This window comes from Nicotiana tabacum, chromosome 3 (genome assembly GCF_000715075.1).
Source record: "Nicotiana tabacum cultivar K326 chromosome 3, ASM71507v2, whole genome shotgun sequence".
Lineage (NCBI taxonomy): Eukaryota > Viridiplantae > Streptophyta > Magnoliopsida > Solanales > Solanaceae > Nicotiana > Nicotiana tabacum.
This window is the reverse complement of record NC_134082.1, coordinates 202,466,322-202,538,247: the sequence shown is the minus strand read 5'-3', so window position 1 is coordinate 202,538,247 and position 71,926 is coordinate 202,466,322. Positions and strand designations below refer to the sequence as shown.

The window sequence follows — 71,926 nt, the reverse complement described above, 5'->3', positions numbered from 1 at the left end:
AAGAATACCAATAGTCTATGGGCTAGATTTCTAATTCATAAACATTGCAACATGTCTAATAATGCTACATCAGTTAGGTATTTAGACACCCTAGATACCCAAAATCTCTAATCCTGCAGGGCATCCTAAAGGGCTGGGAGATATGCAACAAAGCAAGCAGATGAGTAGTCTACAAAGGAAATAGGGTCAGTTTCTTAAATGACACATGGATCCCTAATCAGCCAGCAATAAGACAGATTATTGAGGGTCATCACCCTTCCTCCTAGTATTATGAACCTGTTGAACTCTGTGTTACTGTGTTATCATCTCTGTTGGTTCAAGTTTGATATTTATCCTATTTATTTACTTTATTACTAACATAATCTAATATTCCCCTCAGCATGTTTCCCTTTCCCGTCTTTATCTGTTCAATTCTGTTATTATTGTTTCTCGTATATGATTTAACTACACATGTTTATATGGTTATCGTGTCCTAGCCTCGTCACTACTTCGCCGAGGTTAGGCTCGACACTTACCAATACATGGGGTCGGTTGTACTAATACTGCACTCTGCAATTTCTGTGAAGATTTCGGTAACGGACCTCGTGAGTAGATCGTGGGTTGCTGCCTTCAGTCCACATGAGACCCAAGGTAGATCTGCCGGCGTTCGCAGACCCCAATGTCCCCTTTCTTCTGTTTTAGATTTCCTGTCTCGCTTCATTTCGAGAACAATTGTAATTTCTTTCAAACCAGTATTTGTACAATTTCTTAGACATTTGTGAATTGTGACACTAGATCATAGGGGTAGACATGTATTGGAGTATTTTGAACTGTTATAATACTTTCGCATTTTATATCTGCTTAGCTTTATTTACTATTTATTATTATTTGGGTTAATAATTAATGTGTTAGATTGTATCGGTTGGCTTGCCTAGCTTTCATGAGTCGGTGTCATCACGATCCCGACAGTAAAAAATCCGGGTCGTGACATTAATAGAGCTTCATAAACTCAATCTTACGGTCCAATTGATCAAATTTAAGATAAAAGGGGGGGGGGAATTGAATTCCACTTTATAGTGCATTTAATCAAAGCTAATATGAAAATAAAAACTTCTGATTGTTTAAGAATATTTGAGTCAATTTAAAATTGTAGCATGATCCCATGATGTTGTATGGGGTTGAGTGTTGGCGAGTCAAGATCGGTCATGTCCAGAAGATGAAGGTAGCAGAGATGAGGATGTTGAGATGGATGTGCGGGCATAACAGGTTAGATAGGATCAGAAATGAGGTTATTCGCGACAGGATGGATGTGACCCCTATTGAGGACAAGATGCGGGAAACACGACTTAGGTAGTTTGGCCATATGAGGAGGATGAGCACAGACACCTCGGTGATAAGGTATGAGAGGTTGACATTGGAGGGCCTACAGAGAGGTAGAAGTAGGCCAAAGAAGAGGTGAGTAGAGGTGATTAGGCAAGACATGACATAGCTTCAGCTGACCGAGGACATGACCCTTGATAGGAATGTATGGAGGTCGAAGATTAGGGTAGTAAAGTAGGTAGTCTAGAGTGTTCATAACAATAGTATTGGCACGCAGTCTCGCTTTCTGTTGGTAGTAGGTTTTTATGACTAACCGTTGTTGTTGTCATTGTTCATTACCTTACTATCTGGTTATTTTTATTCTGTTTTATATGACTTGTTGGTACTGTCCCTTCTTGTCTATATTTTTATTAACGTGGTGCTTATGCTTTTCTAGGCCGAGGGTCTATTGAAAACATGCTCTCTATCCTCACAGGGTAGGATAAGATCTATGTACACACTATTCTCCCCAGATCCTATAGTGTGGGATATTACTGGTATATTGTTGTTGCTGTAGATCCACGAGATTCCGTTGCGTTTTTATTGATTGCGGGACTTATGAAGTACTTCAAAATCAACGCACTGTTCAAAGCATATCCAAGTCAATTTTAAAAGCGTTCGAGTTTAAATTAACTACTTAACCAATCAATTCATAAATCGCAAGTCATTTGATGTTGACATTGACTTAACTTTATGTTAACGAGCTCATGAAAATAGCTAATCATTTAAGCCCTCAAACGGGTATAGTATATGCTATAGTCTATTTCTATCCAAAGCTACATAACCAAACAAAGCTGCTACTATTTTATTTGCTTTATCAAACTAAATTGGTATTTGAAAATAATTATGTTCTTTCTTCAAGGGCATAGCCCAGTGACAAATGAATTGATTTGAGAATTATGAGGCCTTGACGTTCAAATTTCATGCAAAAAATAACAATTGATCTCCTTCAATATGTACAAGACCTTTTTTTAAAAAAATAATATATAACCGTAGTGTCCGGGCCAGCTTACGCGTATCTAAACCAGTATTTTAAAAGGTGTGAGCGTAAGACGATGCGTTTTATATATGCCTCGGTGAGGCGTAAGCCCCTAGCACAGGGCATAAGCTCCATGGGTATCTAATTTTTAATATTTTATAAAATAATATAATTATAGTAAATATTTATAAATAGTAAAATTGCATAGAAATTGAAGAAAACTATAAATATGTGATATGTAGATATGCCCCATCCCCATAAAAAACTAGACAAAATAATATATTATACGCTACTTACAAGCACAAGTAACTTGACTTGAAAAAAATAAAGTTTTCTTCATTGAGGAACAAAAAGAATGACTAATTAACCTGCAATTGAACTTTGAACTTGCTGCTGTGAAGGAAAATGGAGTTCTCTTTGTATTTATATAAAAAAAATTAAACATTCATTGTTTTTTGGGAGATATTAGCAGACTAGCAGATAAGATAAAAAATTGGAAAAACCCATAAATTAGGGCTTCAATCAATAAAAAAAGGTCTTGACTTTTAAATTTAATACATATCAGTTCCTTTTTAAAACTTTTGAGTAATTACAATCTAACTTTTGAAAATTTGGGTACTATACGAAGGACTTGTTTTAATTTGAAAAATTTTGTGAGGCTTATGTAAGCACGTGATTTTTGCCCTATGAAAAAATTACTCCCAAAAATTCAAAATAAAACGATTTTCCTTGGTGTGCAATTTTGAGAATTTTTGCGACATTTTAGGATAATTATTTGTATTTGTCCATGCATGTTTATTTGTTAAATTAATAAAAAATACAAAATATATGTCACATTTGCATTTAGGATTTAATTCTACAATTAGGAGTAATTAAGTTTGTTTTACTAGAATGAAAATTACAAAAAAATATGCATCATTTGCTTTTTTAGCATTCAATGTCAAAATTGTGCAATTTTGTTTTAATGGGTGTTTAATTATGTATGATAAATGTTGCTTGGAATTAGTTAGTATTTTTGATAAGTTAATTTAGTTTATAACTTAATTTAGAATTTTAGTTTTATTAATTAGAAAGTAGAAGAAAATAGAGCAAAAAATATAAAGAAAATCGGAATTGGGCCTCTTCTCCAAATTTCAAACCACAGGCCCAAAAAATACCCAACCTTCCCCATGACCCGGTCCATTTCAACATGGGTCGACCCGGTCCACCCCATAACTAAACTATCCGCCCAACCCCTTTTCTTCATTTTCTCATTTTCATTTCCCTAACCTAAAAAACCCTAACCATCCGCCCCCCCTCCCCATCTTCTTCTTCTCCAAAAACACCCCAAGCTCCCCTCCCATGGCTTCCCATGGCTACCTTTGCCCTTCCGTCTCCTTCCCCTTCACCCCGTCACACTCACACACACACACACACACATCAACACATACACACACATACACAGTGTAAAACCAGCTCCACCATGAACAACCAACGTTCATGGCTGTTGCTTCCTCCTTCATTCTTCGTCCAAACAGACCCTGCTGCTCCTCCTTCGTTCTTCGTCCAAACAAGACCCCGCTGCCCACTGCTTCTTCTTCTTCGTCATTATCGCTGCTGCTCCTGCTACGTCCAGCCATGGACGAGATCCTCGCTGCCATGGCTGCGTCTTCAAGCTCGTCCAAACAGCCATGAGATCTCATCCTCGCTGCCATGGCTGCGTCAAGCTCGTCCAAACAGCCATGAGATCTCATCCTCACTGCCATGGCTGCGTCAAGCTCGTTGAGCAGCTGCTCCGCGTCCAGCTCCCATCGTTGCTGCTTCTGCTTCGTTTTCAAATGACACCAAATGACCATCTTCTTCGATGGTTCGTTCGTGGTCGTCTTCGGCTTCGAGTTATTTTGGTGCGATAATTGTTTCCGGGCAGATTTGTTTTCGTTCGAGTTCATCGTCGTTCCGATCCGGTTAGTTGGTTTAAGTTTTATTTTTTGTCCGTAATTTGTTTGATATTTTCGGGTTTGAAATTAGATATGTTCGATATTAAGTTCATGTTTATCGTTTTGTTATTTTCTTCAGTTTGTTTCATTTTTCTTGTTTTATTTTTAGGTAGAAATTGTTAGTTTAGTTATAATATTGTTAGATTTAAGTTGAGTTCAATTAATTATTTCTTCAGTTCGTTTGAATCTGACATGTTTGTTGTTTAATTGAGACATACAATTCATGTTCATTTTTTGTTTGAAGTTCATGTTAATTCAGTGATTTAATGTGAGTTTATGTTTTAGTTTTTAATTTTTGATTTTAGTTTGAATCATGTATCTTTGTTGTAATTTTGTTGGATTTAATTTGAAGATCAATTGATTGTTTGAGTTTAGTGATTTGAATCTATTTATTGATTTTTGTTTAAGTTTTAATTTGAATTTGAGCTCATGATTTGAATGTACTTGTTTGTTATTGTTGTTGAATCTGAAAGTAGATTTGTTGTTTAAAGATTGTTCAATCAAAATAATTCCAGTTGTTTCTTTGTTGTTCGTCATATGGTTTGAGTTTGTTCATAAAATCTGATTGGGAATTGGTTATAGCCGCTATATTTTGGTTAGAATTGATTAGTTGAACTTGTTATAGCTGACGGGGTAGATTGGTAAATTACAGTGTTTTCAGGGTCAAAATGGTAATTTCAGTAAGGTCAGAGGGGTATTTTTGAAATTAAAATTCTGAACAATTATTTATTTTGAGTGCTCTGTCCATTAAGATTAAAATAATATTAAAATAATCAATAATGGGGGGACAAGACATAATGGTGGGGAATAATGTACTTGTTTAATAAAAAATGGGGAACAAGACATAGTGGGATTGCGGGGCTCAAGAAAAGTTATTTAAATAAATAATAATTGTATTTTTTATGTAGTAGTGGGTTTGGTAAGAGAAAGTGGTTGTTTTATTATTTGATTAATTGATTAAAGAGTTTGAGATGAGAGAAATAAATAGAGGGACTTGAACAAATTTTTAGGGGAGACAAAAAAAAAGATAGAGAGAAAAAAAAGGGAGCTGAATATTGAAGAGAGAAAAAATTCCGAAAATATTAAGACTTCCAAACATACAAATAAAAACATTCTGGAAATTAAAAGAGAGAGTAGTATACACCTGATATACAATTTAAATATTCTGATATACGGATTCAGAAATTAAGGATTGAATATTAATTAGTCTTTCAAATCTGAAAAGATTCCCTTGGCTTCTGTCAGTTGATTGTTGTCGATGTTTTTGGATTTTTATCTTGATTTCAAAATCTGTCACTGGTTTCTCGTTGCTGGTTGTTACTGGCTGCTGGGTGTTGTTGTTGTTGTATGCTACTGAATTTCTGCTGATCTCCCTTTTCTTTTGCTTCCAATATCAGGTACATGACTGTAATACTAGCTATTGCAAGCTAATAATGTGGAACCATGAATATATATGAAGAATGAAATTTTGAAGTGTTAATTTCGCTTTTTCTTTGTTCATTTTATTGATTGTATTTAGGCTATTTCATGTATTACTGAATATTAATTGGGATAAAGAGAAAATAACATAAGTTAGTCTTTAATGAATAGGTTTGGCAAAACGGGTTAATTCACTAGTTATGAAGGTTTTAAGATTATCAACAGTAGGTTAATCGTGAACAAGTAGCTAAATTTAGCTAAGGCATGAATTTAAACTAAATTTCGTGAATTAGGCATTAAGGTATGATTTGAGTTCAAACAAGATTAGAAGAACGTTTAAGTTTAATAAACTTTCTAATAAGCTTTAGTAATTATGGTTAAATCTAGTTTCAAATAATTGTGAATAATTAATCTCAATAGTTTTTTTATAACAATGCGAGTTTTAATCTAGCTATATTTGATTCTGAATATTAGTTGTCGAAATTCTATTTTATTTATAATTTCGAAATTTTTAAGTGAAATTCCTTTTCATCAATATTTGTATTAATCTAGCAATTAGTATGCCATGCTTTCTTAAATAAAAAAAAAAGCTCGTAATTAATTAGGATTTTCTTTATTTACTTTAGAGACTAATTTTAATAGAAAAATGTAGTCGCTTTAAGATTTGTCCATTTAAAATAAATGAGATGAGCCTCGCCTAGTAACATGTATAGATTGCGGGGCCCTCACAAATGTATGCATTAATTATTTAGAACATCAGAGTTGGCCGTCTAGTGAAATTTTACGGCCTTTCCCAAAACAACAATAGGCTAGTCGTTCTAGGCGCATCTTCAACAAATTATTTTCTTAAATATGGGTGTGCATTTATATAACCGAAATCCAAATCTCAACGGAGTCAAAAGGTGTCGATAACCACGGCGCATTGATTGCGACGTGGTTTGAAATACATTTTCACAATGTTGCAATTCTCCGTAAAATAATAACAATAAATAAAAATAATAAAAGCGGCTAAAGGATAAAATTTGCACATAAGTTTATAATATGTATTATATCAGATAATCAAGCTGAATATAACAGTTGAGCGACCGTGCTAGAACCACGGAACTCGGGAATGTCTAACACCTTCTCCTGGGTTAACAAAATTCCTTATCCGGATTTCTGGTTCGCGGACTGTAATATAGAGTCATTCTTTTCCTCGATTCGGGATTAAAATTGGTGACTTGGGACACCCTAAATCTCCCAAGTGGCGACTCTGAAATAAATAAACAAATCCCTTTTCGATTGTCCTTTAATTGGAAAAAACTCCCTTTTGCGCCCCTTCGCGGGCGGCGCGGGCGAAAAAGGAGGTGTGACAGCTCTGGCGACTTTGCTGGGGATAAAATGTTATCTCTGGTTCAGGGTTCAAGAATTCAAGCTTAGAATAATTGTATTATTTGGCTTTATTTATTATGTGATTTTTACATGTTTTAATGTGCTAAATGTTGCTTTTTACCGCTTTGATATTATCTGAGTTGTATATATAAAACTGCTACGAAACCTTCTTCTTTCTGAGTCTTCTGAATTTATGGTGTACACGTGCGCGTGGCCCATCTTTCTGGTAGAAGTCATACCAAATAGAACGAAGTTGGGACAAGTAACTAGGCCGGGTAGACTTTCGTGCTCCCGGTACGTTGCCCCCACTTCGGCTCAAGCTGTCCACTTGGGTAAGCCAGGGCTAGAACAGTATACCACAGGGTTTTCACTTAGAATAACTCAGCTTCATGCCGGATCCCTAGTAGGAACGTTTGTTTGCATCATGTGCATTTGACTTAGGAGACTCAACACAGGGGTTGGGTCCGTCTAGGACTAGCAACCTGAAATGAAAAGACCATCCTGATGCATCTGTTTGCATCATGTGCATTTGACTTATGAGACTCAAACAGGGGTTGGGTCCGTCTAGGACTAGCAACCTGAAATGAAAAGACCATCCTGATGCATCCTCTCTATTTTCCATGCATTTATTTGTCTCGCGCCCGCATGCTGACCGGTTTTTGAATATCATGAATATTGTGAAATTGAGAAAAAAAAGAAGAAATGGTGGTTAGGGGGTTATTTGTTTATTTTTGAAAAAAACCCAATGCCCAAATACTGTCGAAACTCTGCCGAAATTTTGAGAAAATAAAAATAAAAAATATTTTATTAGTTTGTTTTACTAAAAGCAAAGGAAAAATAGAAAAAAAAGAAGAGGCGTTGTTATGTCTTGTTTTCAAAAATAGAAGAGGAAAATAGTTTGTCTTACCATGAAAAATGAAAATGAAAAAGAGTCTTATTTTTTTAAAAAAATAGTTTTTTATGAAAATGCCAAATTTAAAAATAAAAAGAGTCGTGATTTGAAAGGATTTTTTTAATTGTTGCCAAAAATGAAAATAATAATAAAAAAAAAGAGTCTTGTTTTAAAATAGTTTAGTTAATTGTCCGAACTACGCAAGGTCTGATTCATGCAGGGTCATGATACGTAGGCAATCTCCATAAGATTCGACCACCACTGAAAAAAAAGGAATAAGAAAAGAAAAAAAAATAATAAAGGAAAGTGTGGGAGATTTCCAAAGGGGCACAATTACAAAAAGCCGGAACGACGCACGTAACCGAAGTGAAGGCATGATAGAACGTTTTAACTGCTTAGGTGCATTGTATCTCTGATATATGATTACCTGTCAAATGCCCTAACACTAACGTGATGGCTTCACTTTGCTGTGTTAATATATAGAAAAGTGGTTGGTTGTGGTGACTCCTCCCTGCAAAGCAAAGTCAAAGGACAATGACACAGAACCGCAGAACCGAGTGGGTCGGTACTGATGACCGACAACAACTGGTCGAACGGAACAACGGATTGGTAGAAGAAGTGAAAATGCTGAGACAGCATGTGGCAGACATGTATCAGGCATGGATGACTGGGAAAGCACCACCCCCGCCACCGCCAAGCTTCTTGAACTCTGTCCTTACCCAAGCACCCAATACCATAACGGATGATCCCCCATACTCTCCATCCCAACCCACTTATAGTAGCTTTCCCAGCTACCCGAGTAGCTCCATCACTCGTCAACACTACTCCCCTCATCAACACTACTTCTCTCCACGAGACTCCCAAAGAAATGCTTCACTTTCCAAATACCCAGCTCCACAAAAGGCCTATCCACCCTGACAACCCTACCGGAAGCCCCCTGGATCAGGTTTCTGGCCCAATCAAGCATTTAGGAACGAGAGGTTGCTGAAACGAGGAAAGGCTTTCACCCATATCGGAGTATCTTATGCAAGTCTGTTTGAAAGGCTAAGGCATGCTGGCTTGATTGAGCCGCTCCCCGCATATACTCCAGATTCACGTGCAAAAAGCTTTGATCCTGCTGCACGATACGCATACCACTCCAATGTCAGAGGGCACAACATTGAGAGCTGTCGTAATTTGAAAAGGGAAGTAGAAAGAATAATCCAAAAAGGGAGGATTGTGATCGATGACAGTGACATGGAGCACTCGAATCCTATTGGAAACTTGTTGACTGAGATTGATGATATTGAAGTTGGTAATGGTCTTGGCAATATTGATGCGAAGCTCAGTGGCTAAGATTCCAGGTTCGATAATTGGTAGGACGCTATGTTCCTTGGTTAGCAGGAGAGAAGCTTTTGGTGGCTTATTTTGTTGGCATTTCTGTTCTCCGGATTATTCTTAGGGTTGTAATTCAGATATTGCCTTGTGTCAAACCTTCCTATCTTTCCATTTTTTGTCATAGCGGTTTGTTTCGTTTTGTCCAGATCTGTTTCGAGATTGTATTCTGGTTTGTTTTGTTTGTCTTGTTATTCAAGCCATTTTACCGTTAGTCTAATGCAAAATCCGGTCTTTTATTATTTCCAGTCGTCTTTTGTTTAGTTCTTTTGTCATTTTGTTCAACGCCGATTCTGGTGACATGACGTGCGCACACAGTTTGGGCCTGATCTTAAAAGATAATCATAAAACCATTGGAAGGTGATCGGAATATTTAAAAGGAATAAAGACGATTTGAGATTATTCGGAGCTCGAGTCATGTGGAACTAGGGCAAATAAAACATAAAGAAAAACCATAAAATCAAGTGAGAGTATTGCCCAACGGTGCTTTAAAAATGACAAAAGAATAAGGCAAATGTATGCATATGGTTATCAAGTCCGGCACAATCAGAAGATGTGGCGAATATTTAATGGTGTTGTTTGTGCTTGGCGTGTTTTGAAGATTGGAATGACGAAGGCATTTTATTCTGCTATCTAAACACTTTCTCCTTCGTTAACCCTTTGAGCCTTATTTGTTTTTTTCATACCCCTCGTTCGGAATCAGTAGCAAAGAGTAAAAACACAAACATAAAAAGATAAGAAAAGAAAAAGAAAAAGAAAAAAACACAAAAAGAAAAAAAAAGAAAAGAGAAAAGAAAAGAAAAATGATAACAAAAAACAAAAGAAAGTCAGAAGAAAACGGAGGAATTCGGAACTACGTTCGACCTGATTCCTCAAAGAGGATACGTAGGCGCCTCACGGCTCGGTAATGGTGTAATAAAAATTAAAATAAAATAAAAATAAAAATAAAAATAAATAAATAAATAATCCCCAAACAAGAAACTGGGGCAAAGGTTGCGCTTGTTGTAAACAAATATGGTTCCGAAGGTTGTAATTTTGAACCCCAAATTGATTTGTTTTTGAGCCTTTAATACCTTTTCTTTCTAGCCTATCCAAAAACCCACATTACGGTCCAAAGAAAGACCTTCTTATCAGTCTTCAAAAGATGCCAATTCAGACAAATGAGAGTCTTACCGGTGAACATAACACTCTGATCTACAGCAGAAAGGACTCTAATCGCCAGCAGAGTGAGTCATATCGGCAACACTCCAAATCCCCATCTGGAAAATGATACAAATGAGAGAGTCTTATCGGTGAAAATCTTCACGGGCACCATAAGGCGATGAAAGCTGAGAGAAAAACCAAAATGAGAGAGGCTTGATAGTGAAAACCCTTCGGGCACTACAAGTCGAATAAGATTGAGAATCAGATGGGGAATCGCAAATTAAGATCTTGAAAGACGATTGACGGTGGAGGATAGGCCACATGTGCATGTCATGACCATTAGAGTCGTTATCTGCGTTTGATAGGTTTGTATTTATAGTTTCTTTTGTTAAGGAGTCATATTTTTCCTTTGTCTTTTATTCTATTCCTTTTTATCTTTCTCCTTTCATAGAAAATTCCCCAGTAGAGTCTATTTGGTCAGAACAAGTGAGAAATGACTTCAAAATATGCCATCATCTTTCCAATTATGCAAGATGAAATCTGACTAGTACATCCAAGTGGCATAGTCAGCAAGGAACAAGCGCGAGGCCAGTGTCAAGAAAGATATCCCCAGTAAAAGGGAATTGACAAAAGGATTGACGAGTGTCAAAAGGGATATCCTTGCCGAAATCAAAGGTTATAAACCTCAAGGCCAAGGCCCGTGGACAAATCAAGAAGAGCAATGGGCATGATTTGGGAAATTTATACGAGACTAAAAGGTCGGGAAAATGACAGTTTCCGAACTATACCACAAAAGAAGAGGGATATCCCCAGCAGAAAGGGATCATTCCCAGCAAATAATATCATCCTCAGCAAGTTTTTTGGAACGAAGAGCACGGAAGCAGAAAGGGAAAGGCCATCCCCAGTAGGAGTATCACAACCAACCACCACAGTCGAATCTTAAAAGGAAATGGCATTGATGGCGGAAAGGCATGCCATAAGGGAGATTGTCAAACTGGGGCAGAAAATTTTCCTTTCATTTAGAAAATTTTCTGGAAGTCAGATACCCATTCGGGGAAGAATAAAGATAGCACCAGTCTCAAGGGAAGTGGTATTTGAACCAATTTTACCCCCAGCATAACAAGTTTTAATAAAGGAAGTTGTTCCTCAGCGGACAGAACAAAAGGATAAAACTTGTGCTCGGAAAAAGCAAAAGGCCAGTATCATTCCCAGCAACCTTCAGAAGAGTGAAGCACTAGTTTTGAAGGAATCAAAATCTCCCAGTAGTGTTATCCTTAACAGCGTTATCCCCGACTGATAATATTTTATCCCCAGCAATGTTGATAGAGAAAAGTTTTGAAGGAAGTAGCTTTGGAGAAAAGGGGAAGAAAGGAGACTCCACAATAATATTATTCCCCAACAGGTAAGTAAATAATTCCCCAACAGTGTTATCCCCAGCAGTCTCGGGGAAAGACAACACGAGCTTTTAAAGGAGATAATCATCCCCCAACAAGGCCACAAATCGGCCACCATTTTTTTAAAAAAAAAAACTGATAAAATTTTTCTTTGCTTGAGAGTTGAAATAGGAACAAAGTAGCGCAAGGGAAAAAGAAAAAAAAGAAGAAATTATCAAGGTAAGTTTCTCAAACCTGTGATCTCTACATTTTCCTCCTAGGATAAAAGTCCTAGTCCGATGAAATGTTCTCCTGAGATATTAAATCTTAATCCGATGAATCTTTCTCCAAAGCTCGAAAGGAGTTTGATTTATTTTTAAAGTGTTAGAGTTGGAAAAGTCAGGAGCCCTCCTAGGATAAAAGTCCTAGTCTGATGAAATTTTCTCCTGAGATATCAAATCTTAGTCCGATGAATCTTTCTCCAAAGCTCGAAAGGAGCTTGATTTATTTTTAAAAGTATTAGAGTTGAAGTCAGGAGCCCGCCTGGAGAATGGAGGTGTTAAAATTTAAGAAATTGTTAAAGTCAGGAGCCCCCTGAAGAACAGAATGGCGATTTAAATTTCAAGTTTTGAAGTTGGGAGCCCGTCCATATAACAGAGGAATATATTTCAGTCTTTACATTTAAGTTGAAGAAATTGGGTTCGTCCGCCCTCGAATAGGATATTTTGGGTTTGTCCGCCCTCAAATAGGATATTTTGGGTTCATCCGCCCTCGAATAGGATATTGAATTTAATCCTTTCTCCAAAGGACGTTTTGATTTGTTTCGACCCGAGTGGTCCTGCTTGTATGAACATTGCCAAAATATATGTTTCATAAATCATTGCCAAAGGCATTTTATTTTCAAAGTTGTTGAAGTCAGGAGCCCGCCTGAAGAGAGAAATGACATTTTATTTTCGAAGTTGTTGTTGAGGTCAGGAGCCCGCCTGAAGAAAGGAAAGACGTTTTATTTTTAAAAGTTGTTGAAATTTCGCCAGCCTAAAGAAAGGAATGACATTTTATTTTCAAAGTTGTTGTTGAAGTCAGGAGCCCGCCTGAAGAGAGGAATGACATTTTATTTTCGAAAATGTTGTTGAGGTCAGAGCCCGCCTGAAGAAAGGAAAGGCGTTTTATTTTTTAAAAAAGTTGTTGAAATCTCGCCAGCCTAAAGAAAGGAATGACATTTTATTTTCAAAGTTGTTGTTAAAGTCAGGAGCCCGCCTGAAGAGAGGAAAGACGTTTTATTTTTTGAAATCTCGCCAGCCTAAAGAAAGGAATGACATTTTATTTTCAAAGTTGTTGTTGAAGTTAGGAGCCAGCCTGAAGAGAGGAAAGGCGTTTTATTTTTGAAATCTCGCCAGTCTAAAGAAAGGAATGACATTTTATTTTCAAAGTTGTTGTTGAAGTCAGGAGCCCGCCTGAAGAAAGGAAAGACGCTTTATTTTTCAAAGTTGTTGTTGAGGTCAGGAGCTCGCCTGAAGAAAGGAAAGGCGTTTTATTTTTCAAAGTTGTTGATGAAGTCAAGAGCCCGCCTGAAGAGAGGAATGACAAATTTATTTTCAAAGTTGTTGGTTGAAGTTGGGAGCCCACCCATATAATAGATGAATACATTGCAAGTCAGTAAAGCAGAAGAATCCAACAGGAATCCCCAGCGGGAAACAATAAAAATCCCCAGTACCGGAAAGCGGAAGGTTGCAACAAGAGATCCCAGCGCAAAATCAAGCGCATGAGTCAAAAGGGAGAAAAAACGTATCTTGAAAGAAGCGGCCTGTGAACATTGAATTATGCCCAGCATAACAAAGCTTAATGAAGAAAGCCATATCCCTAGTGGACCGAACCAGACAATGAGAATTGGTATTCAGAGTAGCAAAAGGTCGGTGTCACCCCCGTCAGTTCTCGGAAGAAAGAAGCACCGGAATCGACGCAAGCCGACAAGAAAGCAAGGAATCAAGAACAAATGGAAGATAGATGAGATCTTGTAATCCGTAGTCTAGCCTAACTTCTTGATTTTTCTTTTAAGCATGGTGTAATAAGGAGGTCAGCAAACAAGTAAAAGTAGCATGCAACAGCAGTAACATTGCAGTCCCATGGTAGTCCCAACTACCAAAACTTTCCGAACTACATTAACCTGATTCCCTTTTAGCCAGGGATATGTAGGAAACCTTTGAAGCAAAGGTTCGGTTAATTTTTTTTCAAAAAAAATGCTTCACACGGAGTACTTAGATGGGCAAAAATCGCTCACTTTATCTTTGCACGAAAAACCTTCGTGTATTCGGGCAAAGAGGAGCAGCTGTAAGCACGTGATTTTTGCCCTATGAAATAATTACTCCCAAAAATTCAAAATAAAACGATTTTCCTTGGTGTGCTATTTTGAGAATTTTTGCGACATTTTAGGATAATTATTTGTATTTGTCCATGCATGTTTATTTGTTAAATTAATAAAAAATACAAAAAATATGTCACATTTGCATTTAGGATTTAATTCTACAATTAGGAGTAATTAAGTTTGTTTTACCAGAATGAAAATTACAAAAAAAATATGCATCATTTGCATTTTTAGCATTCAATGTCAAAATTGTGCAATTTTGTTTTAATGAGTGTTTAATTATGTATGATAAATGTTGCTAGGAATTAGTTAGTATTTTTGATAAGTTAATTTAGTTTATAACTTAATTTAGAATTTTAGTTTTATTAATTAGAAAGTAGAAGAAAATAGAGCCAAAAATATAAAGAAAATCGGAATTGAGCCTCTTCTTCAAATTTCAAACCACAGGCCCAAAAAATACCCAACCTTCCCCATGACCCGGTCTATTTCAACACGGGCCGACCCGGTCCGCCCCATAACTAAACTATCCGTCCAACCCCTTTTCTTCATTTTCTCATTTTTCATTTCCCTAACTAAAAAACCCTAACCATCCGCCCCCTCCTCATCTTCTTCTTCTCCAAAAACACCCCAAGCTCCCCTCCCACGGCTTCCCATGACTGCCTTTGCCCTTCTGTCTCCTTCCCCTTCACCCCGTCACACTCACACACACACACATCAACACATACACACACATACACAGTGCAAAACCAGCTCCACCATGAACAACCAACGTTCATGGCTGCTGCTTCCTCCTTCGTTCTTCGTCCAAACAGACCCTGCTGCTCCTCCTTCGTTCTTCGTCCAAACAAGACCCCGCTACCCACTGCTTCTTCTTCTTCGTCATTGTCGCTGCTGCTCCTGCTACATCCAGCCATGGACGAGATCATCGTTGTCATGGTTGCGTCTTCAAGCTCGTCCAAACAGCCATGAGATCTCATCCTCACTGCCATGGCTGCGTCAAGCTCGTCCAAACAGCCATGAGATCTCATCCTCGCTGCCATGGCTGCGTCAAGCTCGTCGAGCAGTTGATCCGCGTCCAGCTCCCATCGTCGCTGCTTCTGCTTCGTTTTCAAATGACACCAAATGACCATCTTCTTCCATGGTCGTCTTCGGCGTCGAGTTATTTTGGTGCGATAATTATTTCCGGGCAGATTTGTTTTCGTTCGAGTTCATCGTCGTTCCGATCCAGTTAGTTGGTTTAAGTTTCATTTTTTGTCCGTAATTTGTTTGATATTTTCGGGTTTGAAATTAGATATGTTCGATATTAAGTTCATGTTTATCGTTTTGTTATTTTCTTCAGTTTGTTTCATTTTTCTTGTTTATTTTTAGGTAGAAATTGTTAGTTTAGTTATAATATTGTTAGATTTAAGTTGAGTTCAATTAATTATTTCTTCAGTTCGTTTGAATCTGACATGTTTGTTGTTTAATTGAGACATATAATTCATGTTCATTTTTTGTTTGAAGTTCATGTTAATTCAGTGATTTAATGTGAGTTTATGTTTTAGTTTTTAATTTTTGATTTTAGTTTGAATCATGTATCTTTGTTGTAATTTTGTTGGATTTAATTTGAAGATCAATTGATTGTTTGAGTTTAGTGATTTAAATCTATTTATTTATTTTTGTTTAAGTTTTAATTTGAATTTGAGCTCATGATTTGAATGTACTTGTTTGTTATTGTTGTTGAATCTGAAAGTAGATTTGTTGTTTAAAGATTGTTCAATCAAAATAATTCCAGTTGTTTCTTTGTTGTTCGTCATATGGTTTGAGTTTGTTCATAAAATCTGATTAGGAATTGGTTATAGCTGCTATATTTTGGTTAGAATTGATTAGCTGAACTTGTTATAGCTGACGGGGTGGATTGGTAAATTACAGTATTTTCAGGGTCAAAATGATAATTTCAGTAAGGTTAGGGGGTATTTTTGGAATTAAAATTCCGAACAATTATTTATTTTGAGTGCTCTGTCCATTAAGATTAAAATAATATTAAAATAATCAATAGGGGGACAAGACATAATGGTGGGGAATAACGTACTTGTTTAATAAAAAATGGGGAACAAGACGGGATTGCGGGGCTCAAGAAAAGTTGTTTAAATAAATAATAATTGTATTTTTATGTAGTAGTGGGTTTGGTAAGAGAAAATGGTTGTTTTATTATTTGATTAATTGATTAAAGGGTTTGGGATGAGAGAAATAAATAGAGGGACTTGAACAGATTTTTAGGGGAGACAGAAAAAATAGATAGAGAGAAAAAAAAAGGGAGCTGAATATTGAAGAGAGAAAAAATTCCGAAAATATTAAGATTTCCAAACATACAAATAAAAACATTATGGAAATTAAAAGAGAGAGTAGTATACACCTGATATACAATTTAAATATTCTGATATACGGATTCGGAAATTAAGGGTTGAACATTAATTAGTCTTTCAAATCTGAAAAGATTCTCTTGGCTTCTATCCATTGATTGTTGTCGGTGTTTCTGGATTTTTATCTTGATTTCAAAATCTGTCACTGATTTCTCGTTGCTGGTTGTTACTGGCTGCTGGGTGTTGCTGTTGTTGTATGCTACTGAATTTCTGCTGATCTCCCTTTTCTTTTGCTTCCAATATCAGGTACATGACTGTAATACTAGCTATTGCAAGCTAATAATGTGGAAGCATGAATACATATGAAGAATGGAAGTTTGAAGTGTTAATTTCGCTTTTTCTTTGTTCCTTTTATTGATTGTATTTAGACTATTTCATGTATTACTGAATAGTAATTGGAATAAGAGAAAATAACATAAGTTAGTCTTTAATGAATAGGTTTGGCAAAATGGGTTAATTCACTAGTTATGAAGGTTTTAAGATTATCAACAGTAGGTTAATCGTGAACAAGCAGCTAAATTTAGCTAAGGCATGAATTTAAACTAAATTTCGTGAATTAGGCATTAAGGCATGATTTGAGTTTAAACAAGATTAGAAGAACGTTTAAGTTTAATAAACTTTCTAATAAGCTTTAGTAATTATGGTTAAATCTAGTTTCAAATAGTTGTGAATAATTAATCTCAATAGTTTTTTTTATAACAATGCGAGTTTTAATCTAACTATATTTGATTCTTTTGAATATTAGTTGTCGAATTTTTATTTTTATTTGTAATTGAAATTCCTTTTCATCAATATTTGTATTAATCTAGCAATTAGTATGTCATGCTTTCTTAAATAAATAAAAAAGCTCGTAATTAATTAGGATTTTCTTTCTTTATTTTAGAGACTAATTTTAATAGAAAAACGTAGTCGCTTTAAGATTTATCCATTTAAAATAAATGAGACGAGCCTCGCCTAGTAAAACGTATAGATTGCGGGTCCCTCACAAATGTATGCATTAATAATTTATAACATCGGAGTTGGCCGTCTAGTGAAATTTTACGGCCTTTCCCAAAACAACAATACGCTAGTCGCTCTAGGCGCGTCTTTAACAAATTATTTTCTTAAATATGGGTGTGCATTTATGTAACCCAAATCCAAATCTCAACGGAGTCAAAAGGTGTCGATAACCACGGGCGCATTGATTGCGACGTGGTTTGAAATACGTTTTCACAATGTTACAATTCTCCATAAAATAATAACAATAAATAAAAATAATAAAAGCGGCTAAAGGATAAAATTTGCACATAAGTTTATAATATGTATTATATCAGATAATCAAGCCGAATATAACAGTTGAACGACCGTGCTAGAACCACGGAACTCGGGAGTGCCTAACACCTTCTCCCGGGTTAACAGAATTCCTTATCCAGATTTTCGGTTCGCGGACTGTAATACAAAGTCATTCTTTTCCTCGATTCGGGATTAAAATTGGTGACTTGGGACACCCTAAATCTCCCAAGTGGCGACTCTAAATAAATAAATAAATCCCTTTTCGATTGTCCTTTAATTGGAAAAAACTCCCTTCCGCGCCCCTTCGCGGGCGGCGCGGGCGAAAAAGGAGGTGTGACAACTTATGCCTCATTACAAAAACGCACCTCAAACACCCCGGGCATACGCCCAACACTTGAAACTTTCGTCCCACACTATCACCTCGGGGCATTTTTGGTGCGCCTCGCCCCCAGGGTTCGCCCCGAAACGCCTTTTAAAACACTGACCTCGACTACTTCTAAATACCTGCTACTTTTCATTAGCAATATGTTCCAGTTAATTCTATCCACCAGGGCTTGAATAGAAGTGAAAGTATCACCTAGTTCTATATATTTAAGTTTTGGTGGACAAAATTATTAGTACATGTGCTGGCGGAAGGTAGCACGTACCTCGTGCGGAAGCTGGTTCCGACATCACAATTACAAAAATTAATTAAAAAAAGGAATAATGATGGTCATAAGTTATTGTTATTTATGCTCATGTTAGATTGAGTGGTACAACTTGTTCACAACAATATACATACAAGATTTACCAAAGAACAATTAATTAATCTCTGTTTAAATCTTTTATTTATTTTTTTAATTACAAATAAATGCGTTTCTATTTCATTGAAATTGTCAAAGTTGGTATCCATCATTTTATTCAAATAGGATTGAATTAATAGTGGACTGAGACGTGACTATAAATTCAAGCTGGATAGAGTTCATTTTCATTAAAATAAAGCATACACCACACGATAAGCTGTGCACAACCGAAAATGACTTTTAGACAGACATGATAACCTTTTAGACAGTCTAATCCAAACACTGTTCAAACCCGTTGTTTTCGAACCCTCCAAAATCCCATGTTTCTTAACCCCATTATTACCAAATCATTCACACTTCCTTTACCAAACTCAATATTGGCTTTTGCATCAAATTAGATAATTTAATCACAAGAGTACGAATTAAAAACATGCAATTAATTATGAGGAATTGCTCTCTCCGTCTCATATTAATAGTCGTGGTTACTAAAAATAATTATCTTAAATTATTTATACATTTTAAAAGTTCAAGACAAAATTAATTATTTTTTCCCTTTTTTACCATTAGTAATAATTGTTCTTGAAGATGAAAATAACACATAAATAGAATAAATATTTAATATACAGAGATTATATCTTAAGACATAAATAAGAAAAAAATAGTCCAATCCCTTTCCTAATTAATATTTCTTAAGGGGCGCGTAAAAAGGAAACACGACACATAATATGAGATATAGGGAGTAATACTCTTTTTAAAGATGGTATGCTGCCACTCTATATACAAAATATATGTACCAAACAGTGGCGAAGCCATATGGATTGACCACCATTCGTCGGAAATTTGCACTGTATATATAGATAAAATATTACGTTTTAGAGGTATATAACACATATTGAACACTCTTTGTCGGAATCTTTTTTCACTCTTTTCAAATTTAAATACCCTTGAAATTATTTTTAGTTTAGCTACTGGTACCAAAGTAGCTAAGGGAATCCCGGTCCAACTCGTATAGTATTTAAAGTTTAGTCAGTGAGAAGCTGAGTTCCGTCGTTTAGCGTTAGCAAACTTGTTTTACATATATAGTAAAAAACAAAAAATCTTTATATTGTAAAAAATGTCAGTACACTTGTCTATAAAATCATGTTACAAATAAAGGGAAAATAAAAAAAATTCACACTTAAATTATTTTAAATTTTAGAAATTTATCATTAAAAATTGTGTATCACTCATTTCTCCATCATGGCAGTAAAAGAGACATGTCTGTACCATCAACGGACCTGTAAAACCCAAGTCAACACGTGTCAAGCGAAGACATGAGTAGTACATTGTCCTCCGTACAACGGCAGCGTACCACATAATTTCGCAAGCAGCATTTTTATTACACGTGGTCTCTTCCATTTTAACGCCGGAAATCCCTCCACTTTTCCTTTTTCTGTACGTTCTCCGTTCAAACGCAGCACACAGCCAAATCTATACGTATCGCCGTAGATTTATACGGTATCACATAAATTGAGATTATTACCATAAGTTAACAGATTCGATTTTAAACCCTAGCGTTACAAATCTAAAAGTCTGTGGATCCTAAACTTACACAGTTACACTGATCACTGCTTCATACAGTACACTGTGTGTGTGTGTGTGTATTTATAGATATAGTTACAGATAGGGGAAGTGATAATGGGGGGAGTCACGTCATCGATGGCAGCAAAGTTTGCATTTTTTCCGCCGAATCCGCCGTCTTATGGAGTGGTGGTGGAAGAATCGACGGGGAAATTGAAGATGACTGAGGTGCCGGCGAAGGAAAACGTCGACGTATTGAGGCTACCGACGAAGAGAGGAACGTCGATTGTGGCGGTGTACGTAAAAAATCCGGCGGCGACGTTGACGCTGCTTTACTCGCACGGTAACGCTGCTGATCTGGGACAGATGTACGAGTTATTCACTGAACTTAGTCACCATCTCCGGGTCAATTTGATGGGGTATAATTTCTCATGCTCATAATATTGTTTTTTAACTGCAGTTATTTGTAATTTTTTTTCTTTTTGGTGTGAAAAGTAGATGTCTTGCTGTCCGCTGAGAATGAAACAGTGACCTTTTTGTTTCAGTTGTAGAATCCAGTGTATACATCAAGGCGGTTGGTTTATAAGTTTCTTTTTATATGTCTGGGACTTTGCTTGTGTCTATCCTTACTAATGAATGATATACAATTAAGCGTCCTAAAGCCTAATACAGTTGATATACCTTCAGATTTGGGGTACTAAACTAGTGATTATATTGCATCAGAAAAATACAGTTGATCAACTTCAGATTAGGCATAGTGATTGCATCAGAAAATAAACTAGCGATTGCATGAGGAAAAATTCTGCTCAAGTGTCATGTTTTTAGTGATCGCTTAGTAGCTTCATAAAAAAAATTCATAAAAAAAAATTCTTAAGTGTCATAATTGTATAATATCCTTGAATTTTTGTTATGTTCTTTGATACAAAGAGAAGACTTGGTTGAAAACTTATGCTCTCATAGCACAATTGAAGTTGAAATACTCCCTCTGTTCCATCTTATTGATTGGACACTGAAATTAGGATATTAATTTGACTTAAATGTATATGTTTGTGTGTGTGAATAATAGTAGTAGTAGCGGAAGATAATGCTTTATAAATGGTTAAAAAGCTAGTTTCTGTGAGAAAACATCACATTGTAAGTTTTAAATTCTCATACAACTTTGAAGAAATAAATATCTTTCATTTGTTTTTATCAAAAAAATAATAATTGGAAGTTATTTTATTTCTTCAAAGTTGTAGAAGTTGTATGAGAATAAAATGGTATCAAATACTTTCGGACGAAGGAGCATTATTCTTGATGCTTTTCTGTATGTTCTTTCGTATGAAGAGCAGACCAGTTGAGAACTTGTCTTCTTATGGCACAGCTGAAGTTAAGATGATAGATTGATGAAAGCTAGGATTATTTTTCCAGTCAGATCTGGTGAACGAGAAGTAATGCTGACAAAGCTTGTTTCGCTATTGTAAGAGATAAGCTTTTCTTACATCTGGACTACGTGGACTTTACAAGTAACATTTAGACCTTGCCCATGTATCGTCTTGGAAATTCACCTCTAGTTAGAACTTTTATGATCTCCAAAAAGTGAGAGATGCCCACTGGCTTTCTCCCTTGCATTTTGCTTCCTTTCGTCCTTTTTACCTGATTGCGTAAATCTTAATAAAACTTGGAGGAAAGTTTACTGTAAGTTTTGGAAAAGCTGCTTATCCTTGTCCTTTTGAACAGCGAAAATTTTGATCTTAAACCACGTTAGTGGGCTTATACATCTTTGAAGTTCAAATTACCTTAAACCTTTCTTCTGGCAGATATGATTATTCAGGGTATGGACGGTCTACCGGCAAGGTATTAAAGATTTATTTGGATGATAAATTAGAATGGAGATTTGTTGAGGTTAAAGTGTTAAACTCTTATATTGTTATTTTCCTATAGCCAAGTGAGCAGAACACTTATGCTGACATAGAAGCTGCATATAGATGTCTTGAAGAGACATATGGGGTGAAAGAGGAAGATGTCATATTATACGGACAGTCAGTTGGGAGTGGACCCACATTGGATCTGGCATCGCGATTGTCAAGATTGAGAGCGGTGGTTCTTCACAGCCCAATACTCTCCGGACTTCGTGTAATGTATCCAGTGAAGCGAACATATTGGTTTGACATATATAAGGTTAACATTATATTTCTAGCAGTTTGTAAAGTTTATTTGAAGGACTTAAGTTCATTGCGTAATTAGTTGCTTCTTTACGATGCAGAATGTTGACAAAATACCATTGGTAGAATGTCCTGTCCTTGTTATTCATGTGAGTATTCATGTTTCTTCTTCAACTTTCTACATTTCTTTATATTAAATTGAAGTTGTATCATAAATTTCAAAACTAAGTGGTTAAACTGTGATTTTTGGATATATTAGGGTCATTCTGATTATGCATATTGGAGTAGGTAAAATCTTCCTTGCTTGATTGTGTTTATGGTGGAACTAGATTAGAGGTTGGATTAATGTCCGGAATTCTGCCTCCAGATCTCTCCCATTTAGCTTCCACTTACGAGCCTCTACTCCACCTGTGCCCTGCTAATCTTCACCTCTGCATTTTCCTCTTTCTTTTTGGATTTTAGATTGTTTATAACCTTTTTCTTTTCTTAATAAATTTCTATATCATAAGGCCGTGACTTTCTGTTTGGTTGGTTGTTCGTGTTCCTTTATTTTGGTTGACATATGACCTCTTTTTTGTGAATGGCATAAGTCCACCACATTTAAATAGTCAACTTATATATATATATATATATATATATTATAGCACCTTTTTATGTTATCTTGAATTTGAAGTATACATCTTTATTTCCCTTTTACATTTCCAGCCATTTCGTTCACAGATGTCTTGAAGACTCTCATGTAGTAGCTCAATCAGACCTTTTCCTCTTGAGCTTCATGCAAGTCAATGCAGGCCATACAAAATAGGACAGGGAAATATGAGTTATTGTCTTACAAAGGCAAAGAGTAGTATCATGTAGAAACATTGATTTCCTTTTCATAATTTATCATCAGTAATTCGTTGTAAAGTTGGCCAAACAATTAATTTTTCTATAGCATTATAGTAGTCTCCTGTTTTCTGGTGTGCCTTCTCTAAAGACCAAATTATTCTGCTTTCCGGATGTGATATAATTGTAACTCTTGGATTCAGAATTTCTAGTTGATATATATGCACTTTTTTCGAGAAATTCCAGGGTACTGCAGATGATGTAGTTGATTGCTCCCACGGCAAACAACTTTTTGAGCTATCCAAGCAGAAATATGAACCATTATGGGTTAAAAATGGTAACCATTGTGATTTGGAGGTCTTCCCTGAGTACATAAAACATCTGAAGAAGTTCATATCAGCTATTGAGAAATCAACTGTTTTTAGAAATGGATCTGCACTATGTACGGACCAAATAGATAAACCTCGAAGCAGCACAGACTGTAGACCTCGTCCAAGCACAGATCAGAGAGAGAAAGCTAGGCAAAGTGCAGACAAGAGGGAGCCTAGAACAAGCACAGATCGAAGAGATAAATCCAGATCTAGCGTGGACCGCAAGGAAAAGAAAAGCAAGAGTTTGGATCTCTCAGAAAAGGCGAACAATAATATGGAACAACCAGAGAAATCTAGAAACAGCATTGACCGGTTAGATTACCCTTACTAAGAGTACTTCAATTTACCTTTACTGCGATGTTAACTCATAATAGCCTGATATTGTATTAAATGCTATAACTGCTTTCATGACTAATGGATGCAACTGGTGGCAGTTTTGGTGACATGATGAGATCTGCTGTATTGTGCAATATCGACTGCTTCAAGCCAGTGGGAGCAAAGGTCTGAATGTCTTGTGAAGGTTAGTCTAAAAGGATAGTCAATTCCACCTTCGGCTTTTGAGCAATTTGGTTGTTTATTTGGACTTTATGGTGTCATCTTCGATTTTTACCTTCTCCGGACTATATCGTGTATGCAATATGTTCCCAGGAAAAACTAAATGTTTTTTCTGTTGTTTCTCATGCTTGATTTGCTTCATAGTTTTGGTGTCTTTACATCTTCTCCTAGTAATACATTGGTGAGCCATTTGGTCGATGTTTGAAGTCCTTGGGCTAGGTTCATTCACCTCAAATAACCCAGTGTTAGTCTGATTACCTACTTTAGTACAGTCATGAAGAATGGATCTGATCTTCGTATGCATTTTAGCAATGTGTTTCCTTTATCAGACATTTTTTACAATTCAACAGCTTCAAAAGCAAAGAAATTTTATCTATTATCCTGGCTGTGAGGCCGAGGGTCCCCCAAAAACATCCTCTCTATCCCTCCGGGTAGTGGTAAGGTCTGCGTACACTCTACCCTCCTCAGACCCCACTTATGGGATCCTACTGGGTTGTTGTTGTATGATGTATCTTGGCTGTGAGGGTGTCCGTTTTTTGTTCTTTCCTATAATCTTGATATGAGCAAAGCCCTTTTAATGAAAGAGTAAGAATGCTAAAAATCTTGATAATTACTTGAAGAAGTTGTTTGGCAACTGGCAAGTGCAACTTGGCAAACCTGTGCTGTATATACTCCTTTTTGGTATTCTGTGACTAAAATCAATTCTGTTTATCTTATCTCTTGATTGCCTAAAATTTGACTCTCCTGCCAAAATGCTAGAATGGGGAATCTTTCACCTTTAACATTAGTTTCATGGAGTATATGTTGCTTTTTTGTTCTGGAACAATTCCATATATTTGATGCTGAAGGTTATGTCTGTGTAATCTGTAGTTTGGTGCCTCCAGCCTTGTTGATGAATCATCCAGCTGAAACCTTTAAAGAATAACTGAAATTAAGTGCAATTGAGGTTCTTGTGGTTGCTATACGTTTACATCATTGTGCAGTATAAATCACTGCAATAGGTGTTAATTTATCACAAAAGTATCTAAAATATTTGTGAAATAAGGCATTCAGATTAAAGTTAAAACCTTAATCTCTGAAAAGTTGGCTGAGAACCACCTCAAGAGTAATTTCTGGTGATTAGGTAATAAGGTGCAGAAATCACAGAAAGAATCTCCTTTGTTGTTTAGGCATGGATTTGGCCCTTTTGTAGGAAGAATGCAGGCCACTGATCATTTGCAAAGGCAACATTTTCGCACTGTTTTGCTGGTAGCAGTGCATGGAGATCCCACATCCCTACTTAATCTCCCTTGTGATGAGCCGGTGTGAATAAAAAATAAACAGTGTTTTGGTTGATTATAGAATGTATTACTTGATTAATCAGTGCTTCATTTGGTTTAGTTGAGATTGTAACGATTTTGTTTCAACTTCTGCCCATTTTTTGCTTTTACGGATCTCCTAAACCTGCATGTTTTGTTAGTATAGAGTTTTGTGTGGAACTCTTTTGCTTACAGTTATCCGATTGATTTCAGTGGACAGTTTCATACCATGCAACGTTGCTGGAATTTCTACCAAGGATGTGCATGCTTCTGAGCTCAACTGAACTTGCAGTGCAAAAACTGGTTGTAGATACCACGGCAAACCAAAATGGTCTTCGCATGATATAGCTCACAGGAGATCCTACAATTTGGATGAATGGGGTAGTAACCAGGGAAAAGTGGTTGGGGTTTCTCCCTTCAGGTTGGGTGGTTATATATATATGACCCATTACAAATGTTCTTTATTTATATGACCAATTTCACAGGTGATCTATATGTTAAGACGTAGGAGATCAGTGCTATAAAACAAATTATTTTCTTCTGTTCAAATTGTAATTGGTTATTTTATACCATTTCCTCTGTCCCCGTTCCTGTGCCAATGGGAAATGTTGTTATACTAGAATACCCTGGACATATGCTCTTAACCTGTTACTCCTGCGCCCCGGTTGTAGCAGACGCTGAATTAAAATAAGCTATATCGGCCAGGGAACTTGGTTTTGGATTTATTTTTAGATTCTTTTTCTCCTAAAGACAACCTGTATTTTAACTGTCGTCAGAAGATACTCTTCCTTCCAAAACTACTACTGTATCATAAGTAACACTTTTATTGAACGAGTGTCGAGTAATACGTACCGGAAATTCGTCACGTTGAGGATCATCTACATGTTTTGTCCTCGATCTTGGCTTGGTCGTCAATACATATGTTGGCTTTGTACGAAGCCCTCCTCGTTTTATCTACATTTACAAGGACTTTTTAGCTGTTTGGCAAATCATTAGATTTTTTTCCCCTAAAATATAAAAGAAATATAGTATGTTATAGTATTGCAGTTCTTAAAAGTTTTGCTAGTGTTTGATTTTAGTTATCCACATATCTGATACCAGCTTAGAGTTCGATAAATTTGAATTTGCATCGAGAAGTTTACATTGAATCTGTGAGTGCTTGTTAAGTGGAAAAAGATTTGGTTCAAAACTGTATCAAGCATTATGCACCCATTTTGATAAACATTTTAAAAATTATTTAACCATATTAAAAGAAATTCTCACATCCAAAATACATTAAAAATCCAAATTATGGCTTTTCTTTTTGTTTCTTAGTGAGAAAAACTTTCGCCCAAAAATTCTGAAGTAGGCATACACGTGTCGCTTGGTCGAGGCTAGCCCGTAAAGCAGATGAAATATAACAAAGTGTCAAAAAGTAACCAGAGTGCATAGGCTACAGATTTGCTGATTAGCCACATCGGACCCAAAGGTTTAAGGAGGGTTTATAAAGTCGGTTCACTTCTATAGCCACCTCCCTGAAAGATCAAATATCAAATTCCCCTATTTTTCCTCTACTTACCCTTCAGACTTCAGTCTCATGAATTTCTGCACTTCTACTGATCCATCAATTCACTTCTCTCTTATATTTATTCCAACCTAAATTTTTCTGAACAAATTTGATGTCCAGCACTAAAACCCCCATTTCCCTTACCATCAAACTAAACCAATTCACTGATAAACCCACAGGTTTAGATATAAACCCATATCACAATTCCCCTATTATGTGGAGAAATATAATCAAACAGCTCTCTTCAAGAACCCCACAAAAGCTTCTTTTTAGCTCCAAGAATCGTACTTATAGCTTTCTTGGTTTTGGTCAAGATTCAGTTTTTAAGGACAATACGAAATTTAGATCCTTAATTCCAATTTCTTGTTCAAATATTGTGATGGGGTTTCAGAATCTTGGCGAATATTTGCCTGGGGATGAGTTTTTGAGCAGACCCTTAATAAAAAACCAAGTGAATAACAATTTTTGCTGGAGAAAGAGCTATGCTAGTGTAGCTGAGGCTGTAGCAGTATCTTCCACTGATGCTGAAGAAGATGTGTCTGTGGTTGATGAAGTTCACGAACTGTTAACAGAATTGAAGAAAGAAGAGAAAAAGCAGTTTGCTTTTAGGCGCCGGAAGCAAAGGATGTTGACTAGTGGTATGGGCCATAGGAAGTATCAAACACTTAAAAGGAGGCAAGTTAAAGTAGAGACAGAGGCATGGGAACAAGCAGCAAAGGAGTATAAGGAGCTTTTGTTTGATATGTGTGAGCAGAAATTAGCACCCAATTTGCCTTATGTGAAGTCATTGTTTTTAGGATGGTTTGAGCCATTGCGCGATAAGATAGCTGAAGAGCAGGAATTATGTAGTCAAGGGAAGAGTAAAGCAGCTTATGCTAAGTACTTGTATCAGTTACCTGCAGATATGATGGCAGTTATCACAATGCATAAGTTGATGGGATTGTTGATGACGGGTGGTGACCATGGTACTGCACGAGTGGTACAAGCTGCGCTTGTTATTGGTGATGCAATCGAACAGGAGGTTAGTTAGCCTTAAGCTTATCTCTTACTGTTTGCTAATCTCAGTTGTAAGTAAATGAAATTTCTCTGCGTGATATAGAGAACACAAAAATTTGTATCAAACTTGCTGCATTATGAATTTTCTCTAAGTATTTCTTATGTGTTATTCAGCCCCTCTTCTTTGGTGTAGTTCATGTGGAACTGCCAAAGCTTGAAGTGAAAGTGGGAGGATCCTTAAATCGCATATGGGAAAATATATATGAATGTAATAGAAATTTCATTTTGGTCAAAGGGCAATAGTAATCTAGGCTGGAGTGACTGCCGTCTTGATTAATTAAGGGACTCCTTAAGCATCTAAAAATATGAAGGCAAATTATTTTTCGGCATTCTATATTTCTGTTTAGTAATCTATGTCAACAAGAAAATAGCTAAGTTGCAATCTAGTGACATCAAATGCTTGCACGATAGTTGCAATCTAGACCCTGCAACTATTTGGTGGACAATATGGAAGGACAGGAATTCAAGATGCTTTGAGGATACAATTAGCTCTACTCAGTAAATTAAGATGAATTGTGTTCTTCTTTTTTGTTTTTGGTGTAAAGCAGAGTATAGTGATGATTTAGAGTCAATTTTACAAGTACTAGACTCCTTGTAAGAAGTGCAAGGATTGTAATAGTGGGCCTTGTAGGTTTTTGTAAATTTCAGCTTTTGGCTTCCAGCACAACTTGTGCTGAAGATTTATTAATATGCTGATACATGTTACATTGTTAACCAAAAAAAAAACGCTTCCACGATAGTATCATTGCAAATTTGACCTAATTGGCATAACAAGTACTTTATTTAAAGACGTATGATATAGGGCAAACAAAAAAGTCAATGCTACCAGTTTGAATATTATGGTCTAGAAAATTTCGCTTGCCTTGTTGACACTGTCAGTGTGGTTCCAGAAAAAAATTGAATGTAAATGTTCACCTGCTTTGATTTTGGCTGGATGTAGCTCAGCAGGTTCATGTGTATGGGAGCATATTTAGTGAAACAAATATGATTAGATTCCGTCACTCCTATCAAATGGCAGACTAGTTACCTTTGTAGGTTCTTCGATAGAAAGATCTGATGAATTTTAGGGTTATAAATTGGAAAGGAGGTGTAAAGAAAATGAATTTAATAAAGAACAAGGAGGTCGAAGGAGGAGCGACATTCATTGATCAGTCCAAAGTGCACAACTTTTGGAAAAAGGCTCTGAAGTATGAGTATCAAAAAATGAACTGCATGTTTCAAAATCATAGCCTGGTCATAATAACTGCACAATATGTCATACTTTAGCCTCTAAATTTGCGCAAGATGTTCAAAATGTCTAATTATTGATGTGATGTAAATGTGTCAGGGTAGTTTAACTAACTTTGGCTTGATGGGTTAAACTGTATTGGTGCGTGTGGTTCCTCTTGATAACAAGAATATTCAATATTGTTTATTTGTTAGATCTAATGTAAGTGATAAATTGAACTGTTCTGTTGACATCTTTATATGTTAGACAAGATAGATTTCAAGCATATTGGATAGTGTATTATGGTGTTATGTTGGCTAACCGGTGAAAGAGCTTATTTTGGCTTTACCCTGTGTCAAGTTTCAAGTCCAATAAATGGTGGGATAAACTGAAGAGGACATAGACTTCTATTGTTAGGACAGTGGGAGGCGACTCAGAGCATTTCTCGGTTGTGATGGGATTACACCAAGGATCTGCGCTCAGCCCGTTCTTATTTGCCCTGGCGATAGACGCACTGATACATCATATTCAAGGGGAGGTGCCATGGTGTATGTTATTCAATATTCGCTGATGATATAGTTTTTTATTAAAGAGGTGCGAGGCGACGTTAACATGAGGTTGGAGGTGCGGAGACAGACCCTTGAGTCTAAAGGTTTCAATGAGCTGGACTAAGACAAAATACTTGGAGTGTAAGTTAAGTGGCATGTCGGGGGAAGCAAACATGGACGTGAGGCTTGCGTCACAAGTCATCCCCAAGAGAGGAAGCTTCAAGTACCTTGGGTCGGTTATCCAGGGGATGGGGAGATTGACGAGGATGTCACGCACCGTATAAGGATGGGGTGGATGAAATGGAGGCTAGCATCTGGCGTATTGTGTGACAAGAAGGTGCCACCGAAACTGAAAGGTAAGTTCTATAGAGCGGTGGTTAGACCGGCCATGTTGTATGGGGCTGCGTGTTGGCAAGTCAAGAATTCTCATATCCAGAAGATGAAAGTAGCAGAAATATGGATGTTGAGATGGATGTGCGGGCACACTAGGCTGGATAAGATTAGAAATGAAGATATTTGAGTGAAGGTAAGCGTGACTCCTATGGAGGACAAGATGCGGGAGATGAGGTTTAGATGGTTCGAGCACGTGCGGAGGAGGAGCCTGGATGTCCCGGTAAGGAGGTGTGAGCGGCTAGCTTTGTCGGGTATGAGGATAGGTAGAGGGCAGCCTAAGAAGTATTGGGGAGAGGTGATCAAGCAGGACATGGCGCGATTTCAGCTTTTCAAGGACATGGCCCTTGATAGGAAGGTGTGGATGTCGAGCATTAGGGTTGAAGGTTAGAAGGTAGTTGAGCATTTTTCTACTTCGTACTGAGTTCATATTGTGTCCATACCACTTCCTCGTGTTTGTAGTACCGTGCCATTGTTACTGTTTGTTGTTATTGCTTGTCTTTCTACTTTCTGGTTTCTACGTTGCTGGTATTATTTTTCTGGTTTCTGTTGATGTTACTGATCTACTTTGAGCCGAGAGTCTATTGGAGACATCCTCTCTACTCCTCCGAGTAAGGGTAAGGTTTGCGTACACGCTACCCTCCCCAGACCCTACTTGTTGAATTTTACTCGGTTGTTGTTGTTGTTGTTTGACTGACTTCTATTTGACAGTACCTGAGCTGATCTTGCACTTCCACATGGACCAGGTTAGAATACACAACTTTTTAGAGAAAACAAAGAAGCAGAAAGCCGAGAAAGACAAGCAAAAGGAAGATGGGGAACATGTCACTCAAGAACAAGAGAAACTGCGCAAGAAAGTCACTAATCTGATGAAAAAGCAGAAGTTACGTGCAGTGGGCCAGATAGTGAGACGTCAAGACGATTCAAAGCCCTGGGGGCAAGATGCTAGAGCGAAGGTCTGGGCCTACCCTTGTTGATGTCGTTGAAAATTCAATATTTTGTTATTTATGAAGTTTTAACAGTACCTTTGTTGCCACCAGGTTGGAAGCCGGTTGATTGATCTGCTTCTGCAGACCGCTTATATACAGCCTCCTGCTAATCAGTTAGCAGTTGATCCACCTGACATTCGACCTGCCTTTGTACACAGTGTTAGAACTGTGGCTAAAGAAACAAAGTACTGGTTCATTCTATTTACTTTCAGTTGATTTTATTTGTGACAACCAATTGATGATTATTGTGGTATTATTCCATTACAGGAGTGCCAGCAGAAGATATGGTATTATCCAATGTGACGAACTGGTTTTCAAAGGGCTTGAAAGAACTGTAAGTAATTATTTATTCTTTAGGAGGTATATGTCTCATTTAAAAGCTTCTTTTGTTTATTAGCTACGCTTGTTTAATTGAGCTACCAGATATGAGAACTATTCCTCATTGTTTTGTTTACCTTTGTCCTGCAAGTAGGCAAGGCACATGGTGATACCTTACATGCCAATGTTGGTGCCTCCAGTGAAGTGGACAGGGTATAGTAATTTTTTGTCTATATAGTAATTTTTTGTCTATGTATGTAATATGTATCTATATCTTGTTTTTCCATATAATAGATTTATCTAAATCTTGTTTATCTGTCTTCAGTTATGATAAGGGTGGACACCTCTATCTGCCTTCATATGTAATGCGGACACATGGAGCAAGACAACAACGTGAAGCGGTAAAGAGAGCCTCTAGGAACCAGTTGCAACCAGTTTTTGAGGTTCATGGACCAATAATTTATTCAATCTTAAATCTGAGGATCATATGTTTCCTTTGTTTGCTCATATCATGAAACTTGAGGCTCATGTCCTTTTTATTTGTATCCAGGCTCTTGATACTCTGGGAAATACCAAATGGAGGATAAACAAAAGGGTACTTTCTGTCGTTGATAGAATATGGGCTGGTGGCGGTCGGCTGGCTGATTTGGTTGACCGTGATGATGTTAGTTACTCTATTCTCTTAACTATCCGATTGAGATTCAAAAGCTACTTTCATTTTCATTGTTAAGCAAATGAATTTAATAAGTTGTGTAAATGGTTTGTGATGAAGGAACTGGCAATTGCTGTAATTTCTGTTGTTTTCAGGCCCCTTTGCCAGAAGAACCAGATACAGAAGATGAGGCACTACGCACGAAGTGGAGGTGGAAAGTAAAATCTGTCAAGAAAGAGAACAGAGAAAGGCACTCACAACGATGTGACATCGAGCTCAAACTCGCTGTGGGTTCCAATTGCTTCTCTCGTTTATCTTTTAAGATACTAATACTTCCAATAACATCTGGAAACATACATAGAAAACTTATTCGGGCACAGTTGCAATTAATTTCTGTATCTGTTTGATTTTCCTCCTGAGGTTTGCTTCTTCATGATTTGACAGGTAGCGCGTAAAATGAAAGATGAAGAAAGTTTCTTCTACCCGCACAACGTTGATTTCCGAGGTCGTGCATACCCGATGCATCCACATTTAAACCATCTTGGTTCTGATATCTGTCGGGGTGTCCTGGAGTTTGCCGAAGGTCGTCCTCTTGGAGTGTCAGGCTTGCGCTGGTTGAAGATACACTTGGCAAATCTATTTGCTGGTGGTGTGGAGAAATTATCTCTCGAGGGTAGAATAGGTTTTACTGAAAATCACATGGATGATATATTTGATTCTGCTGACAAACCACTTGAAGGAAGGCGCTGGTGGTTGAATGCAGAGGATCCCTTTCAGTGCCTGGCTGTATGCATTAATCTTAGTGAAGCTGTCAGAAGCTCGTCCCCAGAGACGTCAGTTTCTCATATTCCTGTGCACCAGGTAAGTTTAACTACTAATAGGGTCCTACACGTTTAATTTGTCTGTTTGACATTTTGGAAGAGAAAGAAACCTTTGAGGACAAATTCAACACTATACTCATTCTGATGTAAAGAAGTATATGAAAATACTGCAGAATTTATGCTAGAACTCATGAAAACCCCACAGGAATAGACTAGGCATATTTGTGGGGCTCTATCTTTGCCTCAGATAACCCTTTGTACGTATTTGACTGCACTTCCTTAGTGCTATGCTGATTACACATTACCATTTCTCAAAAAAAGAAAAAAATTGCCTTTTGATGTTTGGCTCACATTGAGCGTACTTTGCAAATTCTTTTCAAGTCATTGCTTTGAGTTATGAAAAGCATGTCAGTATGATTATAAGGGAGCACATAGTCTTATGTGGAAGTCACTGATATATTTGGATTTGGCCCAATACATAGATATCCCATTCAACTTGGCACCATTTTTCATTTTGGCACTCTATCTCAGTCTGGTTTCATTTTGGCACTCCAACCCCGTTTCTTATGTGTCACTTTAACACAAAAGTTGAACCCAGTGCAAAAAATATAGCGCGTGTGTATAGACAAATCTGAGATGTAATAAATATTCAATTAAATGTTGCCACCTGTTTTTTTTCATCCATGTCAAACGGGTCAATATTAAAATACCCGAAACCGACTGTATTTGGGTAAAATTAGGGTCCCGCTTCTTATTTTCTCTCTGTCACAAATCCCTAATCGTAATAGTACCCTAAGCTCCTTCCCGAATCCCTAATCACACACGATGAACCCATCAATTATCAGTGGTTTCTTCATCATCTGAAGACGAGAATCACATATTCATCAATCATTTCTTCATATTCATCATTCGAGACTGATTTAAAGAGTAGTTTTGATTTTTGTTGGCCATAGAAGTAGCTACTGTTTATTAATGTAGTTCTTGTACTAGTAAGTGTCGATTTGTCCATGCATTTTTTTTTTGTCTGTGTTATATTGGGAAATTGATACAAAAGCAAGGGTTTTTAATTTCGAAAAACAGTGTGTGTAGAAAATAATTTTCTTTGAGACATGGATTCACTTCAACCTTGAAGCTTAGATGAAATAAACTCATAAAAGAAATTTAATACAAATTTGCAAAAGTTCGAAGTTTTCTGGATGGCCTGGTATGAAATCGGATGAAAGCTTTGGAACTTTGAGAATGAAGATAAGGCAACAGTGAATGGGGAAGGAAATAATGAAGAAGAAATAATGGGGAAGGAAATCGGGGGATTAAATATGGGGCCAACAGAAATTTTATTACCGTTGGAGAAGGAGTTTTGCCAAAAAAAAGATGCCTCACACGCCTACCAGGTGAGGTAACTCACACTATGTGACTAGTCAGCTTTTGTGTTAAAGTGACACATAAAAATAGGGTTGGAGTGCCAAAATGGAACAAGGTAGAGATAGAATGCCAAAATGGAAAATAGTGCCAAGTTGAATGGGCTGTCTATGTATTTGGCCTTTGGATTTTATTAATTTATTTTTGGCAAATTTGCAAAGATTTTAGAATGTTTTTATGTACTACCTTCCTCGTCAATTGATGGGTTATGTATCTCAAGCAGTTTTTTGGGGGGTTTGAATTCCATAATAAACAAACGTATTTTGGACAAGCTGGCAGATTTTCGTTAGTTGGTTCCCCAGACTAGCGAAAAAATTCAAACAAAAGGATTATTCTTTTTGGTCGTTTCTCAGTTTCTTGAATGTAGGTTGATGAAAGTTGTCAGTTCATATGTAGAACAAAGGAGTTGGGCTACAACTCAAGTTGCACCTGGACACCTATTCATTTCTCAAACTAACTGCTGTTCGAGCGATATTACTTGATATAAGTTCACAACTGAAGAGACTATATTTATTTATGGCTTTGAGACCACCTGCTGCCGAAGTCCTTCATCTTCTGCGATTGAATCTCTCTGTAGTATTTTGAGTTTGTATGTAGAATGTATTAGAATTTATCTTATAAACTTTTGTTGTACTTTTCAGGATGGTTCCTGCAATGGTTTACAACATTATGCTGCCCTTGGAAGAGATAAGGTAATAAAAAGCATGAAGTATGGTGCTGACATTCTTATTAAAAAAACCCGTACATGTTGCATCTCTTGAGTGATTATTTAGTTATTAACTTATGATTACAATGAATGCCATTTGCTTTGTTTTCTCATCTTATCAATTCAAGCATAGAGTTCATTTTCCTTCTCTCTGTGAGTTAATCCAAACGAATTATTTGTCACTTCGATTTTCATTCTCTAAAGTCTAATGATCTCTGGCATCTACTTAATCAACTCTTCTGTTGACAATCATCTGTTCAGTTGGGAGCTGCTGCAGTTAATTTGGTTGCTGGAGAAAAACCTGCTGATGTTTACTCTGGCATAGCAGCTAGGTGAGTTTTTCAATCCTCTTCCCTCTAAGACATAATTAGACTTGAGACCTTGAGGTGCTCCTATTCTCTGTCTTGACCTTCACTTTCATGTGAGGCGAACAATTATCCCATGTTTAAGCATAATGTATGCGAACACTTAATCATTAGCATTTGACAAACCACTGACCAGAGAGTATAACGTCAGGAGTGGGTGCAGATTGACCTTTCCTGCCATAACAAATCTTTAGGTAGTTTATATAGTCGTGTGGGAGAAGGAACTGTATTGGGATAGAAAGAAAATTGTATCAATGTTAATCTATGCTTTGCTTTATTGCATGTGACTTTCTAAGGAGGAGAAAACAGTGCAGCACGTGTAAGGTATTACCTTTTTTTTGGATAGGTAATGGGTAACTTTTAACATAATACCAGCATAAAGGAAATGCTGAGCTAAGTTACAACCAAAATGTAAATCTATTTCAAGTTGAGCTAAGAAAGTCAACAATGGCGTTACTATCATCTACATCAAAGGGAGCCATGTTGCGCCAAAGTCTAAGAAAAAATGTATACTCCCTCTGTTCCAGTTTATGTGAACCTATTTGCTTTTTAGTTCGTTCCAAAAAGAATGAACCCTTTCTAAATTTGGTAACAATTTAGCTTAAAGTTACAACTCTACTCTTAATGAGAAGCTTTTATAACCACACAAATACTCTGGGCCCCATTTGGACTTGTTTAGGACCACAAATTCCAAAAGTCTTCATTTTATTCTTAAAATCCGTGCCCAGTCAAACAGGTTCACATAAATTGGAACGGAGGGAGTACAATTTTTCACTATAAATTGTAAAATGAACCCATATGCCACAAACAAACCAACATGACATGATTTGGCTTCAAAATTGACTGCTCAGCGCGCATCAGATAGTGTAAGACAAAATCTAGAATGCTTAACTGAACTTTCTGATCAATGAAGTGGGTTGAGAATCTGAGGTTCTCAGGTTCAAATCCCAGCGGACACAAAAACACTAGGTGATTTCCTCCCATCCGTCCAAGCCTTGAATACCTGTTTCTGGTGGGAGGTAGCAGACATTTAGTTGAAGTGCGCGCAAGTGGCCCGAACACCACGTTATTTAAAAAAAAAAAAAGAAACTTGCTCGTTATGTGCATGGGAAAACTGGTCAATAATGAAGTTTTGGAGGAGTCAATAAACATACACCATGGAGTCTTATCATTGCTGAATTGGAACTAGAAGCTCTTTCTTTTTTAAGATTTTTGTACTCATTTCGGAGTTTATAACAAGTTCAAATGCTTATAGGTTCAGAGTTCTTAACTGTCAAAAGCAGCATTGAGTTGGAATATTTTCGTCTTTGTATACCAATTCTGGCTAATTAAGTTTAAACATTTGGAAGTTAGTATTGAGGAATAAGGCACAGTGAACAATATTTTGATGTTGCTATTTTTTCAGAGTCCTTGATATTATGAAAAGAGATGCACAGAGAGATCCTGCAGAATTTCCAGACGCTGTGCGTGCAAGGGTTTTAGTTAATCAGGTATCATACCGTTCACCTTGTTAAGGCCACTGTTGTTTCATTACCAACAGCATAGTCCCTATTTCTGCAATTGTTGGCAGTTGAAATGCAGTGGTTTGACAGGTTGACAGGAAGTTGGTGAAGCAGACTGTGATGACATCAGTCTATGGGGTCACTTACATTGGGGCTCGTGATCAAATAAAGAGGAGGTTAAAGGAGCGTGGAGCAATTGCTGATGATTCTGAGCTATTTGGTGCTGCTTGCTATGCTGCAAAAGTAAGGGCAAGATGGAGATTATAATTTATACCCCTTTAATAGCTCCTTCCTGGCTTAACTGTTATCAGTTGAGAATTGACTCTTCAAATGCTTAAAACCAAAGAATCAGAACTGCTAGACTTCAGGTGGCAGTTGGATCTGGTTTCTGCTTTGCCTGAAAATGCCTGTCCATTTGTGTGTTCACACCCATACATAGTCCACTGTCATGCTTTCTTGTTTTCTCTAAGCATAATCGATGTATTGTATCACATGAAGATCTTTAAAAGGACATTGCCAGTGTCGTGATGGTTATAGAGTGCTAACGAATTTGCCAATGAATAAACGCTCACTACATCATATAATAAGTTCTTTTATAAAAAAAACATCATATAATAAGTTCTTACTTCTTATCTTGGTCAATAACCAACACCTTTTGATGCATTCATTAGGTCACGTTAACTGCATTAGGGGAGATGTTTGAAGCTGCACGCAGCATCATGACTTGGCTCGGAGAATGTGCTAAGGTATGCCTAATTTCTTACATTATCACCACTGATATGTGTTGTAAGTTCAGCCCCTCTTCTGTTTAGGTCATTTGAGCAGTTAAAATGTTGCTTTTATGGTGTCAATTACTGGACGGACTAACTTCTTGGACGAAGCTCTTACAGTGTAGTAACTCTTCAATGGTCATCATTTAGTTATCTTAGTCTAAATTACTTGTGTTAATTTGGTCGACCCTGTTTTTTCTACTTTCATTTCTGATGATGATAAAAAGCTATCAGTATGGACATGTACGTCTATGATTATATGTTCCTGTTGTTCTTGACACATGATTGCAAAGATTTTATTTGGTGGAAGTTTTTTTCCTGATAAATGGATTCACTGAGATAATTGAGGAAAAGTCTGGTATACAGAAAGTGGTAGAACCTACATCAAGACATGGTTTCAACAAAATGCTCCTAATTATCAACACTAAATGGGATCACATGGCTCCAAGAATAACTAAAAACAAGTGATATGTCTTGAGTTGTGCAATTGTGTCCTCTATTTCCTTGAAAGCTCTCCTATTTCTTTCACTCCATAGAACCAGAGATCCCGTGTCAGTACTAGTCCCGGGGGGGGGGGGGGGGGTTGAGAACTAAAGATGGAACTTATACTAGGTATAGTGCCCAAGATCCAGTTTTAGTCGATACATGTTCCGAGTTTTCTCTAATTCTTCCATGAGGCATTTGAAGGTCAGTCAAAGATTTTCCATCTGAAGTAGGCTTATCAGATTATAGAAGAAGTGAAGAACTATGCTTATTCAATGATGCAAAAAAATTGAGACTGGAAATCTTGTACAAATATCTGATCACAATGATGAAGGTGCATTAGAATCTTACTCCTGCTACAGTTTACCTTCATTGACCTCGAGGTTTCAACAGATAATTGCTTCTGAAAATGAACCAGTCAGATGGACAACTCCTCTTGGACTTCCAGTTGTTCAGCCTTACCGCAAAATTGGAAGACATCTTGTGAGTATTACTATGTTGTTAATTTTTGGTCACCATGCTCTAGCAAAATCCTCATGTCATTAAATCTCTATTTGGTAAATCTTGTGCAGATTAAGACGTCTCTCCAGATTTTGACTTTGCAACGGGAAACAGAAAAGGTACTTTTCTTGTCTTTGCCCTCATGCTCCGTGTTATCTTATATTCTACCTCTATATCAACAAGGTGGGAACGGATACAAATGAGTGCTCATTTTGTACTTTCATTTGCATATTATTCTTCAGTGTTTCCTCTTTAGATTGAACTTGGCAAATTTCCAGTTGAAAATTTTCTAAAACTCTATGCCCTTTGCAGGTAATGGTCAAGAGGCAAAGGACAGCTTTTCCGCCAAACTTCATTCACTCCCTTGATGGTTCACATATGATGATGACTGCAGTTGCATGCAGAAGGGCAGGCTTAAATTTTGCAGGTCTTTTTAGTTCTCTTTTTCGCCCCATTTTAAGCAGGTTCTGTAGAAGGAAAACAATTAAGCATTTTTTTGCTGCAGGTGTTCATGACTCGTATTGGACGCATGCATGCGATGTTGATAAGTTGAACAGGATATTGAGAGAAAAGTTTGTAGAGCTTTATGAAGCTCCAATTCTTGAGAAAGTAAGTAAACATTATTAGAAAAGTAGCAAATATCATGTTATTAATTTTCCAAGTGCTTCTTCTTCCTTAAGAATCCTCTCTCCACCTTTTAAACAAATATTTAAGAGGGCATTATAACTTAATTTTTTTGATGCCTGTGAGCCTTTGACCATTGGAAAAAATAATTCTCTATAGATTGACTGCAGCTCTTTCTTGTTATCAAGCGGAGCTGGTGAAGTTTAATGATTTATTCAATAATCCAAAGTCTATCATCTTTTTTCTTCTCTTCTTTCTTTTTCCTTCTGAAATAGTTGCAAGAATGAGAACCTGTCCCATTGATCAAAGGATTGAACCATTCGCTAATGTTAGTTTAAGGCGTTTCATGTGTCAAAATCTGGAAAATGTTACTTCATTATCCGCTCATTTGTTTCTTTCCATCTTTGGGCAGTTGTTGGAGAGCTTCCAAACTTCTTATCCTACATTGCTATTCCCACCTTTACCTGAACGTGGGGACTTTGATATGCGAGATGTTCTAGAATCTCCTTATTTCTTCAATTGATTGGGTTCATGTGTAACTTCACACCCCTTGAATTACTGCACTGGCCGGTGTCATCTTGTGCAACATAGCGTTTGATGAGATGCAGATTCTATTGTATATATGAACATGATTAGGATCTCAAATCTGGGACGCTCTGGTTCTTTTCTCGATCGTGTAGCCTGCACTCTCTAGTGCAGCCGGGGTAGAAGTTTCCAGTCCAAGCATGTATGCAATGAGAATTCAGATTCCCCGGCATGTTTCTGACAGAATATGGAGAATATGTGATGTCTCGTTATTTACACATGTTCCAAGAATGTTTGTCTGAGAAATAGACGATCATTGTGGGGACTAATTTCTTCTGAAGAAGCTTTTGAGGTGCAAGGATGCAAATGATCTCCGGGTTTTGCAGGCTGTTCTTGCAAGATGCAAATGATCTCCGGGTCTAAGTATTTAACTCCTCCTGTATCTTGCTCGTCAGGGGGTATTCTTTGTATTTTCAAATTGTAAATAGAAAAAGTTTGTGCTTTACCACCATTATGGGAGAGCAAGTTTCGATTTCGATGGAGTGAAATTTGCAAGCTTTGAGGCTTGTGTTTGAGATTAAAATGATGTATAATAGTTGAGAAAATATTGTCGCGATATGTTCTGGTGGTGAATCCTATGTATAGATGCTAACAAAATCTGTTAATATCATGTTTTGGACATGCTTTCTCTCTTTAATTCTTCCAGAAATGTTTAATTATGGTAAACGGGACTGTGCTGATTTAAAGCTATGCGGAACGGTGCGGGTTTAAAGCTATGTGGGGCGGGGCGGGTTGAAATATTTTTCATAAAAGCGATGCGGGGCGGCGCAGGTTGCCGGTATATGCGGGTTTACGATGGTGTAAGGATTTTTCTTCTTATTTTGAGTTTCCTGTGATCACCATATGACCCATAAAACTTGCTTCTCAACAAATTGCTAATCCACTTTGGAAAAAGAAAATATAAACAATTTGTTTATTATATTAATAATAATTTTATGATATAATTCGTCAAAGATAATACGTTAATATTACTTAGCGATATTTTCATAATCTGAAAATAATATTTTCACAAAAACTAAGAAACAGTATTACTGTAACACTAATTTTACAATGATGACACGCTATGTCATCATACAGTGCTTCATTTGGATTCTTTTGATTCCAAATCACAATGCTAGAAATAATCTGGTTTTCTTTTTTAATTGAGATTCAACACTTAAGAAACAAAAATAATTTTCAATTTTTCGGTTGATTAAATTGAAAATTCCAACCAAAATATAAAAAGGAAATAAGTAAACAAAATGAAAAAAAATACTTATGCGGTGCGGGGCAGGCGGGTGGACGCGGGTCTAGTAAAAATTGCACGGGTCGCTTTATTTGGTCGCCCCCATTTAACCTATACCCATTTTTTTAAAAAGTTTGAACTTGTACCCAGTTTTTAAACAACTTCAGCCCCCTTTCTCCTTCTCCTTCTCCTCCTCAAAGTTATATCCGCCCTCAATCCGATAGTTCCATTAGAAGAAATTCAAAGCTTTTCAGCTTTTTTCTTGTCCTCTCCTGCAGCAGAGGCTTGACGACCTAATGAATTCACATGTTACAACATATTAGAGAATTTTAGTCATTCAAAACATGTAATCTCTACTAAATTTGCAAGAAATATTTGATAAAAGAGTATACTGAAAAAGAAAAAGACATAAATAAGAGACAAACCTTCCAACAAGCTGAAAAGATATATGGAGCATTCACAATGTAGTGGGCTGAAGTTCAACTCTAAGAAGGCTGAAGTTCGCCAGTTACAAACAAAAACTTCAGCTCTAGACCTGAACTTCGCTAGTTACAAACAAAAACTTTCGGCAGTTACAAAACAAAAACTTCAGCACACTTGCTACTTCAGTCCCGTCTACAAAAATGCTAAAGTTTTGTGTGATTGTCTTTGCTACTTCAGCCCAAAAACATGACCCAAAAAGTGGGTATAGATGCAAATTCTCCCGCTGGTCTATGTGCAGGCGGGTGGACGCGGGTGAAAATACTATGCGTCGGGGGACGGGACGGGTTGAAATTTTTGCTAGTTTATGCGGGTTTCCCCTGCAACCGCACCGCACCGCATCGCACCAATTACCATCCCTAATCACGGGCTGAGCTAATGGAACGGGGAAAGTACAGACTGCTAATAAGGCCCTATTAAACAGTGGCGGAAGTAGCTTTGGAGAAACAAAGTTCAATCGAACACAATATTTTCGACACGAAATAAAAATATAACATATGATTGTGAAAAATCATAAATTTTTAGTGTATAAATATTAGATTCTGAACACATAATATTAAAAGAATTGTGAGTTCCGTACTAAAAATCTTAAATATTAAATCCATCAAGTTCATATTCCGGATGTGCCTGTGAAGTGTTATAGTCCAACCGTCAAGACAAAAGAGAAGAAGAGTAAGCGTGAAAATAGCACGGGCTAGCCAGTTTTCGTACTGGTAACTGAAAAATAGCCAGCATTTGTAAAGTCATTGAAAAATAGCCACTATTTTGCTGAAACACAGAAAGTTCCAATATGCGGGATTATGGAGCTTTTGCTTATAAAATTCCAGCATATTATGTTAGAGCTTACTTACTAATAAAGCGGCAAAAAGTACCTTCTTTCTCAAAGTCAACTTTCTCCCTTTTTACGAACTTCAGTACATGGAAAATTCCAGCATAATATGCTGGATCATAGAGCCCCTGCATATAAACTTCCCACATATTATGTTCGAACTCCAGCACATTATGAAATTCCTGCACATTATGCTGGAAGCTCATATGAAAAAAATTCGAACTCCAACATATTATCTTAGAATATTTTCGGATTTTTAAGGGTTTTTTTGTTCAAATTTTTATCTTTACATAAAAAAGTGGCTAAATTTCGATATTTTTGAAATTATAGCTATTTTTTAATTACCAATTGTAAATCTGGCTATTTTTTATTTTTTCGCGGAGTAAGCTTATAATATCAAAGTGTAGCTTACTCTTCTTCTCTTTTGTCTTGATGGTTGGAGTATAATACTTAAAAAAAAAAAAGTGAGCATTAAGTGAGAAGAATAGTAGCCACTCAAAACAATTGTAGATATAACTTGTGAGTGAGGCACTTTATTAGTTAGTTGGATATAGAAGATCTTTTATAGTTGGAAGTCCATTAATATTTTGGGAGTTGCTGTTCATTGTTGTTGATGTTAGTTACTAACAGTAATTGAAAGCTGGCGTTGTGTACCTCTAAAAAGAGCATGTGAAAGCACATGCAGAAGGGAACCATGTCATTTTCGTTGTTTTCATTTGCACATGCTGATGTGAGATTATGGAAAACTTCCTCATCCCAACTTGTTTCCCCTAAATTATTTAGCGCTGCCTTCGCGGACTCATATATGACAATTGGTACAAAGCCTCCATAGATACTTGAGAGGAGAAAAATCACGATTTCTTGAAATTGACGTAAAGACGCTCTATTGATTGTCCATCGAGCTTTGGTGGTAAGAGCGCAACATATGATGTATGAGTTAGACATACATCACGAATTTGAACTTTGTCACTAATAAAAGCCCGATATTAAGTAAACAAGAATAGAAGAATGGGCTAATTATTCACTAAATTTTGAACAATGCCGCTTGGGAATTTCTCAATTATAAAGAGGAGTCTATTGAAGATGAATTTACCGATATTAAGGAGTCAATTTCAACGGTTGTTTGAAGTTGACGTTAAAATGGTCTATTGATTTTCTATATAGCTAGAATCTAGTGGTAAGAGCGCAACATGTGATGTACGAGTTAGATGCACATCACAGGTTCGAACCTTATCCTTGACAAAAGATTGATATTAAGTGGAGAAGGGTAAAGGAATTGGCCAATTATTCATGTAGAAGTATTGTGTTTTCTATCTTTTTGTTCCTTTCCATCTTATTTTGCATCACTATTTGGAGAAACTTTTTAGCTTTCAATTTTTCGTATTATTTATCCCCAAAAAATGAAAGAACGGCTCATGTGCATTCCAAGATTGAAAAGACAATAATGACCCTAAGAATAATTAAGTTGAAATGTTTTACTCATATTACTCTTTCACTTTTTAATGTTGCGTCTATTTCTATTTTTGGGAAATTATTTCATCTTAATACACTCAATGGCATGCCTTGTAGGGATGACTACTTCATATAAAAGCTTACCTTTAATGAGGTGAGAAAAATATGAAAAGGACATGTGGGAGCTTTTACCACCTCTTTTAATTGTTGATATAATAAGGGCAATTATGGTACCTAACACCAACAACATATTCAGTATAATCCCACAAGTGGTGGGAAGGATAGAGTATACGCAGACCTTACCCATGCCTTTTAACATATATATTTTCAGGTTATGTGTGAATAGCCTTGATTTATTTTAAAATGAAAGAAAAAGAGAAACTTTTCGAACTCGAGTATGAGAAAAAACTATTGAATTAAATGAAAAGTGCAGAGGGGTTACTGTTGGAGTGTGACAACAGCAAGTGCTAGCTAAAGAGCTTAATCTAGTAGAGAAGTTCAATTCCACTCTATAAATAGCAGTCTACTCGTTCAATGCTCTTCACAATTATCTTCCTCGTAACTCTTTCAAATTATTCTCTTTTGCTTCAGATACTTTAGACAAATTATAGCAATGGCTGGGAAACTGAGCATTGTCTTGTTTGTTATTTTGGTAGTTTTTTTGGCCCAAAATCAGGTGAGCGCAAATATTTTGTGCATCCATTGTCAATATACCTATTATTTTCAACTCGAATTATATACATATAGTTGAAAATATATTTAATGAAGTCTTGAACCCATGCGGCTCATGCATGCATTTTTGTTCTTTCAATTTTATGGTATAATAATAAATAATTTGCTGTGATCAGGTTTCAAGAGCCAAACTAGTGCTTGATCCGAAGCTGCAAACACAGAGAAATAACCAAATGGTAAAGATCCATCTTGTTTTGGGACTTTATGATTTATGAACTTTTTAACTAATTTCCGTAGCTAATTAACTATATTTATTATGTCTGCTTAATTTGCAGTATGGTGTTAGTCAGGGAAGCCTCCATCCTCAAGGTACAGACACTTCAACATGACATATGTGCAGCTACTATCCTACTTCAATCAAAATGTCTAATATTCACTCAGAACTTTTTCTTTAAAAAAAGAACAAAAAAGGAAAAAACAAAAAAATAACAGCTCGGTGCACAAAGTTCCCTATCTACATGTAGGTCCAGGAAGGGACATGACCAAATTGATTATGTTCCACACATATTATGCAATTCATGGGTGAACTCATGACCTCCTGGTCATACGGTGACAACTTTTACAGTTCTCGGGGCTCCTTTCTACCTTCTTTTTGAATTTACATTATTAATGTTCTTTTTTTTTTTTTTGGGGGGGGGGGGGGGTAATTTACGTTGTTAACTTTCTTTCCTTTTTTGGTTGCATTGTACAGATTGTCTACCGAAATGCACGTATCGCTGCTCACAGACTTCATTCAAGAAGCCCTGCATGTTTTTCTGCCAGAAATGTTGTTCTAAGTGTCTGTGTGTGCCCCCTGGCACCTATGGCAACAAACAAACCTGCCCTTGCTACAATAACTGGAAAACCAAGGAAGGTGGCCCCAAGTGTCCCTGATTTTACCCTTCCTTCCACTACTATCTATATAATCCATCTATATATTGTGTGACAGACACCCAACTTCTGTCAGTTTTCATCTATCTGTCAAGTCTATTAACTAGCACTTGGTTCAAGTAGTCTGTGTTAGCTAGCAAATGGTCAAATTAAGCTCCAATATAACCACTTTTTGGCAAAGCCAGGAAGATTAGTTATAATGCAATGACAGTAATTATGCGCTAGCAATTGCTACTAGAAATCTGTATTCTCGTCATACTCCATGCTTGTATGCAGCCTATTGACGAGCTATGTTTATATGTAGTAGTTCTTATTCTATTTGATGCAATTTCTTAAGAACTTGTATTTTAAGATATGTAATCCACATTCTATTTGGTGTTCCTTACCAATATGTGAATGATGCTCTACATTAAAGCAACTGGCAATTATCAAGAATAATGTTACAATAATAAAATGAATGGGGAGTGACAGATAGAGACTGACATACCACACAAGAATCTGGCACAATTGAATTTGAGCGTGAACTTTTCGCCTAAATGTGTAACAAATGAAATAAATGAAGAAAACGAGGAAAGAGATAATAAGGAACCAAAGCACATGGAGAAACAATTTAGTGCCTCTTTACAATCTCAAGGACGTCCATTGAAATGGAACTGATAAGCAGTCGTCTGTCGTCTGTTTCACAGTTTAGTTATACATGAATAATAATTCATGTATTGTCTATATGAAATGAATAGTAATGCATGTTATTATACAAGAAATAACAATACCTGAATCAGGAATTACCATGGTTAAATACTTTGACTTCAATCAAGGACGAAAATAAGCTTATATGCCTTATAAAATAGTCACAGTCTCACAGAGCATTGCATCACAAGCATATCTACTACCCAACATCTTTATATAGAGTTATAAATACGAAGTTGTTAGGTTCTTGGTACTTAACAGAAGGTAGAAGAGATGGATTACAATCCTCTTCTCCAGCATTCTCATTGGAACTTTTTTTTTTTTGGTAACAAATGTAAATATTACCATTAACAACAAAATACCAATACACCTAAAGAGCACCTAAATTACACTACCATCCCCTAGACGGGTAGGTTAGTGCAAGTAGTAGGCCTCCAACAAACAGCTAATTACACAAGAACTTCTGTAGGATCCTATTGTATCGCTGAGCCTTTCTAGACATTCTAAGTAATTAGCTGCAAAATGCTATTTAATTAGGTGATCCATCAGCAGAGAGTAAGTCGAACTACACCAGCCCACAGCATGTGTCAAACATCGGAATCTCATCCATTCATTAACCAAGATGATCATTCAATGACGTGCATCCTTCACCTGATTGCCCTGGTAAAAGTGTCACAATTAAAATTGCCGAAAAGCTACAACATCCATTAGTAAGAAACTAAGCTAAGCATTGTTCCGGCCATTGCAGCACCTAAAGAAAAGGCATATATATATACTGAAGTCGTATTGAAACAGAGAACTGAATTTTGTCCATTTAGGCTTTTTTCAGTGAGATTTTTCTTATTCATGATGGAGTATTTAGTGATACTAGTACACTCCTGTAGTAACTAGTTGTCTTTGTTGTAATGTTGGCTGATGCTTTGGTGAATCATTGTCTCATCTTAGCTTCTTTCATTTCTGAAGGCATGCTGATGTAGTGATAATTTATAAGCAGCATCCATTTATTTTACATGCTCGAGTGCTTCATACTATACCTTATTGAATTTTACAAAGTTGAACCATACAAAGCTCAGTTGAAACATTTGCTCGCGTTAAAGACAAAGGAGGAAGAATGCCTTCTGGAAATGCCACAAAATAGTATTAATTAAGAAGGTTAAAAGTATATAATCAGAAATGATTCGATGGTTTCCTCCTTTTGCCCTATCAAACTTTCACCTAAAGAAGAATAGTAAGAGAAATCCTCTGGATCAAAAAATAACCCTATGGGACCTTATATAAGAAGAAAAAAAACATGGGCTACAACCTAGGCGTAATTGGTGCATTCACCTGCCACAATTTCCATGTCTCTGGTGCTGTATTCTTACTCTATCTATAGGTACAACATCCTCCTTAAAGCACAGCTCAAGAAGAGAAACAAAGTCCATCATTGAGCTTGAAATTCGAGACACCAGGTAAAATACAATAAACAAAATGACTGCTTTTGCAAAAGATCATCATTTCTTGAGAATAGTGCAAAAAAGGAAAATGACTAAGAAGATCCCCAAGCAATATGGAACTAGAATTTAACAACAATAAACTCAGTCTAATCCCACAAGTGAACTAGACTTTAACAGCACTTAAGAAAAATGCGAGTGTACCTCTTACATGTTATTAGTCACATGATTTTCTTCATCTGAGTTATTTCAGCTCCACTGTTGTTGCGTTCGAGGTCCCTTCCGTATGAAGGGACAAACTAGGCTCTTAACATAGATTTGTGCTTCAAGAGATGGAGCAAAGTTGGTAACATCCAGATATTTGATCGACTCATCCTTTGAATTGTACTTTGTGAAACGTGATACAAACTGAATCAGAATTTCACCTTCATTTGACATTAAAATCGGTGGATAAAATATATTTGCCGTAGAATCAACAGGAGACTTGATGGTAAATATCTTTACCCAAGATTCTTTTACCCCATACTCCTTCATAACCCATACATCTACATGAGTCCATGCTTCATTACAAAACGCAGAAAGATCACTCTTGAACACACCTAAACTCAAAAAACCACATTTTTTAAAAGAGCAGGGCTGCTCTACCTCTGCCCATTTCTCACAAGCCAAATCAATAGAAACAATGTTCCATCCCTTGTCAAGCCAATAAAGCTTCCCATTCACAAGCTTACCCGAATGATCATCCAACAACAACCTACCTTTAAAATCAATACTTCTCCAAGAATTACTCTTTAGACTATATATTTTAACTTCAATACGACATAAATGTATACATCTGTAAATAGGGAAAACACCCACTACCTTGTAATCATTTTGGAACTCATCATAAGCAAAACCAAAATTAAAATCAACACATTCATCCTCATGGTAACGGCGGCTTAAATTAAGTCTATAATTACGCAATTTCTTGTACTTTCTAACTGATGGATTCCATAGAAACAAGTCAGGTAAACCGTCAAACGAATTAATGACAAGACAAATCAAACCATTAATAGAACCCACAATCCGAGGAAAATGATTGGGATTTTTACCAGGATAATCCAAGTCAAATGCCTCAGTAACAGAATTGTGAAGTAAAGAGCTAAGAGAACAGTCCTTAACGTCGCTGTTATCATTAGATACCTCAAAATAACTCCATGGTGGGTGTAGTACTTATTACTAGCGGATAATAAGAGATAGGTTTTCACAAATTCAGCGCTAGAGATTATTGCAAGCCATGATTTTGAAACACAACTAAATCGCAAGAGGGAATTGACAGGAAGCTTAACAAGATTTCTGTGATGAGTTCTGCAGGAAGGTTAGGCATAGAAAAGATTGAATCTTTTCTTGAAATGGATGGAACATGAGCTGGGTTTTGGGGTTTGCTCTGTTTTGGGTGTCGAGGGACGGCCTCATCTCTTTGTGATTCCATTTGGTTTGCTGAAACTGGAAATCTTGGAGTTGTTTTTTTGCTTATGGAGAACCCAAGTTGTTGGAAAGACTAGGGTTTAATGGTTTACCTAGTTGTTGTGAAAACCCCATGTTTTCATGCTTTTCCTCTTCCACAGTTTTACTCTTTCCCTTGGTTGTTTTTTAAGGCTGCTGTTTAAAACGTACTTTAACCTTTTGATAAAATTAAATCATGATATTAGTATAAAATTTATACTAATATTACTGACTCCCTTTATTTCAAATTAGATTAGGTACTCATTTATTTTAAGTCTATTCCAATATAAATGACATATTTTTAAATTTAAAATAATTCAACTTTAAACTATTATTTTACTTATTTTATCAATAATAAGATGCTTTTATAACAACATAAATATCATGGCCTCACAAAGTTTTTACCCCTTAAACTTTCAAGACCAAAAGATTTGGGAGTACCAAATTTTATATTGAGATTAGTGTTCCAATCTCGGTAAGCAATCAACCCCTAAAAGGTCCTATGATTTGTGAGCACACAAAAAAGTTATACAATTATAATACGAGGATTATACTACAAAGATTGAACAATAAGGGGTCGTTTGGAATGAGGTATAAGAAGGTATAAGAGTGGTATAAAAATTTAATACTACCTTGATACTTTGTTTGGTTAGCAAACCAGGTATAAGTTATCCCGGTGTTAATTATAACACTGGGATAACTTATACTACCTTATAGAAGGTGGGGTAATTAGCACCGGTATAACTTATACCTTCTTCTTAAAAATTATGCAATTGTCATTCTTAATACAACATACCAAACAATGAATAAACAACAATCCCAACATAATTTATTCTAATTTAACTTATACCGGTATAAATCGTATTCCAACCAAAAGCACCCTAACAAGATTATTTAGTGAATACACTCTATTAGTAGATGTTTAGTTTATTTATTAAAAATAGGATATATGGGGTATAATATAATACATGTGTTTTGTTTAAACTAGATAAACTTGAATAAATTTTATTTTCAGTTTTAACTATGGTCAAATACTTTGACTTCAATCAGGGACACATTCGCTTATATGCCTGGTCGTAGAACATCGCATCACAAGCATCTCTGCTACTCAATATCTTCTATATACAGTTCTAAATATGAAGCTGTTAGGTTCTTGGTGCTCAACAGAAGGTACAAGAGCTGGATTACAATCCCCTTCTCCGGCATCTCCTTGCTCACCAACCTCCCTCCCCTCCCCCACCCCCACCCCAAAAACAAAAACCCTACCCCTCTTCCTATTTTTTCCTCCTCTTCAAACAACCATCTTTCATGGAAAAATAACGCCCGCAATATCAAGATTGGTGTTCCAGCCAAGCATAAAGCCTCTCGGATGTGAGCCCTGTGCTATTTTCCCCTCAGGCACATTCCTGTTCTGGAAATTTATGCAAGATCTCCAATCAAGCAGTAGGTGATATTCAGTTAGGTAATCCAGCAGCAGCCGTAAATCAGATACACCATCCCACAGCATGTGTCTGAACATCGGAATCTCATCCATTCAATAACCAAGACGATCATTCAGTGAGGTTCGTCCATCACCTGATTGCCCTGGTAAAAAGTGTCACAAGTATAAGTAATATTGCCAAAAACTCAAACATCCTTTAGTAAGCAACTAAGTTAGGCATGAAGAGACAGGTGGCTTACCTTCAGGAGGAACCCAAGAATCATAGTCGGTCTCACTCTTGAGAAATGATGGTCTCTCTGGACCAAGCACCTTCTTGTGCTTCTTCTTAGCGTTCCTGATTTGACTCTCACGGGATACGTCATGTCCACTATGTTCCACCTCACCATCAGAAACATGGTATCTTTGAGAATGTCTCAACAGCAGAGCAACCGCATCTTCCGCTTTCAGATCAGCTCCAGAGGATTGTTGAGAATCTTTGAGTTCAGTGGCATCAGACTTTTCCACTTGCTTGCGCTTCCTTATTATCAGTCCAGGAGCTGCATTTTCAATTCCAGAGTCAGCAGTCAACTGTGTAACATCAGCTTTTTCCAAAATTTCATTCCTGTCTTTGTAGTCAACAAATTGATCATTTTCTTGAAGTTCTATCGGGCTTTCAATTATTGCCTCTTGTTTTTTCTTTTCCTCTACAGCACCAAGCCATTGGGGTTTACTAGCAGTGTATACAACATTTTTACCACCAGATATATCAGCGGCGATCTCCTTCTCTGTTTCTTGACTCGATGTACAGTTTGCATCAACGGTACCCTGTTTCTCCATTAAATCCTTAGGTTCTACTCTGTCTTTTTTGTTCTTTTCTGGCGGTGGCTGCTGATGGACACTTGGTGTGATGGTTTTGGTCAAATTCGTCTTTGGTTCTTGTACTTTCAGCTCCCTCTTTTTAGCAGCCTCACCACTAGGATCAGCAATCTTTAGCAAGTAGAGTACCCTGTTCAACTCTGATTGGAGAGTGGAGAGTTCCTTGTGAACCTTTTCCTTCTTCTCATGAGCTGGAATCAGAAACAAAAAGCCCATGTTAAATTCTAATAAACATCTATTTGAACGAGGAACCTGAATACAACCATGGGATATCCATCCTTTCGTTGTGAGAAATGATTCTTGCTTATTTTAATGCACATACATAAAAATATGGAAGTGTTACTGGTGGAGAAGTTCCTGCTACTCCATTCCGCAGATATGCATGTTGACAAATGAACAAAAGCAATTCAATCACATTTCTTTTTGTTAAATGCTAAATCATATTCCTAAATTAAGCATATAGTTAGTGTGTGTGTGTAGAACAATCACAAACTTGTCAAGAACTTAATAGTACCAATCATTAGATATGCTACCATGATGAAAAGAAGAGACAAGTAAAGGACTAGTGCATGACAAGATAGAAGATACCACAAGATACTCCACAAGCTTTGAAACATTTAAATGAAATCTCAAATTTATAGGAACCTTAAAAAGAAACCAAAATAACACCTCTAATGTGATAAGACATAAATGTTAGAAAACCAAGACAATTTCGGAGTTTGCTAAAAGAAACACGCACCTAGCTGCGAGGAAAGCCCAGACATGTAAGCATCTAGTTCATCTCCAGCTTCAACCTCACATTCCTGACCTGTACCATCCTTTTCATCTAGAAGCAATCTTCTCGTGTCTTCCATCTGCCTGACAATGTTGTCCTTCTTATCAAGAAGAGAATCAGCTGTCTCAATTGACTGATTTTCACCACTTTTTCTCTTCGAAGGCTTCTGTGTCCGATCATAGAACTCATCCTCCTCACTGTGTAAAGAAATTCAAGTTCACCGTGTTAATGCGGTAGCTAGCTCTACTCGATAATGACAATCCCAAATATAGCACTACATCCAACCTTACTTAGATCATTTCAAGCAACAAGTACTGCGGAAAGCATTTACCACACAATGAAGTTTGTTGAAATTATTGAATATCTGCAAATTACATACTAACCTCGTGTTGTCAACGCGCTACCTCTACTCACTAAAACAAAATCATGACAATCCCAAGAGTGGTACTAAATCCAAGTTTACAATGATCATTTCACGCAACACGTACTACATAAAGCATTACCACACAATGAAGTTTGTCAAAACAATTGAAGATCTGCAAATTATGTACCTCGAAATCTCTTCTTCTTCTTCAGGTGCTTTTTTCTTTCCACGGGATGTCATTCCAGTACGTGCACCGAGACTTTCACGTATGCTCTCATTTAAAGTCTCTTCCAAGTTTTCAAGCTCTTCCATTAGCTGAAAGAATTTTAAGCACATGGATTAAAGAAAGTGGCTTGGCTACCTTAAGAAATTGCTAAGTCAAAAACATTCTGTGTATTGTAGTATTAGTCCTTAGTAAAAAGGGGTTAAATGAACATGTGATATACATCGCCAAAGAGAATAAAAAAATAGGAGTACTAAAGACAAAGAAAGAGAAAATGAGAAAGGATCTATCAACCTGTGATATCCTCTGTTCATTACGAGCAATTTGAGTTTGTTGTCCCTGTGTCAATCCACCTTGAGCAATATCCTTAGCCCGAATGGCATCTATCTCTTTTTTCATATGAGCAATCTAAAACCAAAGGAGTTACAATAAGAAGAGCATAAAATTGCAAAGAATTACTTTCCTGAAGAGGTCCTTATTATGCGCTCCATCCGTCCCATTTTATATGACTATGACCAGAAGTAGTTGACATCATTCCACTAATAACATTATTTTATACAACTTGCACAAATTTCAAGAATTCAAATACATTTAGCTAATCAAATATGAAGGTTGATGTCATGTTCTCATTAAACTAACTTTTCAACCCATACTTTCTCATTAAACTAACTTTTCAACCCATACTTCAATATCTTTTTAGTACCTTTTATTTTTAAGAACGATGGTTTCTGGGTAAGCTTTTGGTCACCTCAATTATTACTCCAAGTACCTGCTACCTCCCACTGGCACAAGTATTCGTTAACTCTATCCACTAAGGCTTAAGCATATGGGGAAAAAATCACCTGGTGTTTTTGTCTTTGTTGGGATTTGAATGTTTCCGAGGTTTGCACCTACTTCATTTACCTCTAGGTCACACCCTTGGATGCTATTGTCTAGTACTAACTAAGTTTCCAACCAAAAACATTCAGCTAATTTGTTGCATTCAGTCAATGCCAGCTTGAAACTGCCAAGAGATAAAAGCAACTCCAAGAGATGCTCTCTACTATTTCACATATTCTCCTCTAGCTAAGAATGTGGTCTCTTACGAGAGACACTAGGAAACTGGAAAAACAAGTCCCCTCCCCCTCCCCCCCCCTCCCCCCAAAAAAAAAAATCCTTTGGGCCAAACTTAGGTAATCAGAAAAGCAGCAGCAAGTAAATTCCAAAATTTATGCAATGAAGGCGGACCTAGGCACATTTCTACACTCCACACCTGGTCATGATTGTTATACCTGGAACGAAGAAACTCTCAGCTTCTCTAGGCTAATTATTAAGATCCTGGCAGGAAATAGTCATACAAACTCCTCATGACAGGAATATTTAAGAACACTGATGTCTTCGGTACTTAAAAGTGTAAAACATCTTCAACAATGTGATCTGCCTGACTTTTGCTCTTTACTTTTTTTTTTTCCTTTTTTTGGTGGGGGTGGAGTAATAACCATTATTCGGATATGAACAGATACAAAGAGACAGCAAACAACTTTCATGGTGCACAGACACAAAGAGACAGCAAACAGCCTTCATAGTGCAGTTTTGCTGAACAAAATTACTTTTACTGATAAAAGGAAAAACTGATTAAGCAGACTATTAAGACCAGATGATACTGCCAGTCAACCTCTATTATGAATATAGCTCCCTCGATCTACAATAGCTAATATAAATGCACTAGTACATGAAAGAAATAGTAACATAGAGAACTTAAAGTAAATTGCTACCTTCTCAAGTCTTTTCACAACTTTTTCACGTGTTTTTTCCTGCTTCTCTGTAAGTTGTCCCTTGTAAGTTTGCCAAGTTATTTCGTCAACTTCATCCTAGCATCAAAATCAATTTTGATTAGCACGCATGCTATAAGAATTCAAAAAATGAATAATAGCAGGAAAACTGTGCAGTGTGCAAGGGACCAACGCCCGGACAAAGAGTATATTTCATCTATAAGAGGTGAAAGCAACCAAAGCAGTCAGCTAATTGCACAACCCAGTGACTCCCATTCCTTGAGAGTATTACTTATCAATGAGTTGACTATGTATCTTTACATTGTCAAAGGTGTTGCTGAATATTTTTGATACATGATCAATTTTTTATAAGAAAAAAGAATGACTGTTTAGGAATTGGGCTCTGCACCTCTGCCTAGCACTTGTCCAACCCCACCTAGAGAGGAAAATCTCAGAAAAAAGAGAGAAGTCAAAGAGAGAACATCGTTATGTGTATACCTTGCTATGCGGTCAACATCTCCAAGAAATCTATCCGTAATAAGGCCAAGAGCAAAACCACTCATAACTGTTATCTAAAATGTAATCTACCATTCCCCAAATACCCTAAAGGAAAATGAAACAAACAAACTGACCTCGTTCTCCTCAATAGCATCTTCACCCATTCCCCATGAGATCCCGTCTGCACGAGATGCTTCCAGTTTTGCACGGAGAAGTGATGCTTCCATGTCTTGCACGTCTTCCCGGATCTTAGATTGTTTTATCCTCTTCAGGTCAGCTTCCTTCAATACAAAAACGAAGTAATGCTTTTGGAACAGGTCGTTAATTCTAATGGAAGTGCTCTTTTTCTTTAATTTTTGACCTTGATTTGTTAAGTACATATCATTTGTTTCATTGATCAATTCCCATAGAAGTTCTTGACAAGAAAGACTACATTGCACAAGCAAGACAAGCAGGAGTAATGGTATAAAATGCTTAAAGAAATAAAGAGAAAATAAAGCACGAGAAAGGAGATGCAGTAGCAGAACTGTCATACCGGTGGCATCAGGTCAGTTGGTCCTTGGAATATATATAACCGTGACGAGCTGTAAAAAAGTGAAGAACATCAGAATGATGCCAAAACATTATAACACCATTAGTAAGAAAACTCTTTCTTCCAATTAAGAAGTTAAAACAAAGCAAAGACCTTTAAAAGTAACCTTGACTATATGGAAAACATAAAAAACCCAATACTAGGAGAAGAGCAGAAAATTCTACTGAACACTGATTTTAATAATAAAAGAAGAAAAGATCTACGTTCTAAGCGAATATTGCACAAGGATTCGACAAGATTCTTTTTGTTGGATTCAACGAGGATGCCATTTTGCTTTTCAGGGGAGTAAACAAGTCGGAGTCATGACTTACAGTCCAAATCGAAGGACGTCACCAACATGCAGCTCCATATAAATTCTCTTCTCCACCTAGTAATATGCAAACGGGCAAGCCATTAGAATATGTTCTTTACTGATTCAAAAAGATGAAATCACTCCATAATAAACAATGGAAGTGGAAATAAGAATCTTGGCCGTAACATTTAATTGCTGAACAAATAATAATTGAATAGATATCAATTATGGGCAATTTCATTTTCCAATGAAGCACCAAGTCAGCGCACAAATTTCTCCTCGCTTTCTGTTTTTATTACACGGCACTAGTAGTGGATTAAAAAGGAGTTTGAGAAGTGCTTCAATTGATTAAAAACTAGAGCCGCACATAGAACCAAATGAATCCCTGAAGCATAAGCTGAATGCATCCAATTATTTAATTGATTTTTTTTCTTATAAAAGATTCTTTATTCATCTGAACCTCCTTAGCTGTAATATATTGCGAGTTAAATGGAATAATATAAAGGTATACAAAGATACGCTAAAGTACCTGATTTTTGTTAATGAATGTCCCATGTGTACTGCCAAGGTCATAAAGATAAGCATTGCCACTTCCCTTGAACTGCAAAACTGCAAAGAGAATGTGTTACAGGATGAATGCTAATGATAGATCTTAAAAAGAAAGTTACAAAAACTGCAAACAGAGTCGTTTATATAGCAGTGGTAGAAGTGAAGAATGAATACCAGCATGGAAGCGAGAGATGGTCGGGTGTTCAAGGACAAAGTCGCAAAGATCAACACGACCAAACATGTAAGCCCCCTTCTTGTGCCTGTAATAACAGTAAAAGGTGATACAATACCCTTAAAGAAAATAAAAGCCTAGCAACTAATAAAAATAGTGAAGCCTAACAGAATTTCACAGACAACGCAAATGAACCATCCTTTCCGTAAGAGAGGCACGAATAGTAAGAGAGCTGCAGAAATACGTACAGAATGTTCTAACTATTAAATTTAATAGTTTTATTATAAGCAACTAACAAAAATAAAATAGCACTTGATTAGAAACTCCATAACCACTTCAAGTAGTTTCTGGCAAGAGATTCAGTTTTTCTAAATAAGTATCTAGCAAAAGATTCAATTTATTCCTAGATTTTTTTGGGGGGGAATAACGTGGTACCTGCTACCTCCCCCCACAGGTACCGGAAAACTCTGTCCACCAATCAATTTGATAACGTAACAAGAATGGACTTAAAGAAAAAGCATAAGAGAAGAAAAAAGCTTATGATGAGCCAAAAATCAATTGCATTGAAGTTTGCGGAAACTTACACGTCATATTGATCAATGATGGAGCCATCTTTAAGCACTTCCAGGTAAAACTGATGACAGGGACGCCCACTCCACGTGGGAATGGTGTAGGGAACTGCAGCAGCACCGGATCGTTGCTCTTGCTTCTGGTCTTCCTTGATGTTTTTACTACTTTGGGAGGAAACAGAGCTCGAGCTGGAGTCATCGCCACTTCCAGAAGGTTCTGTAGAGCTTTGAGGAATAACAGGGGTGTCCGATTGGGACTTCTCTTGCGACGAATTTGGGTCTGAATTGCTTAGAAATTTCGGAGGTGGAGGTTTCATTGAAGTCTGAGTTGAGCTTGAAGTCGAAAGAACGTCTTGGTTTGAACCAGGAGTTTCCATAGCGGTGGCGGTAGCGGTGTTAGGGTTCCGAGACGGCGGAGGGTCCATGTCAGTCGTCATTCTAAGGCGGGAGAGAGCGGGGAGCGGCCAAGGGGAACGAAGATCAGCTGTAGCGGGGCTTAGGCGAATCTTGAAGCTGCGGGTCAGGGATCAAAGCGGAGCGACCCAAAAAGAGAAGTCGGATCCTTAAACTGTTTTGTACAGGATTACAGGAGACAGGACACGTCTATAAATAGTTCAAATTCATATTATTCAAATGTTTTTTTTTGGACCTCATAAAACCCACAACCGCTACAGCCTCGGTTGTGCGTACTGGGTAAACTCTCACTGTGTTAATAACCCTGCAAACCATACAGGGGATGTAAACCGCACTAGGCAAACACCGTGCGACAGGCTCAGACCCAGAGGGCATTAAGGGGGGAATCAAACACGTGTTGCCCGTGTGGACAACTTCCTCCAAACCCAACTGGGCCGTCCCTTCGGGACTATTATTCAAATGTTAATAAGCAGTGACATTATGAGTCCGTTTGGATTGGTTTGTTTTAAGTGCTTTTAAGCTAAAATAGCTTTTAAGGTATTTTGTAGTGTTTAGATAAAGTAAAAAAATATTTTTAATCATTTGTTTTTAAGTTAAAATAACAAAAACAAGCCAAAAACAAAAAGTTAAAATTCCTAACTTACGGCTTAAAGTTATTTTGACTTAAAAGTCACTTAAAACAAGTTCATCCAAACGGGCTCTATATTTTCTCTTTTCATTTTTCAATTATTGTTTTATTATTTTTATTTACTATGATAATAAAAGGCACAATCCACCATGAATATTTGAAATTTTGTAACAAATTGTATACCCTTGTATAAATCATAGACATATAATAATATCTTCTTTATATTATAAAATTATTATTTTTAATAATCGTGGTGTTTGAGTCATACCAATAATAAATTTTGACAACTCTTGTTCTAAATAACAAAATATTATAATTTTATATTATAAAAATTGAAATGAGCATTGCATGTATTAAAGTTAAATAGAATTGTAATAAATTAGAATTCTATATTGCTATATTAATCCTTATGTTCTGGAATATGCAATATAATATTAAATAGTTAATACTTAAAATTTAATTCAAATAGCCTAATTGTGCATATAAAATTTCTGTTAGAGCATCACATCACAAAAGTCGTATAAAATAAATATGTTATATTTTTCATCTTTTGTTCCTTCCAGGACAATCACATAATATTTTAATACTAAGATCCCAAGATTATCGAGTAATATGACATGCTAGTTACAGCTTGTTTGGATGGTTGTTACATATCGTTTCATAATGTATCGTATCGTATTGTATTGTAATGTACTGTATCGTTTGATAAATACAATATTTGGATGGATTGTGACGTTTTGTCGTCGTTTCATGGTATCACGCATCAGTAATATGATGAATAAATTTGCTATATTATTATTAGAAAAAATGATACGGTATATAAAAAGGTAGGGTAAGTGATAAAATAAAATTACTTAATAATAATGAAGGGTGAGATTGAGAGAAAAAGACAAGGAAACGACGCAACCACACCAAATCGGTCGTTACATAAAGTAACACATTTCATCATTACGTAACGACAGATTTAATGATACAATACAATAAAATTTAAATAACAATCAAAACAAATATTATATTTAAAGTAACAATACGGTACGATACAATAGGTAACAACCATCCAAACAAGTTGTTAAACTATTAGGTTAATGCTCTACCTGTTTCTATAGTCATTATTGTTCAGACTATACTACAAAAAAACTTGTGATCCTTCATTATTAGAGCTGTTGATTGTTGCCGGAAAATCCACCAAACAGTCACCGGATAATTCAATCATGTTCCAAATCCCAGATACAAATTTCGATCTACCAATTCCTCCAAAGCCACCAGATAGTACCATTGTAGAAAACACGAAGGTAAAAACAAAAAAAAAATACCCTCATTTAAAGAGAAACTTCTAGCCTATGAATCAATGGTTGATCCTAATCTAATGTATCTAGATACTCCCATACCCCCCCCCCCTACTGCATGAACTAAATCAGCCATGGACACCATGGAAGAGGATGCCACAGACCCAGTCAATTACATCACCAAACATATCAAAGAAATCAATCTCATTGAAGAAGATCGGAATCAGATGCACACTTCATGAAAATATTCTCTTATCATCAAATTGATAGAGAAAAGAATCATGCACCATTACTTAAAAGACAAAATCTCCCAGCTATGGAAGCCCACATAACCTTTTCCATTAATTGATTTGGGTCATGATTATTTTATCATAAAATTCACTAAAGAAGAAACTATGATGAAAGCTCTACAAAACGGCCCATGATTCATCAATGGCTACTTCTTATCTGTTCGTCAGTGGGAGCCGAATTTTGTGGCGAAAAAGGCAAAGCAAGTGCATACAGTAGTGTGGGTGCGCCTACCACAACTTCCTACGGAATTCTATGATAGTTTAATACTAAAAAAAGATAGGAAATTCCATTGGAAAATTGGTCGATATCGATGCTTGTACTAGTGCTACCCTTCGTGGCAGATATGCGAGATTATGTATCGAACTTCCCATGAACAAACCGGTTCTACCATGCATCTTAATAGGCTCACATCTACAACTATTAGCATATGAAGAAAGCAATTTTCTCTACTAGAAGTGTGGTTACTTGGGACATACATATCAATCTTGCCAACAAGATCTAAATACTTCACAAACTACACAAGAACACGTCGAGGATTCAAGTCGAACCCAACAGTCATCAGAGTGTCAATGCCAAACTGTGAACTTCTATAAATGAAGAAATCAAGGCAGGAAGAATTCAACGTAAAATTAAACAACTCACCCTGCAATCGTCACCCCAAAACCAGGTAACAGTATTAAGGTTAAGATATATGTAGTGGCCTCAGGTAAGTACCTAACTACTCAAAATCTTTACTACAAAGAAAAAAAATTATGTATACTCAAATCCCCCAGAAAATACAAATTCTAACCTAAAATCAATTACTGCCTCCTTAAAAAATATTCAAGTCCCCAAAAAGCTGGAGAAAACTACCTTTATCCCCACAAATAATAAATTTTCTAATTTAATGGACTATGAGCCCAAATCCCTCAACTCTCACACCCAAATGGCGGATGACAGAGACAAACATTCTTACCCCCAAAAACCTTCGATAACTCCAAAGTTGTTCCACTCCCCAACAAGCCAAGCCAATAAAAACATAACACGTGGTAACGCTCTAGAATGCACCACTCCAAGCCCTAAATCACTAACCCACTCAATGAAAACTAAGCACGAACATATTACCTACCCTAAAGAAATTGCAACATCTACTGTCGCTCGTAACTCTGCCAAACAAATGGCAAATTCCATTGGTCATGTGTCAAATTTGCCCGATAACCCAATCACGGCAATTCAACCTCTCCAAGGCTCCCCCGATCCCATGCATGAAAAGTCTACTTGCAAAGATTTGCAATCATTTGATACAATTGAACACTCAACTGCTATGTATATATCCCTTGTTAAGTTTGGCAAATATTTTTGTCCCACATCGGTGGGAAAAGAAGAGTTGGGGGGATTTTTCCCCTATAAAAGAAGGCTTAATATTTAGGATTTAAACACACATCTCATTTGCCTTCTCATCTGTTTAAGGCATTTGTATCTTCTCTCTTTAGTATTATTTTACTTGTATTTTCGGAGTGGAATAAAATATTGGTTGTGTCCGAGGAGTAGGCAAAATTAGTCGAACCTCGTAAATTCTGGTGTTCCTTTTATTGTTGCTTTATTGTCTTATTTATTATTTGGTGGCTGTCATAATTTTTGGTATAGTAGTTGTGACTTATTCACACTATATACATTTGGCTTCCGCAACATCCCCTTCCTTCTCCATTACTCATTCTTCAAAAATCCTCACTAAAGAAGAAACAGTGTATTCTCGAAAAGACTCCGATGGAAAATTTTTACCCCTTCCCACCGCAAATCCCTCTACACCCCCTACTTTTGTATCATCTCCACTCCCCCCAACCAGGACCCTATAACCTAGATAGAACAAGGACTACAGGGACATGATGCCTTCTTTCCGATGATCATCAACGAACATGAGGTTTGGGTTGTCCTTCAAAACCACTATTTCTTGCGGAACTCATATCGGAGGGGTTGTCACTAGCCATGTGGAACTACATCAACCATATGTGGCTAGCGAATGTCCTAGACCCACTAGCCTCGGCCTTAGCTCCGGCACTTTTCCACAACATGCAAGCACACTGGAACTTACACCAACACTTCAACCCTCTCAACAATATAGAACTACTCTACCAACTACCATTCTTCACCCAATGAAACCTAGTAACGAACCAACCCATTTTCTATCCATGGCAACAATTCCCTAACATCACCCAATACCACTAGACATCCACCATCAATACCCTCACAACGTTCAAGAACAAGAGGAACACGAGATAGCAGAAGAGATGGTAGATAAAGTCATAATCCCACAAACCAGGGGATCGTTCACATAAATTTCAAGCATCAGAGAAGCATCTCTCATGTTATTCCAAGAGACGGAGGACAAGAAATACATCTTCAAATGTCCAGTGGCTCTCTTCAAATGCTCCATCGACATTCACCCTTCCCTACTCAAGGCAACAGAAAATTTGCAGTAGTACTCAGTCCATCCTTCAGAAATTTTCCTCCATTCTTGCAAGCGGGGATAAGGATCACACCACCCAACAACAATATCTCCCAATGAATAGACCCTTAAGCCTAGTTGTGTGGAACATTCGTGGTGCAAATAATGAGGATTTCAAAAGAAATTTCAGAGACCTCATCAACACTCATAACCCTTGTATGGTTGCCCTCCTCGAAACAAAGATGGCAGATCATACATCCCTCCGTGATGAATTTTATTTCTCTGACATGCTTCAAGTACCCACCATAGGGTATGCAGAGGGAATTAATATTCTGTGGTTTGACCATCTAGTCACTGTCAACCAAATCAGTACTTCTCACCAGGGAATTCATGCTATGTCACGACCCAAAATCCACTAAGAGTCGTGATGGTACCGGACAACGCTGTCAGACAAGCCAATCATAAATACTTAATTTAATTCTTATTTTCTCATCTTGGAAACTATAATTTTCTTTCAATTCAACTAGTAAAAGATAATCTTTACAAAATAAATAAAAGAGTGTTTAGAAGTAAATATAGAATACCCCATAATTGTCCCAGAACCCGGTGTCACAAGTGCATGAGCGGTTTCTAGAGAATAAGGCAATACAACAACTGTCCGGAATACAATTTGGACAGAAAAGAAAATGCAGTACAATACTCTGAAGGAGACTCTGCTGGTTGCGAGTCGTCTCGAGAGATGCAGCTAACCTAAGTCTCTGCATCAACCATACCGCTACGCCCAACGAGGCCACTAGACATACATGTCCATGTGCAACAAAAATGCACAGCAAGTGTAGTATGAGTACAAAAACAATGTGTACCCAGTAAGTATCCCGTCTAACCTCGAAGAAGTAGTGACGAAAGGTCGACTTCGGCACTTACTAGTGATCCAATAATAATATTTTAATAATGTGAATAATCATGGATTTTATAGGGCAAATGTAAACTAATAAATCCTGAAGCGGGTAGATAATTCCTTTATAATCATAATAGATTTCCAAAGATTTATATTTCATCATTTTTATCAATTTATCTCAGGTCAAGAAAGGCAAATATCAACATCCATAAATCTCAAGGCAAGCAATACAAGCATGCGCAAATCATGCCGAGGTCGTACAGCCCGATCCAACATAATAATAAAATGTGCACTGCCAGAGGGTCGAATGGCACGAACCATAGATGCATATATTACCCCGTTCGCGAATCATACGTGCGATGCGGTCAAATATAAATAATAGAGTTACCCCACTCGCGAATCATACGTACGACGCATGTACTCATAGATACACACATTCAAACAGTCAATTAAGAATTCATTAGACAACATTTATCCAAGGAAAAGTCATGTCTCTTTTAACGTTTAAGATAACGAAGTTTAACTTTTTAGAAATTCATTTACTAATTCGATATGATTTAAGAAATTTAACTTGTCAACAAGGTTACAAATATTTTAAGTATAACATGCTTTTGGGTCCTAGACTACCCGGACATAAGTACAATAGTAGCTACGCACGGACTCTCGTCACCTCGTGCGTACGTAGCCCCCGCAATTAGAAGCACATAACCAAGTATTTCACCTATGTAGCCAATTCCCCCTTACAAGGTTAGAAAGGAGACTTACCTCGCTCCGGAGTTCCATAACTGGCTTCCAAGCCCTTCAATCAACTCAAATAAATGCCCTGACGCTCCAAAACTAGCCAAATAACGAGCAACCCAATAAAAATATACCCTAATACTCATAACAATTTAATTTATATAAACTCCTAACTCCACTTGAAAAGTTGACAAAATCGCCCTCGGTCCCACGTGCCTGGATTTCGAAATTTTTTGAAGATAAAGTTTACCCATAACCTCACAAATTCAAATATATAATTTTCTCTTAATTTCATGCCAAAAATCGTGGTAAAAATCCAAAATATTAATTTCTAGGTCTCCCACCAAAAATCCACAATTTCTACTAATTTTCATGCTCAAATCCATATATAATTCATGTATTTGACTTATAATGAGTGGGAACAACTTACCTTACCATTGTTGATGAAAACACCCACTTGAAACCCTCCAAGAATCGTCCAAGCCAAGAGAAAAATGAAAGAAAATGGCAGAGACCCGTCTTTAAAAATCACATTGCCCAGCACTGCCCTTCTTCGCGAATGCGGAACTTCCCTCGCGTTCGCGAAACTCAAAAATCCTTACGCCTAGAAATCCTCCTTCACGAACGCAGAAATACCCTCGCGTTCGCGAAGGCCAAACTTGCACACCTTAGAATTTCCCCTTCGCGTTCGCGGTCCCACAGCCGTGTTCACGAAGGCTTAGCACTTCCAGGTCCAATCCCTTCCTTCTTCGCGTTCGCGAGCACTGTGTTGCGTTCGCATAAGCTTAACCAACCCTTACTTCGCATTTGCGTCCTCTGCTTCGCGTTCGCAAAGGCCAAACCAGCAGCCCCAAATATTTCCTCTTTCGCGAACGCGGGACTTCCTTCGCGTTCGCGAAGAAGGAAATCAGACACTAGCAATCAGCAGCAGCTTCTCATCCAAATTCGATCCGAAACCACCCCGAAACACACCTGAGACCTCCGGAACCCCGTCCAATCACACAACTCAGTCCCATAACATAACGCGGACCTGCGCGAAGCCTCAAATCATATCAAACAACGCTAAAACCATGAATCGCACTCCAATTCAAGCTTAATGAACTTTAGAATTTTAAACTTCTACTTTCGATGCCGAAACCTATAAAATAACGTCCGATTGACCTCAAATTTTGTACACAAATCATATTTGACATTATGGACCTATTTCAACTTCCAGAATCAGATTCCGACCCCGATATCAAAAGGTCCACCTCCGGTCAAACTCCTCAAAAACTTTCAAATTTCTATATTTAGCCAAATGACTCCAAAATGACCCACGAACCTCCGAATTCACTTCCGATCGCGCTCTCAACTCCAGAATCACCATACGGAGCTATTCCCAGACTCAAAATCCCAAACGGATATTAATAACACTGAAATGCACTTCAACCCAAACTTACGAAATTCTTCCAAAAATGCTAACTTCCACAATATGTGCCGAAACGTTCCCGGGTCTTCCAAAACCCGATATGGACATACGCCCAAGTCCAAATCTTCATACGAACCTGCTGGAACCTTCGAATCCCAATTCTGAGGTCGTTTACTCAAAAATCCAATCTTAGTCAATTCTTTCAACTTAAAGCTTCCGAAATGAGAATTCTCTTTTCAAATGAACTCCGAACTTCCCGGAATTCAATTCCGACCATGCGTACAAGTCATAATACCTTAAGTGAAGCTGATCATGGCCTCAAACTGCTAAACGACACGCTAGATCTCAAAACGACCGGTCGGGTCATTACATGCTATGCTTCAGGTAACTCCAAATCACACTCCCTTTCTTATTAGCATCGTTTGTGCCAGTACATCCCTTAGCACCTGTATAAATCTCTTGAATAACCTTCGTACTATAGCTGATACTAAGGGTGTATAAAGAAAACCGACAAACCGCACCAACCCGATAATCCGAGTCAAATCGAGGAAAAAAAACCCGACTATGGTTTGGTTTGATTTGGTTTGGTGTTGGAAAAAAAAAACCCGACCATAATTGATTTGGTTTGGTTTTAACTAAAGAAAGTCAAACCGAAACCAAACCAACCCGAGAATACATATATAGAAATTTTAGATATATTTAATATATAAATATACTTATTGTGATGTAATTTATAAATATTTCTTAAAAAAATTCATAATTTTATCTTTTAAGGTATTATTTCACGGTTGGACTTAGAACTTTTGAATGTTCCAATAAGTTTTATAGCCATTAACAATAGTAAACTAAATAATGCTAACAAAAGCCTAAACCAAAATCAAATCAATGCTTAAAAGCACAAACGCCTTTAACGAAATGTCGTTCGCCTTTTTTACCCTTTAAAATTAAATTTCACACTAGATAAAATAGTCATTTGGTTATTTCTCTAATATTAGTAATATGAATAATTATTTAATATTTTTTAAATATTTAGGATTTCGAGATCAATTAGATTTTGTGTATTAAATTCTTCCTTATTTAAACTATGTGACATAATAAATTTGTAGGGGAAAAAATCAAAATAATATGTAGAGTGTTTCAAAATAGTCGTTTACATAAAGCCTGAATCACTTTTACGTCTTGGGGTACTTTTGTTTATCATACACTTCTATAATTAATTCTAATAAATTAGGTAATCTAACTAAAAGTTTTGAGCAATTTCAGTTCCTTTTAGGCTTAGGAGTTGTTTGTTTTGTTATAAGTTATAAAAAATTGAGAATTTGATTTAGGTGTAGGAATACTTTTCCAAAGGAAATTAACCGATTAGTTCTTTACAAGAAAAATATTAATTCTTTATAATTTTGTTAGGTGAAAATTTAATTAACTCTTTATAAATATTTCAGATAAACTTTTCGTCAACTTTCACCTGCTTTTAGGTTCAGGAAATTTTTCTTTTACTGGTAAAAATCTCAAGCACTTTTACCTTCTTTTGGGTTTAGGATTATGTGTTTATGTACATATTCCTAATATTTAGAACTTTAAATTTATTGAAATTTTACCTTTTATAAATTATATCATCTATATATATTATATTAATTAAATTTCTATCTATATCTATATCTATACGATATACTATATCTATCTATCTATATATACTATATTAAAAGCACGAAGGTCCTTAGCGAAATATCGTTCGCTTTTTTTACCTTTTAAAAATAGATTTCACATTGGATAAAATAGTCATTTAATTAATTCCCTAATATTTAGAACTCTAAAATTGGCTAAGATTTTGATTATTAAATCTTTCCTTATTTGTGATAGGTATGTAGTCCTAAATTTTAGGACTTTAATATTAATTAGTATTTTACCATACATATATTGTTTTCCTTGTTTAAACTCCATATATAACGTAACTATAATTATTTTCATATTACTTTTAGTGGATGTAGATTATATAGAAAAAAGAGTAAACTAACGTGTGTTTTAATGAAATTAAAGTAATTAATAGATCATGCAACGTTATGCCTAATATTTAAAAGGCATTTAGGATTTTAAATAAGTAATATAACTTTCCCACGTTTAGTTTTCGTATAAGTTGTAAAAATATCAACTACAACATTTTGAAATTATACCAAGAAAGCTTTATCATGAATAAAATGTGCAAATATACATGTAAAATAAAGGTTAATACTTTAAAAGATATCACTTTCTTGCACCTAATTATTTTGTTAAATCTTTATCTTGGACTTGAAAGCCAATTAATATTTTAATTATCTTACATAAATTTATTTTATTTGAATAATGTAACATAATTATAATTCCTTTCATGCTATTATATGTGAACTATAATAGTTCATACTATTATATTTGAACTACTTTTCTCTCCAAACAATATTTTTCTATTTAGTAATTTTTTTGTATAATATCTTTAAAAATTATGCTTAATAATTAAATTAAAATACTAATATACTATTTAAAAATATAAAAGAGATAGAGGGAGAGACTAGAAAAGTATTTGGTAACACTAATAATTCTGCAAACACAAATATCCAAAAGTAAACTATCAGATCGATTTTTTATCCCTTAACACAGAATTTATAGTAAATAAAATTATAATTACAGTTAAATATTTAAAATTTGGGTGAACTAATATTAAGAATTTGAATCAATAAAAATAAATTATTTTCGTTAATGTTGAGAGCAAATAATTTGAATTAACTAATTAACAAAATAATTCTATCCAATTCCTTTCTAAATTCATCATATTAGTTAAAAAAATTCAAGTGAAAAAACTCTTAGGATACATAAACCTGTTTCAATAAAAAGAGCATTCGTGGTAAAAGCAATCAGAAAATAAAATATAATCGGTGATAATATAGTATTAAGAGTTAATTAAAATAATTCAAACTTGAAGCAATAAGGATGAAATAATAGTTTCTCATTTTGCATTTGTTACAACAAATGACAGTTCCCTATATTTTCTGAATTGTCGTTAGAGATTTTTTTTTTGTGATCTTGACCGTTAACACTCATTAGATTTCTCTTCAATCATGATAAATATGAGAATTCTTCCTTTTATATGTTTTTATCGTGTTTGTATATCTTGGATATATTGAATACAATTACTATGCTAATGTAATAATATTAATTTTTAGTATTAAAAAGTATTGCATTTGTTTTAGTGTAAACTATTATTTTTTTTAATAATGTATGCTTTATTTATTTATTTAATTATTTATTGATGAGCGCGAGGTACACGTGCAACGCACGTACAAAGAAACTAGTTATATTAAAAGTACGAAATCCCTTAGCGAAATGTTGTTAGCCTTATTTACCCTTAAAAATAAATTTTATCTTAGATATAATTATAATTTAATTATTTTTTTAATTTTTAGGATTTCAAAATTACCTAAAATTTGGTTATTATAATTTTCCTATTTTGAAATATGTATCTACTTATGAAACGATATTAGATACTCTAAATCTCCTTTTATAAATGAACTACTAATATTTAGGAGTATGATAATGAATTTTCCACTTCTATTCTCAAACATAGAAGTTCAACTTTAAAGTCAATATAAACGAATAAATAAAATTTAAAGTCCGGGGAACTTTAAAATATTGTTTCCAGAAACCCTAACAAATTTGGTGGTTTCACATCACCCCAAAACAAAATCACTATTAGAAGTTCACGGTTATAGAAAAAAAAAGGTCAAAGAGAGATAATTTGAATCTTTAGGCAACATGATAAGGTTGGTTGTGAAAAAAGAAAGTTCGTGCGTGTTGCATAAGTACTACTAATTTTCTTTTGTATACTTTTATATGGACAATTATTTATCAGATAAATATGGTATTTATGATTCCTTAAAACGAGACGATGAGTTATGAATTAGTTTTACTTTGTCATACAATGAATATGACGAGTTCGATGAAGATTTGTTTTAAATGCACAATTTATGAATGCAAGATTTATTTGGGAAATTTCTTTTACAATTATGTTGCTAAGAATTTGAGATTACGAAGATATAAAGAGAGAAACTTCTTGCATTGAGTTCTTGATTATTTTTTTGAGACATCAGTTTTCCATCTTGTTATTTTGATGAAAAAACTTACAATTTTAAAGTTGATACCCCTTGCATATGCCTGCTTTTACTTAGGCACATTCTAGAACGAAAATAATTTTACAAGTTTTTTTGTTGAAATAACATTATTAATTCATATATGCAAAAAAGTTTAATAATTGATTTAAAAGTTTTGTTGCTTTTAGGTACTTTTTCTTATATATCTATGAGAATAGGACTGAGAGGGAATGAGAGTTCACACCTGGTTAATTTTTTTATTTTTATTATTATTATAACATAAACATAGTTTATAAGAGTTTGTTTTATGTAGCGCGGGCATAGAAACCGGATTCAATAAAATTGCTCTGCAAATTCATATATGTATTTGCGCAAGGTATAAGATTATAAAAAGTTACTACTTAATTGATAATTTTTTTGAAGGAGTAAAACTTTATAAGTGCAACTTCTGTTAATTCTATAGGTATCTCTTAAGTCAAAATAAGATGCTTACGAAAATAAACTGAATGCAACAAACGACTATACAATCTTTAACTTTGTTGACGAATAGATGAAGTTTTTCTAGAATTTTCTTGCTTTAGTTTGGTTACGATGTTACAAATATCCAACCTTTAATGATCTTATTAAAAAAATAGAAGCATTCGTTGAAACCAAAAAAACAAAATCAACTCTCAAATCATAGAAGAGAGATATATCACTGAATAGTTCATCGTATCACAAATACAAAATATAGAAGCACTAAATTAGTCAAATCAACAGTACTTCGCTCAACTTCTAGAGACTGTGAAGATGTAAGTTTTTTAGATAATTTGCATGTATACTAAATCTGTCACGACCCAAAATTAACCCAGTTGTAATGGCGCCTATCATGGAACTAGGCAAGCCAACACACTCCCAAACAATTCGATATTTCATTAAAAGATAGATAATTGCCTTTTTCATACTGAAATTTTGTAAAAAAGATTAATTCAAAAACTAAAATGCAGAAAATAAAAGCCCGACCTCGGGTGTCACTAAGTCATGAGCAAATAGTACAACTGTTTTGAAATATAGCAAGACTAACATAGTCTGAGAGTAGCCAAAATACACTAAAAGAAAGATAAAGTAGGAGAAAAGCAGGACTGCGATCGCCAGGCAGCTACCTCGCTATCTCCGATGAAAGTCTGCGATTGGAATAGTCAACAGCCGCTACCGTGGCCTGAGATACTTGGGTCTGCATACAAGGTGCAAGGGGTAATGCGAGTACACCAACTCAATAAGTAACAAGTCCAAACTATGGACTGATAGCTAGTGACTAACGTAACCTCAACAGGTAATAGGAATAAACTGTGCAGGAAAAGTAGGCATGTTATCAGTCCAAGAATACAGCTCAAGCAGTAAAATAAATACAGATTTGAACAATGTGAGATATAAAGCTCAGCTAACTCTATATGCCAATGCACAAAATGTATAAAATGCACCATGTGCTCCCACTCTTAAGTGCTCAACTACTCGGTACTGCATATGCCATCCGGTCTAGGGAAATCCATCGCGGAACATATACAACACTGACTGCAAGTCAACCAGTATTGAGAATAAGGGTAATCCAACCCTGAGGAGAAATCCATTTCCAAGTATATATATATACATACACACACACACACACTCAACCACTCGGTACCGTATATGGCCATCCGGCCTAGGGAAATCCATCCCGGAACATACTCATCGCTGACTATAAGTCACTCGGTACTAAGGAAAGGGGTAATGCAACCCTGTGGAGAAATTCATCTCCAGATTTCAATACTTTGGACAAATCCATGTTCAGGGAAATCCATCCCTCAAAATATCATCTACGCTCACTAAGGGTGTGTTACAGACTCCGGAGGGGCTCCTACAGTCCAAGCGTTATCATAATCATCAACATAACCGCAGCGGTGTGCAACTCGATCCCATAACTGTCACTCATAATCAAGCTCTCGGACTCACTCAGTCATCAGTCTCCAGTCTCACACACAAGGTTTCACAATGCCATGAAAGTAGCCCGAAATAATGATATAATGTACCAAATAATAATAACTGAGACATGATATGATATGCATGAATAAAACTGAGTACAAAATATCAATGAATCTAATGAAATGACATCAAGAAACAATCACTCAGGTCTCAACAGTATCGGCGTGAAGCCCTAACAGGATATCTAGTATGATTTACAACACATTTTCTTAATCACATGATAGAAACACGAATATCACCAAGAAAGAGTCACTAAGTGGTGTCATGGAATGAACCAGGCCACAATTCTCATAGTGCACGCCCGCACGCCCGTCACTTGGCATTTGTGTCACCTCAGTACTAATAACATAACACATAGTTCGGGGTTTCGAACCCTCAAAACCAAGTTTGGAAGCATTACTTACCTCAATCAAGCCAAAAATCCTACTCCGCGATGCCCTTACCTCCAAACTAGCCTCCAAACGTCCCGAATATAACCAAAAGCAATACGATGCAATCAATATAGGCCCCCGGGCTCATGTATCGAAATT

At 36.3% G+C, this 71,926-nt stretch overlaps 4 protein-coding genes and 1 pseudogene across 5 annotated transcripts; 3 read left to right on the top strand and 2 right to left on the bottom strand.

The window, feature by feature from the left end:
- Window positions 1-20,117: 20,117 nt before the first annotated feature.
- Window positions 20,118-26,158, top strand: LOC107770405 (uncharacterized). Of its 2 annotated transcripts, XM_016589710.2 has the most exons (8): window positions 20,537-20,662; window positions 21,607-21,702; window positions 22,043-22,079; window positions 22,167-22,403; window positions 22,489-22,536; window positions 23,459-23,895; window positions 24,018-24,103; window positions 25,650-26,158. In XM_016589710.2, exons 2-7 carry the CDS (start codon window positions 21,629-21,631, stop codon window positions 24,088-24,090), a joined length of 906 nt encoding a protein of 301 aa, XP_016445196.1. In that variant the 5' UTR covers window positions 20,537-20,662; window positions 21,607-21,628; the 3' UTR covers window positions 24,091-24,103; window positions 25,650-26,158. The 2 variants fall into 2 exon arrangements, with proteins under 2 accessions (XP_016445195.1, XP_016445196.1); XM_016589709.2 differs by lacking the exon at window positions 21,607-21,702 and having other exon boundaries at window positions 20,118-20,662.
- A 721-nt stretch (window positions 26,159-26,879) lies between these two features.
- LOC107770404 (DNA-directed RNA polymerase 2, chloroplastic/mitochondrial) lies at window positions 26,880-40,541 on the top strand. The gene is made up of 19 exons (XM_016589708.2): window positions 26,880-28,003; window positions 30,930-31,139; window positions 31,224-31,357; window positions 31,440-31,506; window positions 31,645-31,703; window positions 31,816-31,933; window positions 32,041-32,154; window positions 32,298-32,429; window positions 32,587-33,003; window positions 35,024-35,074; window positions 35,350-35,420; window positions 36,859-36,943; window positions 37,046-37,198; window positions 37,627-37,701; window positions 38,602-38,691; window positions 38,781-38,828; window positions 39,022-39,136; window positions 39,215-39,318; window positions 39,746-40,541. The coding sequence occupies exons 1-19, from the start codon at window positions 27,095-27,097 to the stop codon at window positions 39,854-39,856; spliced, it is 3,063 nt and encodes a 1,020-aa protein (XP_016445194.2). The 5' UTR covers window positions 26,880-27,094; the 3' UTR covers window positions 39,857-40,541.
- Window positions 40,542-44,409: 3,868 nt separating this feature from the next.
- On the top strand, window positions 44,410-45,895 carry LOC107770403 (protein GAST1). Its single transcript, XM_016589707.2, has 4 exons — window positions 44,410-44,580; window positions 44,753-44,812; window positions 44,912-44,945; window positions 45,328-45,895. Exons 1-4 carry the CDS (start codon window positions 44,518-44,520, stop codon window positions 45,507-45,509), a joined length of 339 nt encoding a protein of 112 aa, XP_016445193.1. The 5' UTR covers window positions 44,410-44,517; the 3' UTR covers window positions 45,510-45,895.
- Window positions 45,896-46,715: 820 nt separating this feature from the next.
- LOC107770407 (F-box/kelch-repeat protein At3g23880-like) lies at window positions 46,716-49,235 on the bottom strand (annotated as a pseudogene).
- Window positions 49,236-50,195: 960 nt separating this feature from the next.
- On the bottom strand, window positions 50,196-57,819 carry LOC107770402 (uncharacterized). Its single transcript, XM_016589703.2, has 12 exons — window positions 57,208-57,819; window positions 56,626-56,711; window positions 56,432-56,511; window positions 55,922-55,977; window positions 55,554-55,602; window positions 55,153-55,299; window positions 54,524-54,619; window positions 53,064-53,177; window positions 52,734-52,861; window positions 52,147-52,379; window positions 50,792-51,598; window positions 50,196-50,695 (listed from the first exon to the last, which is right to left on the bottom strand). Exons 1-12 carry the CDS (start codon window positions 57,627-57,629, stop codon window positions 50,646-50,648), a joined length of 2,268 nt encoding a protein of 755 aa, XP_016445189.1. The 5' UTR covers window positions 57,630-57,819; the 3' UTR covers window positions 50,196-50,645.
- Between the last annotated feature and the right edge of the window lie 14,107 nt (window positions 57,820-71,926).

Coding starts and splice junctions, on each gene's coding strand:
- LOC107770403 (XM_016589707.2), top strand. CDS start 44,518: ATGGCTGGGAAACTGAGCATTGTCTTGTTTGTTATTTTGGTAGTTTTT. Junction 44,581..44,752: donor TTTTTTTGGCCCAAAATCAG/GTGAGCGCAAAT, acceptor TGCTGTGATCAG/GTTTCAAGAGCCAAACTAGT. Junction 44,813..44,911: donor CACAGAGAAATAACCAAATG/GTAAAGATCCAT, acceptor CTTAATTTGCAG/TATGGTGTTAGTCAGGGAAG.
- LOC107770404 (XM_016589708.2), top strand. CDS start 27,095: ATGTCCAGCACTAAAACCCCCATTTCCCTTACCATCAAACTAAACCAA. Junction 33,004..35,023: donor CTCATATTCCTGTGCACCAG/GTAAGTTTAACT, acceptor TGTACTTTTCAG/GATGGTTCCTGCAATGGTTT. Junction 35,421..36,858: donor TACTCTGGCATAGCAGCTAG/GTGAGTTTTTCA, acceptor CTATTTTTTCAG/AGTCCTTGATATTATGAAAA.
- LOC107770402 (XM_016589703.2), bottom strand. CDS start 57,629: ATGACGACTGACATGGACCCTCCGCCGTCTCGGAACCCTAACACCGCT. Junction 56,512..56,625: donor CATCTCTCGCTTCCATGCTG/GTATTCATTCTT, acceptor TTCTCTTTGCAG/TTTTGCAGTTCAAGGGAAGT. Junction 52,862..53,063: donor ATGAACAGAGGATATCACAG/GTTGATAGATCC, acceptor AAATTCTTTCAG/CTAATGGAAGAGCTTGAAAA.
- LOC107770405 (XM_016589709.2), top strand. CDS start 20,361: ATGGGGGGAGTCACGTCATCGATGGCAGCAAAGTTTGCATTTTTTCCG. Junction 22,080..22,166: donor ATGGACGGTCTACCGGCAAG/GTATTAAAGATT, acceptor ATTTTCCTATAG/CCAAGTGAGCAGAACACTTA. Junction 22,404..22,488: donor ATTGGTTTGACATATATAAG/GTTAACATTATA, acceptor TTTACGATGCAG/AATGTTGACAAAATACCATT.